Genomic DNA, 72,089 nt, shown 5'->3' with positions numbered 1-72,089 from the left:
GAGAAAAAAAAAAAAAGGGGAAGAGACGGGTCATTGCCTACAAGCTGCAGGTGAGACCGATACACAAATACCTCCAGGGTTCAGTTCAGGAATGTTTGATCAGTCAAGTGTTCCAGGATCATCAGGATCTTCATCATGAGACTTTGTCTATAACCCGAAAGTTTCTGCTGTGCTCGTCTGGAGGATCTCAGAGATATTTCCTTTCTCCTGGGCTTCTGCTGATTAGGATAACATCAGCACCCCTCCCCCAGACAGCTGCCTGCATCTCCTTTACACTGAGGATCTGTGTGAGTGTAACAGATCCTGTGATAGGAGCCAGGCATTGGCAGGAACAGCAGCTGAGACTTCTCTCCTTCACGTGTGCAATGCAGAGGGGACTTCTTCTTCAAGACAGCACACAGATATTGATAACTAAGCCACTGGCATAGGCCTATATTCAGGGAGGGGCCTGGAGCTGCAGCTCCTCCAATAGCACCTATGTTAACCGGCCCTGGTGGGTGGAGCCAGTCTTCTAAGCGAGAGAGGAGAGGAGGACGAGCCGAAGAGGAGGATCCTCCTCCGCTGTGCATCATGGGTCTGCTCTCCAACGTCACTGGTTGCTAGATGCCAATTGGCCTGGCCTTCCTAGCAACCAGTGTGCAGTGCAGACTCAGAGCCACCGGCAGACAACGGTTGGCCCGGCGGACAATGGGGGGGGGGCCCTAGACCACCAGGTAAACTAAGTAATCTAGCCTGTTGGGGGACAGCAATTGCCAGCCCTGTGTGTGGGGCCCCTTGGCAAGTGGGGCCCCCGGGCAACCGCCGGGCATGCCCAATGGAAAAGACGGCCCTGCGTGTCTGTAGCAGGTGCGGATTTAGGCGTGACACCCGCTATTATTGTCCCGACTGTCCTGACCAACCTGGTCTCTGCATCGGGGACTGTTTTCGTCGCTACCACACACTAGTGGAGTATTAGCGTAGGGTACAGCACGACACAGTGTAGGGCACACTAACACAGGGTCTCGAAAGATGTTCGAGGGCTATCGACATTTTGAGAGACCCTAATCTGGAAAGTTGCAATTCACAAAAAAAAAAGTGTAAAAAAAATTTACAAAAAAAATAAAAAAGCCAAAAACGGTTTTTGTTTGAGTTATTTTTCTGTTCTTCTCCTCTTCCTACTGTACTTTTACTGTACTTTGCTTTTCATTCTATTGTTAACCAGTTTGATTTGCAGTAATACTCATTGGCTGCCACATTCATTTTATATATTCTGACACAAACAGCGTTTGCGCTCAGCATATATGGATACCTCTGATGGCAGCGCTGTGGTAGGTGATTTCACCACTGCAGTTAAAATACCATTAGGTATACATGGAATTTTGTCATGTATACCCGCCATTAAGAAGTGGGTTTGGATGTTTGGGCGGTTAATGGTACTACACAATTTTCTTGCGGAGATCTCTGTTAGGTTCTCATTTTTTCATTCGGCCCACAGGCTGCACGAAAAAAAAAACCTACACTATATGCCAAACAAGGACCAGCAATGTACTGGTGCGTTGCTGGACTTTGAGTGATTATACCAGGATGATGCCTGCAGAGTTAGGCATCATCTTGGTATAGTTTTTTACAGCCAGTGGTCGGCTTACATATAAAACCAATCCTAGTGAATAATTGGCCGCTAGACTGCTTTTACAAGCAGTGGGAGGGGACTCCCCACCCCCCCCCCTCCCGCCGCCGTCCGCGGTTTTTCTCGGGCTCTCCTGTCCCATCGGTTAACCCAAGAGTGCAACCGGTGGTTCAAATATCTAACCATAGAGCTGATTGGAGACGAGAATGGCTCCAATCATCACTATGGCCTAAGATACCATTTCATGGCATCTCATGACTTCTGTTTCGCCAGAAATAAACAGCGCCATTGGGAAATTGGCAAAGCATTTTATCACACCAATTTTGGTGTGGTCAGATGCGTTAAGGTCAGAGGAGAGATCTAGAGTCTAAAAGACCCCAATTTTTTTAAAAAAAGAGTACCTGTCACTACAGATTGCTATCATAGGTGATATTTAAATTCACTGTGATAACAATAAAAATGATTAAAAAAAAAAAATGAAAGGAAAGGTGTCAAAATAACATAAAAAAGCAAAATAAAGGCGTGTGCCTTTGCGCGCAAGCACGAGGGGACAGGGGGGCTTGATTTTTTTTTGGAAAATGAAGAAAAAAAAGGAAAATTCTTTTTTTTTCCTCTTTTTTCAATTTCTAAAACTTTGTGACAAAAAGTGAGATCTGCAAAACACTCAAAATGCCTCTCTGCAAATAGCTTAGGGTGTCTACTTTCCGAAAAGGGGTCATTTGAGGGAGGGGGGGGTTTGTGCTGTCTTGCCATTTCATGGCTTGTGTGAGCAATATATCATTTAGTGACAACTTTGTGTAAAAAAAGAAAAAAGAAAAAAATAATAATTTTCCCGGAACTTGTGGCAAAATATAAAATGTTCCATGGACTCACCATGCCTCTCAGCAAATAGCTTGGAGTGTCTACTTTGCAAAATGGGGTCATTTGGGGGAGGGGGGGTTTGGTGATTAGTTTTCGGGGTCCCGTACACAGCTAGGCTCCCAAAAAGTCTTACACATGTGGTATCCCTGTACTCAGGAGAAGCAGCAGAATGTATTTTGGGGTGTCATTCCACATATACCCATGTCATGTGTGAGAAATTTATCTTTTAGTGACAACTTTGTGTTGGAAAAAAAAATAATGTAATTTTCCCAAAACATGTGGCGAAATATAAAATATTCCATGGACTCACAATGCCTCTCAGCAAACAGCTTGGGGTGTCTACTTTCTAAAATGGGGTCATTTGGGGGGTTTTATGGTATCCTCACATTTCAGGGCCTCCTAAACTGTGATAGGTAGTAAGAAAATGCAATGAAAAATGTACGCCCTTTGAAATTCTGAAGGTGGTGATTGGTTTTCGGGGTCCCGTACACAGCTAGGCTCCCAAAAAATCTCACACATGTGGTATCCCTGTACTCAGGAGAAGCAGAAAAATATATTTTGGGGTGTAAGTACACATATATCCATGGCACGCGTGAGCAATATATAATTTTAATGACAACTTTTTTTTTTTAGTAATTTTTCAAACACCATTCCTTAGGATGTCTACTTTCCAAAAAGTGGTAATGGGGGGGGTTGTACTGCCCTGCCATTTTAGCACTTCAGGAAATGAGATAGGCAGTCAGAAAGTAAAAGCTGCATAAATTCCAGTATTTACACCATAGTTTGCAGACGCTATAACTTTTGCGCAAACCAATAAAAATATTAATTGAGATTTTTTTTGTCAAAGACATGTAGCTAAATACATTTTGGACAAAAAATAGACATAAATTGAGTATATTGGATATTTTTTAAAGGACAAAGTTGAAAATGAAATTTTTTCTAAAACTTTTTGCTCTTTTTTATTAATATCGCAAAAAATGAAAAGCGCAGAGGTGATCAAATACCACCAAAAGAAAGCTCTGTTTGAGGGGAAAAAAGGACGTAAATTTTGTTTCTCTTACGTCCTCCGACAGTCGCCGCCTCTCCATATTCGTCACAATGGGGTAATTGACCTTTCTCCGTAGGAGTAGCTAGGCAACAGAATATGTCAATATTAAAGCTTTTAACATATCCCACCCCCAGGGGGTGGTCCCCTCAGTCAATACCCTCCTGCTTCCTGTTCCATATCTCAGTTTCATTGACTAGCTGTTAGGAGTTAGCTGGCTGTTTCTGTGCTGGGGCATTTTGTCTCAGCCTTTATCTTCTTTTTGATTTTATTTGAGTTTTTTTCTCTCTCTTTACTTAGCTGTTACTTTTGCCAGCATTAGTTAGTTCTTCTGATGAAGAGGATCTTGCGGGCTGGGTCTCGGGCTGGCCCCCCTGGTCGCAGGTTGTGGGCCAGTGGCTTCCCAGCCTGCCATCGAGCGTTCAGTCAGGTATTTTTTCCAGGCATTGGTGAACGACCCATCCCTGTTCGCTGCAGGGATGCTGTGGTGAGGTGGCTACCTCACTGGACGCCATGCAGTTTCGCACCGCAGTTCAACTGCGTCTTGGCTGCGACTCTCCCTGTCACATGTGCAGTGGCTTGATCGCTTGTGCAGGTTCCCCACGCAATTCAGAAGGTAAGTGTACTCTGTGTGGGGACCTGTCTGTTTGGTGGGTGTCAGTCTGGGACTGTGTAACCCTGCATGTCTGTTCACACTGTGGGACTCCCTGTCTGGATGCTGCTGTGGGCTGCAAGGAGGGGGGCTGTGATACACTGTTCTGTGTTACTGACTGTGTGATTTCTCTGTGTGACATGCTATATGTTGTAGGGCATGCTGTGGTACATGTGTGTGCAACATGCGGCGGCCGCTGCTGCGGTCCGCCATTTTAATGTTAACTACAGGCTTATGAGGGCTTCTCCTATACGCTGGGAGCGGCGGTTTTGGCGCCAAACGCCGCCATTTTGGCGGCGATCGCTCCGGGCCTCATGTAGCACTGCAATTACCTCCTCCCCCGGCGGCCATTTTCTTGTAGCCTTCCATAGGCTTTATAGGAGCGGCTTCTGGTACATCACTTCCTTTTCCCTGGGCACACCGATCGATACAGCAGCAGCAGTGATCTCTCCAGGTTTTTATCCTCCTTAGTCCTGTGTCCTTGCCTAAGTTTGTAGTTTTCCCTGTGGGGGTCGACTTGTGCAGGGGTGTGTGAGCGGTTCTCCTACACACTTCTGGGGGCATGGATTCTCAGGAAAGCAAATTTCCTCCCCCTTTGCTGGGTGGTCAAGGGGCTGCTGCTGTTTCCCCTGAGGGGGGCGATTTGGCCACAGTTGTGGCTAACCTGGCTGCTCAGGTGCAAATGCTTGTGGCTGCTCAATCCACTAAACGGCCCAGAGTTTCAATATCCTCTGATTCAGAGGGCGAAGGTGATGGGGCTGCTATGGCTGGGGTCCCCTTATCGGTGTCCCGTTCGTCCCTGGACTTTGCAGGGTCGGAGGGGGATGCAGAGGTTGAGGGGGTTGATGATTCTCCCCCTGGCTCGTCTGAAGAGCTTGCAATCATGGATGAATTGGTTGCTTCTATCAAACAAACGCTGCATTTACAGGATGAACCGTGTCCACCTGCCGTTCTGGCTTCTTATGGGACACAGCGGAGGCGCAAAACATCGCAGGTTTTTCCTTGTACTGAGGATTTTCAGCGCGCTGTTAGTGAACAATGGCGCAATCTAAAGAAGCCTTTTGCTGTGCCGAGTAGGTTCAAGCTGCGTTATCCCTTCACACCCACCACTGATGAACGTTGGTGTGTGCCACCTCCGGTGGATCACGCGGTGGCGGTTTTGAATAAATCTACTGCGATTCCGGCAGAGGATACCCCGGTGTTCCGGGAACCTACGGACAGGAGACTGGAGTCTCTTGCCCGTCATACTTACTCGGTTACCGGTTCCATGCTAAAAGCTATTTTTGCTTCCCTTATGGCAGCTCAGGCTGTCGCGGATTGGACGCAAGTACTCAGGCGCGTCCTGGTGGCTGATTCTGCCCCGCCGACGACTTTGACAATGGTGGATCAGGTCCATCAGGGGGTCATGTATTTGTGTGATGCGGAATTGGATGTAATTCCTTTGGCTGCACGTGTGCACAGCGTGGCGGTGTCGGGATCTCGTCTTTTTGGCGACTTGCTGGATACGCTGATTAGGGGATCTCTTGCCCCAATCTCACAAGGCTAAGGGCGCTCAAGGTAAGAAGCACGCTTCGTTTAGGCCCCCTCAGGGGTCCTTTCGTGCCTTTCGGTCGCACTATAAGGGCAAACCCTTCAAGGGTCAAGGCTCCCAAAAGAAACCGTGGGCAGGTAAGCAGAAGTCCGGCCAGTCCGGTTCCGCTGCCCATAACAACGCGGCCTGAAGGGACGCCCTCACTCAGTTCTGGGGTGGGGGGACGTTTGCTCGGTTTTCTTCAACCCTGGCTGGCCCGCGTACGGGACAGGTGGGTTCAGGAGATCGTTCGATCCGGGTACAAGATCGAGTTCCTTTCTGGGCCGGCGAACAGGTTTTTTCCCTCAAACCTTCAACTGTCTCCGAAGCGTTTGCGGGGGTTGCACCTGGCGGTGCAGGACCTGCGGGCTCAGGGAGTAGTGGTTCCGGTACCTCATCGGGGCAGATTTCGGGGGTTTTATTCAAATCTGTTCACTGTGCCCAGAAAGGAGGGCAAGGTACGTCCAATTCTGGACTTGAAAGCTCTGAACCGCTTTGTGCGGGTTCGCAAGTTCCGCATGGAATCCCTGCGCTCGGTGGTGGCTGCTCTAGTTCCAGGAGAATTCATGGCCTCCATCGACTTGAAGGATGCGTACCTACACATCCCCATTTTCGAGGGTCACCAAAGGTACCTTCGTTTTGCCATTGCGGAGGATCATTATCAATTCGTGGCGTTACCCTTCGGTCTCGCTTCGGCTCCGCGGGTTTTCACCAAGGTGCTTGCACCGGTTCTGGCCTTACTGAGAGCCCAGGGTATCTCAATCCTGGGGTATCTGGACGACATTCTGGTTCGGTCTGCGACCAGTCAGGGTCTGGTGAAGGACCTGTCCATCACAATGCAAACTCTGCAGGAGTTTGGTTGGACGATAAACTTCCCAAAATCGATGCTGTGCCCGTCGGTTCGTCTTCCCTATCTGGGTATGATTCTGGATTCGGTTCAGGCAAGAGTCTTCCTACCGGAAGACAAGCTCAAAACGCTTCAGGACGAAGTCAGATCCCTTCGGGAAATTCCGTGCTCATCCCTTCGGACGGGCATGAGGTGTTTAGGTTTGATGGTCTCGGCTTTCGAGGCGATTCCATTCGCCCAGTTTCACACGAGGGATCTCCAGGCGGAGATCCTGTCCAGGTGGGACGGGCGACCACAATCTCTGGATCTTCAGATATCGTTGAGTCCTCGCATGAGAAGCAATCTTCTGTGGTGGCTGCAGTCCCCGGCGGTGTCGGGGGGCAAGTCTTTTCGTCCGCTTTCGTGGACGGTGATCACCACGGATGCCAGCCTGTTGGGCTGGGGTGGTGTTCTGGGCGTTCTATCCGCCCAGGGAACTTGGTCGGAGGAGGAATCTTCCCTTCCGATCAACATTCTGGAATTGCGGGCGATAAATCTTTGCCTTCAACGCTGGACGGACAAGCTTCAGGGCTGTCCGGTTCGGGTTCAGACGGACAATGCCACAGCGGTGGCCTACATCAACCACCAAGGGGGCACCAGGAGTGCTCGAGCGGCTCGGGAAGTGGCCGACATTCTGTCTTGGGCCAAGACGCACGTCCCGGCGATAACGGCAGTTCACATTCCAGGGGTGGACAACTGGCAGGCCGATTATCTGAGCCGCCAGACTCTGGACCAGGGGGAATGGTCGCTCCACCCGGAGGTTTTCCAGATGTTGTGCGCGAAGTGGGGTCTTCCGGATGTGGACCTGTTCGCGTCTCGTCTGAACAACAAGGTGGGAAGGTTCGTGGCAAGGACGCGCGATCCTCGGGCAGACGCGTCAGACGCGTTAGTGGCTCAGTGGCATCAGTATCGGCTGGTTTATGCATTCCCACCAATTCAGTTGCTGTCCCGGTTCCTTCGCAGGTTGTCCTCGGAACCAAAAACGGTGATTCTGGTGGCGCCAGACTGGCCTCGCCGGTCTTGGTACGCAGACCTCGTGAATCTGGCGGTCGACGCTCCATGGCGTCTGCCTCTTCGGGAAGATCTTCTGTCTCAAGGACCGATATTCCATCCTGCTTTACAGTCGCTGGCTTTGACGGCCTGGCTGTTGAGACCGAGGTCCTAAAGGATAGGGGTCTCTCTCCGGAGGTCATTCATACTTTTATCAATGCTAGAAAGGCCTCTTCGGGGAAAATATACTACCGTACTTGGAAGGCCTATTTTGCCTGGTGTGAGTCCAGGGGGTATTCCCCTCGCTCATACTCGGTTTCGAGAGTGTTGGCTTTTCTTCAAACGGTGCGTGGACCAGCGTTTGGCGTTGGCCACGATTAAGGGTCAGATTTCTGCTCTGGCCGTTCTTTTTCAACGCCCTGTGGCGTCTAATTCTCTGGTTGGCACCTTTGTTCAAGGGGTGCGACACCTGGTCCCTCCTAGGAGGGAGCCTTTGCCTCCATGGGACTTGAACCTTGTTCTGTCCGTGTAACAACATGTTCCTTTTGAAAAAATCAGGGAGATCTCGTTGCCTCTGTTGTCCAAGAAGGTCGCTTTTTTGGTGGCGATCACTTCGGCTCGCAGAGTTTCGGAGCTGGCGGTTTTGTCCTGCAGGTCTCCGTATCTGGTACTCCACTTGGATAAGGTGGTCTTGCGACCTAATCCTTCTTTTCTTCCCAAAAGGATTTTGGAATTTCACCTCAATGAGGACATTGTCTTGCCTTCGCTTTGCGCGGAGCCTAAGCATCCGAAGGAGGTGGCCTTACATTCTTTGGATGTTGTTAGGGCGATCAGGGTTTACCTGAATTTGACAAAATCCTTCCGCAAGACGGATTCTCTCTTTGTCCTTCCTGAGGGACCTCGGAAGGGCATGGCGGCGTCGGCTTCTACCATCGCCAAATGGATCAGACAGACCATTGAGTAGGCATATGCTTTGAAGGGGAAAGTTCCTCCTATGCCTGTGAAGGCGCACTCTACTAGATCTCTGAGTACGTCTTGGGCCTGTCATCATCGGACTTCTGTGGCCCAGGTGTGTAAGGCGGCGACTTGGTCGTCCGTTCACACCTTCTCAAAGTTCTACAAAGTGGATGTTCAGGCATCGGCAGATGCTTCCTTTGGCCGCAAGGTTCTTAGTGCGGCAGTACCTTAAGGTCCCTTGTTTTTGGGCCCTTGGCTGTTTGGGATGTTTTTATCCCTAGGTTATTTGTTTTTCCTGGGTTGTTGCTCCTGTTGAGCAAAGTTTTTTTCATGCTGCCCTGCTGGTTTCCTTCCTTTGGTAAGGTTACTTTCTCTGATGTGGAGACTGCGTTGCCTTAGGCGCGGCTGCGTTTCCCACCCCTCATGTTTGCACTGCTTTGGGACGTCCCCATTGTGACGAATATGAAGAGGCGGCGACTGTCGGAGGACATGCAATGCTTTACAAAAAACATAATTTTTGTAAAATCTTACCTGTAAAATTCCTTTCTCTGAGTCCTCTGACAGTCGCCGCCCCCGCCCCTCTTTTGGGGTTTGTTTATGTACTCTACTGCTATTCTACTGAAACTGAGGAATGGAACAGGAAGCAGGAGGGTATTGACTGAGGGGACCACCCCCTGGGGGTGGGATATGTTAAAAGCTTTAATATTGACATATTCTGTTGCCTAGCTACTCCTACGGAGAAAGGTCAATTACCCCATTGCGACGAATATGAAGAGGCGGCGACTGTCGGAGGACTCAGAGAAAGGAATTTTACAGGTAAGATTTTACAAAAATTCCGTTTTTTGTAAAGCATTGCATGACCGCACAATTGTCAGTTAAAATCACGCAGTGCAAGTTGAAAAAAGGGGCCGGGGCTAAAGTGGTTAATGGAACAACACAATCTCTGCACAATGTCAGTGATGTTTTCTTCAAGACATACATTGGATTTGGAGTATTTCATACACTCTTTTTATTTTGACCTTTTGTTTTTAGTAATTTATTTTCACTATGTTAGGCAACATATGTGATATACTGTAAATGATTCACTCATTTGTGGTGATAAATAACATGTGTTGAGCAATCGCTATTTAAATACAAGTGGGCGTATGCAGAGGGATGGAGTTGCTTTTAATTTTCTTTATTATTTTTATTACATTTTTTTATAATTCAATTTTTTTCTTCATTTAACTTTATTGCTATCACGAGGGGCTAGCACGCCCCCTGTGTGATAGCATTTGACAGGTCCTCTTTATGGAGACATCAGGGGGCTTTTAGACCTCTAACGTCACCCTGGCCCTCTGCTCAAGGAGTGTATTTGATCAGCTGTATACCCAGCTTTCTATCTGGGATGCTACTGCAGCCATAAGCCTGTTTTAACCGACTCACTCTCTGGACGTCCTATAATTGGCTTCTGTCCCTCAGGCATTTTCACTGCTTAACACAAGTTTGTGTTATCAAAAGACATACATTTTTCCCAAAGATACCAATGTATCACAAACATCGTTTGTACATGACCCCTAGGCCTCTTCCACACAGATGCCTGAAAACGCTTTGTTTTCAGTCAAACAGGTATTTTTTTGCTGATCTAAAAGCAGTCCATCATTTATAATGTGTTTTAATGCACTACTTTGTGATCAGTAAAAAAAAAAAAAAAAAATACAAAAATTTGAGTTGCTGGTCAATATTTTTGTGTGTATACTCACAAATATGCACGAATATGTGCAAATTCGGGTGAATACTCGCAAATGCGATTCTAGCTTGTGTGTTCATATTCACAAACACATGCAAGTGATATGCAGCCCATCCTCGTGCTTTTTTTTTTTGCCAGAAATGTCTAGTGCTCATACATCAGTACAGTGTGCAAGAGGTCATAAACAATAAGGCTCCATGTACACGGGACGCTGGAAATGGCCGTTTAGGAGCAGTTGGGCGTTTTTTTCAGAAGCCCCTGAACCCATCTACATTTTATCTTATCTGTCAATGTACACCAGGTCGTTTACAGTCATTTGCAGGCAGTTGCGTTCAGGGACTTTTTTTTAGAACGCAATTATTTGCGTTCGAACGTGTGTTTCCCGACGTCTCAAACGCACAAACGCGTCCGAACGTGTCTGAACGCGTCTGAACGCGATGACCCGCGTTTAGCGTTCGCGTTTTTCCATTTTAAAAGGGGAATAATTTTTTTGACCTCTAGGAACGGTTCTAAATGCAAACGCCCGCAAACGCCGCTAAACGCCCGCTAAACGCGGGTACAAACGCGACCGAACGGACGTTTCAAACGTCCTAAAAATTCCAGCATTCAAAGGGACTTTTAACAACGTCCCGTGTACATGGAGCCTAAAGGTAATAAATCGCAAATGTTGCTATAACCCCACAACAGGGGTCAGGCAACACTGTCTCCTCTGAGCTCCAATCATCTCAATATAATAATGAAGAAGTTCCTCATAAATATATAAAGAATGTTTACCATTAGTGTGACTGATATTTTATGGACCACCCAGCGCTGAGAAAAAAACCTTCACAGTCCTATTACTACGTATTCCTTGGGGCAGTGTCAAATACTTGGAAAACTTCTATCCTCCACCTGTCCATCTTTAACTTCTTAGCAAACCATCTGGTTACCTTAGGCTGGAAAACAACCTGGCTTTTATAAAAAATCATGGTTTAAATTACCCAGCTTCAGTCCCTCTTTTTCACCACTGGTCCCAGGACCTTCAAATCTCAAATCCTAGGACCAGTGCTGGAACAAGGTCATCCGGTGCCCAGGGTAAAGATGGCAAAGAGAGCACCCCTGCCCCCCCCCCCCCCCAAGTCAGTCAGTGTCATTTCAAAACAAGAAAATATTTAAAACAATACAAATGAAATTAGGTTTAATTTGATAGAAATTTAGATGCAGCACGATAAACACTGACACTGGTGCAACTAATGCATCAGTGACCAGTGGCAATACATTAACCTCCCCATGCTGCATATTCCAAATACCATTGGTAATTAACCTCCCCTTTGCCCTCCCCCCCTTCTAGCCCCCCCATCCAAAGAGTTAACTAATTATTCTGCAGATGGCAGTCTGCTTACTTGTGTGATACACTGGTTGGTTCCTCCTCTAGATCTCACTCACAGCTTCAGCAGCATTTTATGCTCCCATCCCGCCTCCTGGTCAGCCTCTCAGTGACGTCACGCTGGGCTGGGACAAGGAAGTATCTGTCGGGGAGAGATTACTCCGTCTAACAGGGAAATTAAGGACTGGTCTTAGGCTTGTCCCGGGTGCAGGAGTGCACTGGGCACATTGTTGCGCCTCTGGCTCTGCAGTATTGTAGTACGGCCAGAGTGTACAGTCACAGTGTACTTGTCCACTCAAGTTTTTAGTAGCACACTGCCGAAACTTCACCTGCACCCTCCTTTAGTAAATTGTGCCACCCAGGGTTTCTGCCCCTCTGCCCCTTGGCCCCCCTCCCTGTACTGGCCCTGCCTAGGACAACCCTAGATGGGAGATTTTCCAATTTCTAAAATAAAGCACTATGCCACCTCCTTATTAACCACTTTACCACTAGAGGATTTTGCTGTCTTACGTCTGAGCCACTTTTTGCGATTCGGCACTGTGCGACTTTAACTGACAATTGCGCGGTCGTGCGACACCATACCCAAACGAAATTTACGTCCTTTTTTCCCCATAAACAGAGCTTTATTTTGGTGGTATTTGATCACCTGTGCGATTTATACTTTTTGCGCTATAAACAAAAAAAGAGCGTACATTTTGAAAAAATAACAATATTTTTCACATTTTTGTGAAATTCCCCCCCCCCAAAAAATGTAAAAATCTAAATTCTTTTACATTTTTGGCCAATTTGTTTTCTGCTACCTATGTTTGGTAAAAAAAATTACAATAAGCGTATTTTGATTGGTTTGCGCAAAAGTTATTGCGTTTACTAACTAAGGGAAAGATTTCTTTCATTTTTGGTGTTTTTTTTTTTTAACGAGTAATGGCGGCGATCTGCGATTTTTTTTGCGGGACTGCGACATTGTGGCGGACAGATCAGACCCCTGACTGACATTTTTGAGGGTACCAGTGACATTACCACAGTAATCAGTGCTATATATATGCACTGTTACTGTAAAAATGACACTGGCAGGGAAGGGGTTAATTTTATTGGAGAGGGAGGGGTTAATGTATGCCTGGTGCTTACTAACGTGTGTGGGGGGAGGTGACTGTTAGGGATGATCGAACGGTTCGGGTCCACCATCGGTTCGGCCCGAACATTGGGTGTTCGAGGTTCGGCCGAATTTAGAACTTTTTGCCCAAAAAGTTCGGAATTCGGCAACCAGAACCGCCCAAAATGCAATGCTTCAGGAAATGGGCTTTAAAAGCCCGTGATTGGACCAGAACCATTAGCAAAAGCCAATTGAGGGGGCAGGAGAATGCTAGGAATGTGATTGGAGTGACTAGGGGGTCCCTAGACCAATCATTAGTGAATACGCCCCCCAGTATATAAGATCGCCCCCGCCATATTCCCAGCATTGTTATACTGGACATGGAAGAGAGTGGAAGCAGTTCTGTTAATTTTACTTTAAAAGTGTCATTTAGCTATTTTTAGTGTGAGGAAAGGGATATCTAGTGTAGTTAGAGTGCTCCTTTACACTTAAGTTAGCTTCAAAAATTTAGTTTCTGTAGGGAAAGTGTTAAGTGTCAGGGGACCGTAGTGTAGTGTAGGGTTAACTGACAGTGACTGCTATGGCAGGGTGACAAAACCCTTCCATAGCAGGGTGACCGCTATAGAGAAATGATCATTTCTCTGAGTTGCTTCGGGACAGGTATGTGGCTTCTCACCAGCAAGCATTTTTTATGCTGCAGGGGCTGCCACTGCCAGTGTTTTTTTGAGGACATGTTTAATGTCAGACATGACATCTGAACATGTGTATAGGGGGTATATATAGACATATATGTCTGAATATATACCCCTAGACATATATAGGTGTGATAGTAGCAGAAATAAATGCTTGCGCTAATGAAATCATTTACAGTAATATATTTCTGCTACTATCACACCTATATATGTCTAGGGGTATATATTCAGACATATATGCCTATATATACCCCCTATACACATGTTCAGATGTTTTGCCTGCCTCAAAAGAACCCCATAAAATGCCAAAAAAATGCTAGCGTCAAAAAAAAAAAATGCCCAGGTGTGTTTTTGCTGGCATTTTTTGGGGGGTTTTGGAGGCAGGCAAAACATCAGAACTTGTGCACAGTACCACTATACACAAGTTCAGATGTTTTTCCTGACTGCAAAGAACCCAAAAAAATGCCTTCTATTAAACCGGCAAGGTGTTACAGCAGAGAAGCCATATTCCTGTGCTTAAAGTTTTCTAATACAAACAATCTTTTTTTTTATGGTTCTGGACATGCTACAGAGCTGAAACTTCACATGTACACTTTTTAGACCCCCCAGATCTGAAATCCAACGTAAAAATAAAAAAATCTCTTTTTTTTTTTTTTTTATAATTTTTCAATCATTGGCTTTTTTATCAAGAATGACAATTTTTAAGAACTTTTTTTTGTGTGATTTTGTGTCTGGGGGGTCTAAAAGGTGTACCTGTGAAGTTTCAGCTCTGTAGCATGTCCAGAACCAGAAAAAAAGATCATATAGGTGTTAAAGTTAAAGGAGGCTCCCGAACCACATCCCTGTTCTACTGAAAAATTATCTCTTTTTTTTCATGGTTCTGGACATGCTACATAGCTGAAACTTCACATGCACACCTTTTAGACCCCCCAGATACTAAATCCAAAGTAAAAATCAAAAAATCTATTTTTTTTTTTTTTTTTTTAATTTTTCAATAATTGGCTTTTTTATCAAAAATGACAATTTTTAAGAACTTTTTTTTGTGTGATTAATAGTTAATGGGGCATGACCCAGAACCCTAGGCACTTTTTAGGGGCATTTATTGGGTTTTGGGGCTTCAAAATGGTGTTTTTTGATTACCGAAGTTCGGGTCCCATTGATTTCAATGGGGTTCTGAAATCCGAACCGAACTTTCGTGAAGTTCGGGTGTTCTGGTCGAACCGAACTTTTCAAAAGTTCGATCATCCCTAGTGACTGTGTGACACAAGGACAGATCCAGGGTTCAGCTAAGCTGAACCCTGCAATTTGACCCTGCCTGTCACTTAGGAGATCCGCCCGCTTGTGTTTACACAAGCAGGCGGATCTCCACACTCGATTCCCCGTCGATCGGGGAAGAGCAGCGGCGATCGCCGCTGCTCCTCCCCTGGCCCGACTCCCGCTGTGACTGAATACAGCGGGAGCGCCGCCGAGAAAGGGGAGTGTCTGGCGACGTAGGTCTATGTCGCCAGACGATAACGAACCACTTTGCCGCAGTAGTGCTCGAGTGAGCAGACGGCAAGTGGTTAAAAATATCGAAGACCCTTTACAACTCACTACCTTTTAGGACATGTATGGATAAAGCTCCCTCAAGCATAGGCCTCACTGGGGTTGGTGTCACCTGGTGTGGTAAAAGATGGTGTCACCCCCCTAATAATATTTTCATTTCAATAGTTTTTTATTAAATTTTCAAGAAAAAGAACAAATAACAAATACGTTATACAGGTACACCAGTTGAAATCCGCAACAATCACAATGAACAATGTATACCCAATTCAGCCATCAGACAGCGCCGACCTATTACTTGGGATAGGGCCTCCCGCTAGTCGGCCCCCCAGCCAAACAATTCCGTGCAGCGCCAACGGGGAACCCACCCCGGACCACCCCCATCGGGAACAACACTGTGATCCAGCGCGGGCCCCCCCCCAGCCCCCCCCGGGGGCCAGGCGCCAACCCACGGGACGCCCACCCACTGCCCCCACGTAGCGTGTGGGCATTGAATGTGGTAGTTACAATTAACTCTGACAGCATTTCAACCCTTGTACAGTCGAGAAACATAGATCCTTAATACATAAGACTATCAACTGGACAGTCTAAAACTTTAACCTCACATGCAAGTACATGTCATCATTCAAAAGTATAAGCATTACATTATAACAAAACACCTAGAGACAAGGCTGCCCCTATCCCGGGTATTTCGATGACCAACAACTCCACATCTGTTCAAATTGCGTGCACTGTCCATTAACATTAGCAAAGAATCTTTCATATGAATAATGGGAACGAACTCTATTAATTACCCCCAACACTTGAGGTTTATTTTCCGATCTCCAAGCCGCAGTAATAGTTAACCTGGCTGCGGTGAGGATATGGGTAACGATAGCTCGGTGTAAGGGAGGCACTTTTTGGATGCCTAGGTTCAATAGAGCCAAGGCCGGGGACATTGGCATCAGCTCCCCGGTCACCGACCTAAGTAGAGCGAACACCGCCGCCCAATAGCCTGTGAGACACCGACATTGCCATAGAAGATGAAATAGCGTTCCCTGTCCCCCACACCCCCGCCAGCAGGCCGTGGAAGCGTCACCAAACATTCTGCCCAGGCGCACCGGGGTCAGATAGCTGCGGTGGTGGATTTTGAGAGCCACCTCCCAGTGAGTAGTACAATGTGTCAATGAATATCCGGAGCGAGTGGCCAGCCGCCATTCACGCTCCGTATATTCCTCCCCTAGGTCTTTTTCCCATGTTAATTCGTTAGAGGACTTGCTGTACCTAGTATGGTGTTGCAGTGCCTTGTAGAACCACGAAAGTCCCCTTGGTTTGCTGTAGTGGTTTAAGAAATAGTCCCAGATATCAGAAGGTACCTCCACTAAGGGATTAGGGTGTTTAATATGGTAGTGATATAGCTGGGCCCCAAAAAAAGAGGGATTATTAACAGGATGGTTGCGTATTTCCCGGTATGAGGATGACCTAGACCATTCCCCAAGAGGTATTTTCAGTGAAGGTATAAGATATTCATAGGAGTCTAGCTTCAGTTCCAGTTTAGTTTTAGGGATCCCTGTCAAGGATTGTGCCACTTTCCAGGCTCGTAACGTCGCCTGCAAAGAGGATATCCTGGGGATGCAGATTGCACTGTCAGATACAAAGGCCAGAAGCAAGGCCGGGAGTTCCCTTTGCGCCACTATTGCCTTTTCTAAAAGCACCCATAATTTATCTGAGGTGGGGTCAAACCAAGCTTTCGCTTGATCTAATAGGGCGGCCGCGTAATAAGTTTTGAGGCGCGGGAAGCCGACGCCTCCCACAGATCTAGATTTAATCAGTATAGAGTACGGGATCTTCGGTACCTTACCCCCCCACAGGAATCTCCGAAATTCCTTGTCCATATTATTGAAGAATGCCTCCGGGATTACCACCGGGAGTGTCCTAAAATAATAAAGAATCTTCGGTAGCACCAGCATCTTGAGTGCAGATATGCGTCCCAACCATGATAGTTCATAGGAGGCGATATGTGCTAGGTCGTCCCGAACGATGGACTGCAATTTGGTGAAATTAGTATGATATGTTTGAGATGTCGGCGCCACCAAAGATATACCTAAGTACGGAACCGATTTAGTGGTCCATTGAAAAGGGTGCTTGCTCTTAAGGCTTTGCAGCTCTCTAGCAGACAAAGAAATCGGCAAGCACATGGACTTTGTTACGTTAAGCTTATAGTAGGAAATGGCTCCAAAAGCTTCCAGTTGGCACTGCAAATGGTGGAGGGACCGTGTTGGGGAAGTCAGGGTAAGTATCACATCATCCGCAAATAGCCCGATTTTGTGATCTCTTCCCCCTACTCCAATACCCGAGATATTGGGATCACTCCTAATGGCCTCCGCCAGGGGCTCCATAACCAAGGAAAAAATAAGTGGTGACAGGGGGCACCCCTGGCGCGTTCCATTGGTAATCACAAAGCTGTCAGACATGGCACCGGATGTAAACACCCTGGCCGAGGGTTTAGTATATAGGGCAGAGATAGCAGAAAACATAGGTCCCCGAAACCCAAATTTGGTCAATATCGCTTTTAGGTACCCCCAGTGAACCCTATCAAACGCTTTTTCTGCGTCTAACGTCAGGAACACCGAGGGCACCTTCCTGTTTTCAGCCATTTGCAAGAGATCCAACATTCTCCTAGTGCCGTCCGGCGCCTGTCTACCTTTCACGAATCCCACCTGATCCGCTTTGATCAGGCAGGGAGTTACCTCGGCCAGGCGCACAGCTAGGATTTTTGCATATAGCTTAAGATCCGAATTTAGAAGAGAAATGGGACGGAAATTTTGGGGCACATCAGGCGTTTTGCCTGGCTTCGGAAGCGCAACAATCACTGCTTGTAACATTTCCTCTGGGAAGGAGGCACGCTGGGCAGCCGCATTAAATACTTTACAAAGATATGGGGACAAGGTTTGTTGGAATGCCTTGTAGTATTCAGCCGAAAAGCCGTCCGCTCCTGGAGATTTGTTAGGTGGTAGGGACGAGATAGCCTTTTGAACTTCCGCCTCTGTTATAGGGGAATTCATTACCTGCCGCATCTGATCCGTTATAGTGGGAAGATGCAAGGAGTCTAAGAAGGACTTAATAAGGGGTTCTGAAGGTTGAGGGGTCTTTGCATCATCCTTAAGGTTGTAGAGTGCCTTATAGTAACTAGAAAAGGCGTTGGCTATAGCAGTGGGGTGGCGTACTAGGATATCAGTTGTGGGCTCTTTGATAGAGGGCAATTTAGTTTTTTGGTGCCTCCGTCTCAGGAAATTAGCTAACATTTTGCCCGATTTGTTACCCTGAGAATAGTATCGTGCTTTAGATAAGAACAAGAGATGCTGATGTTCTTCTAGAAGTTTAAGACGGACAAGTTTTCTGCACTCAGTAAGCTCCTCCAATTTAAGTGGGGTAGAGTCTGCTTTATGAGCGATCTCAAGGGATCTGAGCTTCCCCATCAGGGAATCCAACTCCCGAGCCCTCGCCCTTTTTACTCTAGAGGCCTGTTGGAGAAGAATCCCCCTGGAAACCGCCTTGTGTGCGCACCATAGTGTGAATATGTCCACCTCCGGAGTGTCATTATCCTCAAAATATTCCCGAATCCGACCACCCATCCGCTCCCGATGGCCCGCGTCCCGGAGCAGAGACACATTGTTGCGCCACAGTTGGACCGGGGTAGTCATATGGGGCTCCGAGAGCACCAACGAGACCGGAGCGTGGTCAGACCAGGACATAGTGTGGATGTTAGACTTCTCAACCGCTCTTAGGAATTGTAGGTCAGCCACAAATAGATCTATTCTCGAGTACGATCCATGAGGGGCTGAGTAGTACGTGAAGTCCTTTTCCGTAGGGTTCAAACAACGCCAGACATCATATAAGTCAGAGGTGTGCAAAAACTTTTGTAGAGTAGCCCTCGCACGCCCCTGAGTGGGAGAACAATCCAACCCTTTATCTGCAATACAATTAAAATCCCCACAGTACAGTGTGAGACCCTTTTTCACACGATCCACTTTTCTCCTCAGCGCCCGTAAGAATCGCAATTGCCCCTGATTAGGAGCATAAAGGTTAACAATTGTGTAGGTGATATTATTAATGTCACAGACTAGGATAAGGTACCGACCTGCCTCGTCGGCCAACGAGTCGTGTAAAGTGAAGGCAACAGAATTTTTAATAGCAGTAAGTACACCCTTCTTTTTAGTAGCACCCGAAGAGGAGAAAATGTGGGGGTAGGACCTGTCAGAGCACCGAGGAGGATTGGACCGTGCGAAGTGGGTCTCTTGGACACAAACTACATCTCCATGTAAAGCGCGAGCCTCCCGCCAGAGAGACCTGCGCTTGAAAGGACTGTTAAGGCCGTGTGCGTTAATAGAAACTATCTTAATAACCATTTAAAGAGAAAAGGCATAAAGATAATGAAACTTTGCAGTTATCAGACTTAATTCGCTACAAGCAGGGTCTTCATAGGTCAAGCAGCGTCCTCCATATCGAGCTAGGAAAAAGGACAGACAGTGCGGACAGTACCTGTAGAGAGTGTACAAGGACACAGTCCCCCATGTGTGCTGCTGGTGTTGAGCGCATGCAATGTAAAAGTTCTTGGTCATCAGGGTAGTAGTTTCCAGTTCTTCGTAGACAATGGTGAGGTCAAAAAAATGAACTATAAAACAAAATGAAACACAAAAAGCACAAAAAACAAGTAAACAAGAGTTCGGAGTAAACCCCGTCATGCGATAAGATCGCAGACACTGGTCAGGGGGGAGTCAGCTCCGAGCACCCGGTCACTCCTGGACCCCGACTCATCCAGGTAGGAGGTAACTTCAACTGCTCAGAGTGGAAACATCAAGAGGAAACTATAAAGGCAAAGAAAAAAAAAAAAAAGCGACTTGAAGAAGGTGCAAAAGGAATCCGCTGTGGATCCATGGTACTAGTATCCCGGGAACTTCTCCAGCAGCTCGGGCTCAGCTGTTGACTTTACGCCATTCCGGTTCTAGACGGGTAGGTTCTGCACGAGGAGAGGTCTCCTGCGGGTCCGGGAGAAAACCCCATTTTTTAGTGAGGGCAAATCCTTCCTCCACCGATCGGATGACGTGTGTACGGCCCTCTCTAATGATAAGTAGCTTGGTGGGGAACCCCCAGGAGTATTGCACCTGGTTGTTTCTAAGCAGCTTGGTCAATGGGATAAGCTTCTTCCGAGCGGCCATAGTAAATTGCGATAGGTCCGCATATACCGAGATACCGTGGTAGGGATCAGGCAGTGGGGTGGTTTTCCTCGCAAACCTCATAAGGTCATCCTTCACGTGGAAGAAGTGGATGCGCGCAATGACATCCCTTGGAACTTTGTCCGGTAAATGCTGTGGTTTTGGTAAGCGATGGGCCCGGTCCACCACCACTTCAGTGATCGGGGTGTCCGGCAGTAGGGCTAGCAGCATAGCCTGCACATAGGCTCTTAGTTCTGGGGGGGTGACCGACTCGGGAACCCCCCGCAACTTCACATTATTGCGGCGGGCCCTGTCCTCCAGGTCCGCCATCTTGCTTCTCAGGGCATCTAGGTCATCCCCCCGGGCATTATAATCGTCCACTAGCTCGTTGTGGGCAGTAGAGAATTCCTCCATTTTCCCTTCAATATGATCCACCCGGCCTCCAAGTTCTACTACGTCAGTCTTTATGCCATTAACACACGCCACTATCTCCCTGTGAAACGCTCCATTAATGGACATCAGCATGTCCTTCATAGTGACATCTGTGAGTGGCTGCCCAGTAGTAGGAAAATCCCGTATATTAGCGTAGAATTCAAGTGTGCTATCCAGGGATCCATTGCCTTCCCTACTGTCGCCCGCACATCGGTGTGCCTCCGACCGTTTGGTCGCATGTTTTTGCGGGCTGTGGGATGGGGAGCCCCCTTGGGATGACCTGCTGCTGGCCGATGGAGAGAGCAAGCCCGGGTCCCTCCCGCTATTGTGCCGCGATCCGGCCGAGGCTCCGGCCTGCAGCAAGGCCCCGGCGCCATTTTGGGACCTGGGTGTACTTGTAGAGGAGAAAAAGTCCGTTAACTTACGGGGCCCCCCGCGATCCTTTCGCTTCCGCATCTTGCTCCTCAGGGTTCCCGGTTTCACGAGGGTGTAAGGAGAGCCGGAGTCGCTGCCCTACGTCGCTTTAGGTGTTGCGGAGAGACCGGGAGTATCGGAGCTCAAACCTCACGCGGCCATCTCCTTCGGCTGCCGGCCACGCCCGCCCTAATAATATTTTCAACCTGCGTTTGGGGTGTAGTTTACTTTGCACTGACACCTTTAGCAGTGCAACTGGAATGTGGTGCGGAAAGCCTGCATGAGAACATTTCCCTCACTGCATTCTAGTGTGAAAGACCCTAAATCTGTGAAGCAGTTCTGTGCGATTCATAGTGTGAATGAGCCCTCAAGCTGGAAAAAATAAACAATGAACCAAGTTGAAAAAGAACCAGAAACAAAAAACTTTAAGGCACTCACAAAAAGATAAGCATTTATTCATTAAATAAAACTGGGGGGAAGATGACACATTGCATATGGCCGGTGTGTAAGACAGCTGGTCATTGGTCGGATGTGCATTAACAGTTCAGCGGGGGGAGAATGCTGTATTAACGTTGGATCATTAGTACAGCGCTCTGACTGGAGCTGACAGTTTTTTTTTTCTGTTCAACCGGGAAAAGAACTGATAGTGTGTACCAGGCTTAAACGGGGAGGACAGCCGGCCAGGGCAGACAGAGAGGGCATCTATCATCAACTAGAGCTGAGATGCAGGCCGCTGTCAAACAAAGTCCTATCTCCCGGATCCGCTCCTATGATGGACACCACACTGGTCCAATGCTGGGAAATTGGACCAATGTGACATCTATCATACAACCCCTGGCAAAAAGTATGGAATCACCACTCATGGAAAATGTACATTCAGTTGTTTAATTGTTTGGAAAAGAAACTAATCACAGACATGCCTCAAAACTATTTTCTTTCAATTGGTTTTTATTGAAGTTTTGATAAAGTACAGATATATATTGTCGTTCATTATATACCATAAGAGGTACATGCAGGAACCTTCCATATCAACAAAGAGAGACATATAAAGAACAAATGGAAACAGAAGTGAACTTTTAGTAAGTTGCTTATTTACTATGTCCTATCCACCTATCGCTGGGCATTGAACATTTCTATTTTGCCTAACTTGTCAGGATTAGGAGGTGAAAGTGAGAACTAGAAAAAGCTAATAAAAAATAAAACCTAAGGTAACTAAAATAATTTAAACTATCTGCATTATCTTTTGTGTTAAATCCAGTAATCCAGTAATTTCAGAGCCGTATAAGTTCTTAGTGTTATAATTCTAATTTTGGAAGAGTTTATAGCCTTGGTTATTGATTGCTAGGAATTTCTCGTAGCAGTAGTGGAACTTCCACGTGGAGGTGATAGTGACTTCCACGTGGAGGTGATAGTCAACCTTGCTGCAATAAGAATATCAGACACTATAGTATTGTATTGTATAGGGAAGGAATCTATCGTCAGATCTAATAAGGCTAGGTGTGGCGTTGGGGTAATTAAGAGAAAAAACTGAGTTCCAGAAACTCTTGAGGAATTTGCAAGTCCGCAGTATATGCATTAGGTAACCTGCACTGCCACACAGATGCTAGCACAGGGATGACACATCAGAATGCCATTTAGATACCGTATATGGTTTGAGATAGCTTCTATATGGGGTTTTTAAAGCATTATCCCAGTGGTTTACAAAATGGGTGATTTAACACTTATGTTATTCGTTAACGCATGTTGCCATTCCCTTAGGGAGAAGGATCTGGAAAAATCCATTTCCCAATCAAGTATCTGTGGGAATTTTGTGAAGGGTTCTGAGTTGTGGAGGTAATCGTAGAACCAAGATATGCCCCTTTTGCTAGGATTCTTCTGATTTAAGTATTGCCAGAGTTTGGCATCTATGTCAATGTTCGAGGAGGTGTGTGTGTGTGTGTGAAAGTTGCGTAGCCTAAGGCAGGAATGTTTGCTCTCAGTTCGCTCTGTTAGGTCTTCGTAAGTGGTAAGTCCTCTTCTCAGTCACTGTGAGACGTGTAGCGAGGGTGGGAGATGCTCATAAGCTCCTAAAGGAGTCTCTAAGGTTACACGTGAGTGTTTAAAGTTAGTCTGAGTTAGGCAAAATCTCCACGCCTCCAAAGAAGCTAATGCTTCTCTGGCCGTATGTTGGATGAATATTTCTTTTGGTTCACTTATATCACACCAATAAGGATTTATTATTTATTTCACCCAGTCCAGTCCGTTTTGATTTCACTGCATGCTCCTTCTCCCTGCACTGTTATTTTTGGCTTCACTAAAATGGCCACTATCCGTATATGACCCCAGATCCTTAAGAGACTGCTGTAATCGTTCCCTTATTTTCGTCTATTTAAACATGTACCTAACCTCCTATCAGCATCCCCTGATGAAGTCAAGTGACAGTGACGACACGCGTAGGGCAGCTTATAGTACCAGGACTGTTGCCGGAGGACAAGCCGGCCACTCTGCAGCCGTATCATGCAAACTTTTATGTGAGTGTACTTAGTCTTTTATTAAAAAGTTCTTTCAAAATACTACACTATGAGAGCCTTCCTCTCTCCCATACACCTCCCTGTGAGCCATTACCCTGGGACCATCCACGGACGCCAGGATTGAAGAGGACCCTGTCATACACCAGATATCAAGGGATTCCCCTGGAACGTCACGGTGTCGGTATGAGGATCGGAGGACCCTGACCTGTCATCCCAGCTTGGTTTCATGCTGTTACCTTACAGCTTTGAGGTAAGGAGTTAGTACAGCCAGAACCATTAGGGAATCGTTTGTCCAGACCGCATCTGACATCTATCACTTCTTTGAGGAGAGGCTACCTACCTGAAAGGGACTTTGCATGTATATATATATTTGCATCCTAACAGGACTGAGCCTGTGGGCTTTTTATTACACCAATATTGGTTTATTTCTCATCTTGACAGAACTGTGAGGATTGTCCTTGTATTTGTCCTATATTTCCCACCGTGTTTCATTCATACAGTATTTCTTGGTTCATTATATAATACTGCATCTATTTAGACTGTGAAGACTTCCAGTGACTATTTACTATTTTTTGATCACTGTTGATATATATTTTTTTAGTCCTTCCCTGTGTGTTAAGTATTGGAAAGGTCTTCTACTTTTATCAATTTAGCATCTACCATTTGAAGGTATATACATATTTATTGTCCATGGGAGATACAGCACTTTGTTATATTATTTCATTTTTTTATGTGACATTTTTTTATGTGACATATTTATTCAAGATTTAGGATATATTTATTTATCCTCTCACCAGCTATTTACCATTAAGTCAACGATTTAGCACTTTGACACTTTACAGTATATATTTGCACAAATTTTGAAGATGTAGGATTTATTTATTTATTCACCATTGATTCATTCTTGAGTTAAAGATACAGCACTTCGTCACCTTATAGTATATTTAATTTCATCTATAGAATAGCGCAGCACCACCTTCTCTCTTTTTATAATGTAGCAATGCCTACCTTGAGGGCTGCTGGATTTCTCACCTTCTCGGGTCCCTCTGGGTTACCAGTTGCAACCGGATGCAGAATCTAAACACTTTACTTTCCGGCTCAGTCAATGAACAGTCTAGGGGTTGTTGTTTTTGTGGTTTTTATTCCTTTTCACCCACGGGGTAATTTATCTCTGGACTGCTTAGGGATTTAGAAAAAAAGGCGACTGGATGAAGTGGTGAAGTGTGAGTTGGTCGTTGGGAGAGTATTGCTCCTACTGCCATGTTTGACGCATCTACTTCCAGAATGTATTGGAGGGATGGGTCTGGATGGCGTAGTATGGGAGCAGAAGTAAACCTTGTCTTTAACAGGTGAAAAGCTTTATTTGCTTCATCTGACCATTTGAATGTTTTTTTAATGCTAGTGAGCTGTGTGAGGGGTCTCACAATGACAGAGAAGTTTCTAATGAACTTCCTGTAGAAATTAGAAAATCCAAGGAATCGCTGTAGCGCCTTGCGTGTGGTTGGTGTAGGCCAATCCTGAATGCAGGATATCTTACTCATGTCCATCTCAATTCCAGTTTTGGATATGATGTAGCCTAGAAACAGTACCTCTTCTTTATGAAACAAGCATTTTTTCAGTTTCACATAAAGGTTGTGTGCAAGCAATCTCGATAATACTAGTCTTACATGTCTTATGTGTTCAGACAGGGATCGTGAATATATAAGTATATCGTCCAGATATACCACAACACAGACATCTAGTAAGTCTCTGAAAATATCGTTTATAAATCGTTGAAAAACTGCAGGGGCGTTGCATAGCCCGAATGGCATTACAAGATATTCGAACAATCCGTATCTGGTTCTGAATGCAGTCTTCCACTCGTGTCCATCACGGATTCGAATGAGATTGTATGCTCCTTTCAGGTCCAATTTTGAAAAATAGGTAGCTCCACGCACCTGCTCAATGAGCTCAGGGATAAGCGGTAGAGGATAGCGATCTTTTATTGTAATAGCATTCAATTGCCTATAGTCGATGATAGGCCTGAGACTTGAGTCCTTATTGCGGACAAAAAAGAGTCCTGCTGCTGTGGAAGAAGTGGAAGGTCTAATAAAACCTTTTTCCAAATTCTCATCCAGATAGTCTTTGAGATGGGAAAGTTCATCCTGTGAAAGAGGATAAACATGACCTGAACGGCAATTTGCTATTTGGGAGTAGATCAATGCTACAATCATAGTCTCGATGGGGAGGTAGTGCTTGAGCATTTTTCTCAAGAAAAACCTCAAAGAGATCCTGATAACATAGTGGTGCAATCTCATCTGTCACCACAGACAGGATCTTCCCGAAAGACGGGAGGTTACACGTACCCTCGCAATAGCAAGAGAGGAAGGTCAGGGTCCGTTCCTTCCAATCTATGGTTGGTTGATGTGTGTGCAACCAGGGAAGTCCCAAAACAATGGGAAAGTGGGGTGAAGGTATTAGATCGAAGGTAGTGGTCTCCATATGAGACCCGTTAGTAGTGACTAGGAGTGCCTGTGTCTGATCAGTGATCGGACCAGAGGATAAAGGAACACCGTTAATAAGACTCACTGAGACAGGTTTAAGTTTAGAAATAATAGGAACTTTATTTAAAGCAGAAAAACGTATGTCAATATAATTTCCACAAGATCCTGTGTCAATCATGGCCTTAGTAGTAATCCTGTTCTGGTCCCACTGTAATGTTAAGCAAACAGAAAGATAAGGGTTAGTGATTGAAGTTGTCAATCCCCCTAGGAGGACATGTGAACACTCACCCTTCTTTTTGTAGACTAGGGGACAGACGTTTATCTTGTGATCCGGGGATGCACAGTACAAGCAGAGATTACCAGATCGTCTTCTGGCTCTTTCCATAATTGATAGAGGTGGGCGTATGGTTCCTACCTTCATAGGAACGGGGTCAACGGCCGAAATCCGAGAAGAACTGGATAATGGCATTCCCATTTTCTCAGCCTTTCTTTCTCGTAGTCTTCTATCTATGGTGATACTGAGTTGTATCAATGCATCCAGGGTTTTTGGCAGATCCGCTCGGGCGAGCTCGTCTTTAACGGCCTCTGATAGGCCAAGCCTAAATTGGGTCTTCAGAGATGCATCATTCCATTCTGAATCAAGGGTCCATCTCTTGAATTCTGCGACAAAGTCTTCTACAGGTCTCCCACCTTGTTTCAAGGATCTTAATTGAAGATCGGCAGTACTCTGCCTATTGGGATCATCATATAGGCTAGTGAGTTCTGCTAGGAACAAGGCATAGGAGTTGAGAAGCTGATCGCTTTTCTCAAAAAGAGAGTCTGCACAGGCCCGAGGATCGCCTGTTAGGTAAGAAATAATAGTACAAACCTTAATGTGATCAGTAAGGTAGGTACGGGGTTTTAGCAAGAAAAGTAACTCACATGCGTTTTTAAATTCGCGAAATTTTTTGCGATCGCCTGTAAATAGTAAAGGAGGATTTATTTTGGGTTCAGGGGACTGAGCAGTGGTAAGTTGTGTCAGTCTAATTACCTGCTGCGACAGAGCCTGATTGTCTTCTTTTAATTCAGCAAGTGCGTGTATTAACGCAGTTACTTGCTGTTTTAATTGTGTCATCTGAGTGGTTATTTCTGCTGAATCCATTTGTGGTTCGTTCAATCTGTAACGCTCCTGCGTTTTATGTATGATGTGGATTTTCAGCTGCAGAAATATTCCACTTCAGTAGTCATGTAGAGAAACGCTGAGACACCAATCCCAACTCCCAATGACTCATCATGTGTGGATGATCTCAATTCAGCAAGTAAATACACACACTCAATAAGATGTTTCCTAGAGTGACTTATGTATATAGTAACACAGTGATGATAGGCTGAAGAGACAGGTTGGGTAGAGATGGTAGATGACAGACACTTGAAAGGAAATGTTCTTGAAAGTAAGATAGTAGCAGATGGGATGCAGATAGGTTTAGCAATCATGTATGGTAGCAGATGACAGAGTAGCAGGTGGACATACAAGAGAGATCAACCCAGTGCAAGAACAGGTGGTAGTAGGCTCAAGAGCTAGCAATCTTAGATAATGCAGATGTAGTAATAGTCCTTAGTATGCAGAGCTAGATAGTGTAAGCTTTAGTATGAAAGTTATAGAGGTTTCCCCTGTGGGGTACTTATCACTAATAGCAATGTAGTAGAGGAGAGGTTCGGCAAGAGCGGATGATCCGGTAGTGGGATACAGGGATCAGCGCAGCGTGGTTCCGACAGCAAGGTATGCTTGCAAGCATGAGAGCTTCAAGACAGGTTAGCATCAAGGCACAAAGCAGTTTGAACGAACACATGTGAGTGAGAGCCGGCGATCTAAATAGCCATCCAGTCCGGCGCTCAGTGATGACAGCATCAGTCTTAAAGGTGTATGCGCACCTTACCAAAAGAGAATGGTGGGGCGCATACACTTATGAAAGAGTAATTAGGGTACCCAAAGGTACCAGAACATTACACTCTTCTTCTGCTCTTCGAGCAGGCACCCAGGTGACATCCACAGACACATCGTCATCATCAGCCGCTTCACTTGACAACTCAGCAAAGGCAGCAGCAGCAGGTACAACATCATCATCATCATCATCACAATGTACGTCCATGTGTATAATTCTGCCTGACTGAGATATATCCCTGTTATCTACATCCTCTGGCACTAATAGTTGCGCATCACTTATTTCTTCCAACTGATGTGAAAATAACTCCTCTGACGGATTAAGTGAAGCGGCTGTGGTGCTAGTGTTGGTGGTGGTGCCGGCGGGCTGGCGAGTGGTAAATTGAGAAGTGCCCGAAGCTGAGCTGGAGGAGGATGGTGCATTAAGGTTCCGAGCGGAAGCTGTAGACGATTGGGTGTCCTGTGTAAGCCAGTCAACTATGGCCTCAGAATTTTTTGAGTTCAGGGTCTGTGGTGGCCTCTGAACACTGGGCATTATTCTAGGGCCTAAGGAAATCACAGCACCACGACCACGACGGCCCTTGCGGGGTGGCCTGCCTCTGCCTGTCATTTTTTTTTTAATGTGTTGTACTATGAGTGCAAGGTGCTGTGCCACCCTATACGAGTGTTGGGCAGTGGGTACAGTACACTCTGTGGACCTGACAGTCACTGCCACCCAGGCAACTGCAATTAAAATATATATATATTTTTTTTACTTTGCAAGCTGCTGTGCCACCTTATATATAAGTGGTGGGTGGGCAGTGGCACAGTACACTCTCTGTGGACCTGACAGCAGTCACTGGCACCCAGGCAACTGCAATTAAAAAATATATATATATTTTTTTACTTTGCAAGCTGCTGTGCCACCTTATATATCAGTGGTGGGTGGGCAGTGGCACAGAACACTCTCTGTGGACCTGACAGCAGTCACTGGCACCCAGGCAACTGCAATTAAAAAATATATATTTTTTTACTTTGCAAGCTGCTGTGCCACCTTATATATCAGTGGTGGGTGGGCAGTGGCACAGTACACTCTCTGTGGACCTGACAGCAGTCACTGGCACCCAGGCAACTGCAATTAAAAAATATATATATATATGCCCACCCACCACTGATATATAAAGTGGCACTGCAGTGGGCACAGTACACTCTGTGGACCTGACAGTCACTGGCAGCCCAGGCAACTGCAATAAAAAATATTTTTTTTTTTCAATTTGCAACAAGATGCTGTGCCACCGTATATATATCAGTGGTGAGCAGTGCACTGCAGTGGGTACAGTGCACTCTGTGGACCTGACACAGCACTCACTGCAATTATGACAGAGGAAAAAAATATATATTTTTTAAAATGCAAGGTACTGTGCCTGTGCCACCCGAAAAGTGGTGTGCACACAGTACAGTCTGTGGTAGGTCTGTGGCCTCTCACACACAGCGGGCAGGCAACTGCAGTGTACAATAGATATATATATATATATATATATATATATATATAAAGAAAAAACTCTATTACCTTACCAGCCCTTAAAAGGGCTTTTGGGGACACTAGATATATATATATATATATATATATGTATATATATAAATAAATAAAAAATCCTCAATTACCAGCCCTTAAAAGGGCTTTTGGGGACGCTAGATATATATATATATATATATATATATATATATATATATATATATATATAAAAAATTACACAAATACCAGCCCTTAGAAGGGCTTTTTGGGGTGCTGTCCTTACAGCAGTAGTGGACCAAGAACACTGCAAGACCAGGAACACTGACTAACTGTCCCTAGCTTAACAGCAGCAGCAGCAGCAGCTCTCCCTACTCTCACTACACACACTGCTTCAGAATGATCTAAGATGGATGCTGCCCTTGCTTATTTATAGGAGGTGGGAGGGTGTGGGAGGGAGGTATGCTGATTGGCTGGAAATGTGCCTGCTGACTGTAAAGTTCAGGGTCAAAGTTTGCCTCAATGATGTATTATGGGGGGCGGACCGAACATCGCATATGTTCGCCCGCAGCGGCGAACGCGAACATGCTAAGTTCGCCGGGAACTGTCCGCCGGCGAACAGTTCTGTACATCTCTATTAATGACTACCTGTTCGAACTCGGGGGCAGGACAGGTTCTGGGGAGCTTGGGTTTTTTTCACCTCGACAGTGGCTGCTCATGCGGGACGCATGCAGACTTCTGCGGCCATTCGATGAGATCACCAAACTGGTCAGTCACGGCCAGGGCGCCATAAGTGACATCATACCTTACGCCTTCTTTCTGGAGCATGCATTGCGTCATTTCATTGATCAAGCCATCGAGGAGCAGGAGCAGGAAGATCAGAAAGTCGCAATGTTGAATGAATTCCCAGGGGGTGCTACTCCATCTGAGGCAAATCAACAGCAGGTGTCTGAAGAGGAGTCAGAGGAGGAGGATGGTGCTGGGGGGGATGAGGAGGAACAAGAAGAGCATGCTTTAAACCTTTCTGGGATCCCTGGTGTTATCAGTGGATGGGGGGGAGGAGAACGAGGACGACATTATCCTGGGATGAGCTTCCAGTTTAGTGGAAATGGGGGCCTACATGCTGCAGTGTTTTAAGGGGGACCCCCGTATAAAACACATAAAGGCCAAGGACCATGTACTGGGTGGCAACGTACTTAGACCCCTGGTACAAATACAAAATGGCGGAAATGTTACCACAATCACAGAGGGCGGTCAGAATGCAGCACTTCCAGGCCTTGCTGCAGGAAATGCTGCATTCTGTTTTTATGTGCGCTGGCAGAGGAATTTCCAGTCACAGAGAGACAGTTGTGGGTAGCAATCCAACAGCGCCTGCAAGAAGAGGGCGGTTGGAAGATGTCTTGGTCACTTCAGATATGAGATCCTTCTTTCAGCCGAACCATGGACAGCTTTACTCCTGATCCAGCATGAGGGAACGCCTAGACCGACAGGTGTCCGACTACATCGGGTTAATGGCCGATGTGGACGCTCTGAGGAGTGATGAACCCCTGGACTACTGGGTGGGCAGGCTTGACCTCTGGCCAGAGCTTGCACAATTTGCAATGGAAATGTTGGCTTGCCCCCCATCCAGTGTCCTGTCCGAAAGGACGTTCAGTGCAGCAGGGGGGATCATGACCGATAAGCGCACTCGCCTAGCTCATGACAGTGTAGACTACCTCACATTTATAAAAATTAATGAGGCATGGATCTCTTTTTTTTTTTTTAAAGGTTTTTATTAAACAAACAAAACACAGTACACCAAAAGAAAAATGGCAGTGCAACATAAAAGAGAGGATACAGAACATACAAAGCATCCTCTCCAATCATCTAACAAAATAGAACCACAGTACAGAGAATACCCAGTAATCGTGGTAAAAGGGGGGGTAACACATTATTATAAGCAATATATAACGACACATTCGGAGCAAAAGAAGGCACTTTAGACATCGCCTAGGAGGCGTCAGACACCGAGGAGGCAGTAAGATCAGAGTCTACCCAGAAGGACCAGATTTTATTGAATTTCTTCGGACATCCTCTGGCCTCATACGTCAGTTTATACAAAGGCAGAGCCTGATTAACAATAGAGATCCAAAATGGAACGTCAGGGGGTGTGGAAGATTTCCAACGGAGAGCAATAGCTTTCCTAGCATAGAAAAAGAGCAAACGCAGAAATAGTTTCGTGCGAGCCGGAGCATCCTCATCATCCACATATCCTAGGAGACAACGAAGGGGGCCACAGACATTGGACAATTGAGAGATATCAGTTATAAAGGCCGTCACCCCTGACCAAAAGGCACGGACAGGGGGACATTCCCAAAACATGTGAAAGAAGGATCCCACACCATCAGAGCACTTAGAGCAGAGAGGGGAGGATAATGTACCAATTTTATGAAGGAACAGGGGATTGTAGTAAGCCCTATACAGGAATTTTAATTGTATGACTCTATCCCTGGAGGAAATTACAACCGGGATTTGTTCAGGAAGGACGTCATGCCATACCTCCTCCGTCAAGTCCGGGACGTTCTCACGCCACTGGGACTCAACCACCGCCAAGCGCTTAGACTTAGAATGCAAAAGCCTACGATAATATGTGGAGACCAGTTTCTCATGTGAAGAGTCAGAGAGGAGATATTCCAAGGGGGATGGCTCCAGCGAGACATCCCGAGGCATGGATCTCTGAGGAATTCAACACATGTGACCAGTAGACCAGGTTTCATCGTAATTCCTCTACCCACAACAATTCCTGGTCCTTGGCTTGCTACATACAGCGACAGAAAAGGCATTTCATGTCCATTGAATGGCAAATTTTTGGGGCCTTTCAGTGCTGACAGTTATTTTTTCTGTGAATGCCTAATGTACCTCCAGCCATCAAAAACTAAGTTTTTTGCTGTCAGTTCAAACCATGTGAGCTAATTTTTGCAGCCTATACAGGCCGACACTTACTTCTGTATACTGTGTGAATGCCTAATGTACCTTCAGCCACAGAATACTACGTACTTAGCTGTCAGGTAAACCCATGTGGGCTAATGTTTGGGGCCTGGAATGGGCGACACTTACTTCTGTATCCTGTGAATGCCTAATGTACCTTCAGCCACAGAATACTACATTCTTAGCTGTCAGGTAAACCCATGTGGGCTATTTTATGGTGCCTTTTATGGCCGACAGTTACTTCTGTTACCTGTGAATGCCTAATGTACCTTCAGCCACAGAATACTATGTTCTTAGCTGTCAGGTAAACGCATGTGGGTTAATTTTTGGGGCCTGGAATGGCCGACACTTACTTCTTTATCCTGTGAATGCCTAATTTTTCAGACAGGAAATTAAAAACAATGGGTCTGTAAAGCTTCTGCCAAATTGTGGAATGGATGTGGACCCATTTTACAGATGTGTGAATGGACCCTATATGTATTAGACAATGTATTTACCGGCTGCTGTCAGTTCTGGCTGATTTATGAAAAAAATATATATATTTTTTGCTGTAAAAAAAAAATAAAAAAATTTAGGGCAACTTTTTCAATTGCAATACTTCTGTTATGACATTATCCATGTGCTGGGACTATTTGTGCACAGATAGTACATCTTTTGTGGCTGCAAATATGACCTAAAGGTTTTTAAAGTTCGCCTCCCATTAAAGTCAATGGGGCCAGCCGCGAACTCGCGGTTTGCGGACTTTTGAGAAAATTTGTGGCTGGCGTTCCCGAACCGCCCCGGCCAATGTTCGTCCATCACTAATCTATAGTATAATATGTGTGCTGATATCTATATTTTGTTGGACATTGTATCCTGATACCCTTTCGCTCACCCTGATTAAACCTGTGGTACACTTGTGCTTTTACAGATGGTCCACTATGTTGCTTTTATTTTGATATGTATTGTCAATTTTATTCCTATGTGAAATAAACACTATGTTTTTACATTAATGCGTAATGTCACGTATTGTCTGCCCTTAAAGTCTCATCTGAGGGAGTTTTCCTTTCTCTATATTAAGTTGGAAATAGGGCAAGGCCACAGTTTTATTGAACGTTGCAAAAGTAACAACTTTCCATATGTACCAAACAACAATGCCAGTCACAGTTGTACTGTGAGCAACCACAAAACATAAACTCACATAGTCTAATGGCACTTTTCCACTGCAAGTACCGGCTAGTACCGGCTCGGCTCTACTCGGCCCTGCTTGGCCCGGTTTGCTTTTCCACTGCTGGTACCGCATGGTATAGTGTCGGAACGGTTCGGTACGGTACGGTATAGGTTTGCTTTTCCACTAAAGTAGTACTAAAGTTAAGTGGGTGGGATAACAACGGGGTGGGTGTGATTCTCTGACCAATCAGTGGCTAGTAGTGACTGCATGCAAAGGATTGTGGGATATGGTACCAGTTTGGTACCTGTTGGAACCACAATCGAGTAGGTACTGTTTTTTCAGAGCCGTACCGTACCGTACCGTTCGGTTCCATGCAGTGGAAAAGCAAACCTGTACCGAACCGTTCCGACCCTATACCATGCGGTACCGCAGTGGAAAAGCACAAAAGCGTGCCGAGCCATAAGAGGCCTGTCCTTACCATCAGTGCCAGACATTGGACTGACCCCAGAATTTAACATGAGGGCATACCCCCTAAAGCAACATCAATTGCTGGCAAGGTCAAAACACTGTGGTACACTGACGAGCGCCCCACCGCAGCCAGTGTAGGCCGAGATTACCATATTTAGGACAACTATTCAAACTAACCCTATAAGGCAATAAATACTGCTATCTCCCCCAAGACCCCTTTGGCAGACAACAATGCCACCAATCCTGTGTACAAATTTGAAAACCTAGGCATTCACCTTGCAGCGAAACAACTCCAAACAAGAACAAAATCTGTGACGGGCCAAAACTAGAAGAGGGGACAATGTTGGACCAAACGATAGATTGGTAAAATTGGCACAACATCGAGCAAAAACATGCCTATTAGGGGAGATTGAACCTACAGACCTAATGCCCTACATTGTTACCCCATACATGAATGATAAGAATGCAGGGAACTGAAACCAATGGTCTCAGATAACGTAGGCCATGAAAACTGCGACAACGAATTCTGCCAACTGCAAAGGAATATTCTCTCCACAGTGTCAAAATTTAGTGTGGCAAGAGGCCCAATAAACAAAGCAATCGGCAATGATCTAAAGTAATGCTGGGTAGAAACATTAAATCATAACAAAAGGTGAGGATCAACATATAGCAAAAAATTGAATAATTCCCATCTACCTAAAAGCCATCTCTCATCCAAAAAAAAAAACAATCCCATGGGCAGCAATGGCTGCATCAATGATAAAGAGTATGTAGGAAAAATCAATAGGAGGCAAGAACAGCTGGAAAAAGAGAAGAGAAGAGAAGACTGAGGTTGGAAGAATCAGCATGAGATCAAAACAAAGAATTCTGTGATCAGCACATTCTCTGAGTTACCATCAACTGAGCGTTTGTCCTTCTGCAACAAGTTTGCTAATCCTAAAGGTGCCAAAGAATGCCCAAGAAATGGAAACTAAAAACAAGAGAGCCCTAAATGCATAAACAGACAGAGGGCAAAATGGAGAGGATGTTAGTTTAAGTTGTGCACAGAAAACAGGTGCTGATAATCAGGGAAGCAAGTCAGATATTCCAACCCTTTAAAATCCTCTGGATAAGAAAAATTTGGAGATGTCCTCCTAGCTGAATAATTTGAAACAAACAATACAGCAGATAGAGCGGTACTCACCGTCAAACCAGCCACAACTATATCCTGCAGGTAGAGAAGTAGGAGAAAAGACCTGCCTGTCCCGCAGGGGGAAAGGGGGAACCCATTGGCAGGTAAAGGCACCAATTCATCCCAAATTCGCTGGCAGGGCACCCGAGAGTTCTGAGAGGGAAAACACAGACAGGGTCCAACAGGATTTAGAAACAAGACTACACAAAACCTTGGACCAGGAAGACCCACAGCCGTTGAAGTCAAAGGGCAGAAGCGGGTAAACTGTGAACAAGAGGACAAATCAGCAATGGAATTAGCTACATCTGAAACCCAATGGTCAACTGAAGACATCCAAGCACTGGAAAAACACAACAGGGAGAACAAAGGTGGAGAGCGCGCAGAGAGGCAGTTAACCACTTGTACCACACCCACCTGTCTATAAAACCACTCACCTATTCTTCAATTTTTCCACCGATAATTCCACTGTCACCACATTGGGAAAGAGTTCTAACAGCATCATGTTACACAACAAAAAGAGTTGGGCCCATGAGGCCAGCCAAGGTTCAGCAGACCAGTTACAGGAGCTGGATGCAGCCCTGTAAAACTACTGCTGTGAGTTCAGCAATTCCTCTATTTATCAAAGAAGGACCATTAGAGTGCAAGAAGGACAACAGCACTTCCAAGTCATCACGCATAGGTCTGATCATTTTTACGTAATGACGTGTATCTGATATTCATCTCATTGCCCATCAGAAGTACGCGGCATGTGAAAACAAGATGGCCCAAAAGGATTGAAGCTGCCACAGCCAGAGCTTCCTAGAGCCCCTTGGACATTTAACCAAGGACAGAAACAAATTAACCCCAGGAAGTCGACTGACCATCTCTACAATGTTAATCTCAATGTCTAAAAGGACAGAAGATGGGCAGGACCTTCTGTGTTGTTGGGATGGAACAGTCATAGTGTACAGGAACGAGACGAAAGGCAGACCTGATGTCAGCCTTCACCAGAAGGGTAGAAGCACAAGAGCACTCAGCAAAGAAAGAGCTGTATCAAAAGTGGAGTATTGGTCCCAGGATTTCTCCTGATAAATACCACTATTAACTGAAAGCCTGCATGGATAGAAAAGTGGTGTATAAGTTGTATTTTTTTTTTGTTCTTTTTCGGGTACCACACTAAGTGAGGAAACCCACAAGGAGCATTTGGGGCTGCATGACAGGGATCCAAAGCCCAGACATAGGAGTAAGTCAAACATGTGCAAGTCACAAGCAAGTCTCAAGTCTTAACCTTCAAGTATCAAGCAAGTCCCAAGTTACTGTGGCGAAAAGCAAGCAAGTCAAGTCGAGTCCCTGCTAGAAGTCAAGCAAATCAAGACAAGTCATTTATTTTGGTCAAGTCACAAATCAAGTCAAAATACTGATCTACCCCAATTTTCACCTTTAAATCAGTTAAAAGCCAGTGGTCAGGAAAGGTTTTGTTTTATTTTCAACATTAACAAAACTGCTTAGTGATTTTTTTCTTGGCATATTAAAGAAACATTTTGAATGCCAAAACAGCTCAAAATCCTTCGTCCGGTCATGTTTCAACACCGCAGTCACTAAAAACGTGTTAATGCGGAGTTCCGGCCTCAAAAATATTTTTTTTTTCGACAAAAATACCTCCGGGACAGTCAGGGCTAGTGCATTTCAGCAATGATAGCCTCTGAACTGTCCCCGGGTTCACTTACCTTTTAGGAGAAATACTTACCTTGAAAATGTCTTGTCCAGCGCTGCCATCTCAGATGTGGGCAGCTGAGGCCAAAGCGTCCTCTTCGGTGACGTCGGAGTCCCAGAATGCCCTGCACCGGCCCAGCTCATATCCCTGCACAGCTTCTGGGCATGCCCAGAAGCTGTTTAGCAGGGAATGACGCGCCTGCACCGGAAGTGACGAGCGGGGCTGGTGCAGGCGCATTGACTCCTGGGAGCGATGACGTTTAGCTCCCAGGAGTCAATGCAAGCAAGAAGAGATGGCGCAGGCTGTGGCCGCAGAGGGAGGAAGTGGAAGAAAGGTAAGTATATTTTCTTCAAGTACAAGGTAAAAAAAAAAAAAATCGTGATTATCCAATTCTTTTTCAGGTTACTTAGAGCAAGCGGATGTCAAATTTTCGTTTTGTGTCTGGAACTCCGTGTTTTAAGTGACTGTGGTGTCAGAAACATAACAGACACATTAATTTTGCTTCAACACATCTTTAGAAAATGCTAATTTTTAATAACTTAAAAAAGTAAAGTCATTTCGAGTCATATGTCTTAAGTCAAAGTCAAGTCTCAAGTCATGAATACCAAGTCAAAGTCAAGTCGAGTCTTTTATTAATTTTAGTCAAGCAAGTCTCAAGTCCTCAAACTGGTGACTTAAGTCTGACTTAAAACAGAGAAAAGGAACAAGGGCGCCAAGTCATAAAGGTAGATGAACAGCTGTATAATTTAATGTAGTAACTTACATGTTAAAAACAGATATTCCAATAAAACAACATACATGGTGTAAAAAGACAGTCCCCACAGTGGATCCGATGGAAGATACAAGATGAAGGATAGTCACATCTGGGTCCTGTGTGGCGGGTCCTATATAATGGTGAAGGCAGTCCTGGATACCGACAATACCGGGTGATGCTGCAAATGGCGTTGGCTCCCTGGCTGGGCAGCCTCTCCGCAATCCGCCATGCAGCAGGGAGGTAATGACCCGGAACCGGAAGTAGAAAGGACAAGTCTGTCGGTTCCTCCGTGGAAGCCGACAGGAACGAACACTGAACCAAGAGTGGAGGGCGGGCCGCAACATCGTTTCGGAGGACCTCCTCCTTCATCAGGCAGGCCCGCCCCTCCACCATAGAAAGTATTTATAATCATAGGAAACAATTACACTGCTGAGGATTGGACAAACCTCAGGTGACACCAATAAAAACGGAAGAAAAATTAACAAAGGAGGAAGGGGAGAGACGAACACCTCCCAGCAGCAACAGAGGCAATAATTATTAAAGGAACATCACATTAATTGGTATATATAAAACCCTATATAAGAGCGGAGTGACTAACTCAATGTGGAACATTGAAAAGACACCTCCCCATTGGATTCATTTAAAAGTATAATACATGAAATATAATTAAAACATTAAATTAATAGAACCCCAACTGCAAAAGTGGTATAACCTATCTTATGTGAACGTGTCACATATAGAGAATGTGTATGTATATATAAATATAAATATGTGACTCTATTATAAAAACCTGAATATTAATAATTATATAGCATCAGTAGATGAATAATAAAATAAATACACCTCAAAACTATGGCTCTATAAAAAATTGATTGATAAAACATACATAAAAGGCAAACAACCTCACTGTGGGTTAACCAATTAACTGCTGGCAAGGACAAAAAAGGGGGGCGGCAAAAACAGCAAATATCAGCAGGACTCGTTGAAAAAGAAGAGAAATGCATAAAATTACAAAAAATACCAAAATTAGCAACGGTACATAATCACATCCATGGTGCTCACTATAAAATGGTGTTAATTTCAAGCTCCTCATGAAAATCCAGAAAGTTTCCCTATGGCAGAGGGTCTGGAAAGCAGGGGGGGATGGTCTCGATGACCCAAACCCGTAGTCCCTCAGTCGACTGATTGTGATGGAGACGAAAATGTCTGGGGACACTATGCTCCACAGACCCCTTTTCAATTAATCTCCTCAATTAATCTCCTGTGGTCTCCAAAACGGGCACGCACTGTGCGGATGGTGTGTCCCACGTGAAGGAGACCACAGGGACACGTCAGGCAATACACCACAAACTCAGTGGAGCAACTATAGAAATGTTTGTGGATGTATTTTTTCCCTAATGGACCCTGAAACCACTTCTGTCTGTGCGTAACAAAGGGGCACATCTTGCATAAGATTTTTTTTACATTGTTGCATGCCCACTAAGTTACAAAAGGTAGGAAGGGGCTGTGTGGAAATTTTGGGCTTATTAAACCTGCTCGGGGCTATTATGTTTTTTACATTTCTGGGCCTCCTATAAATGACTCGGGGATACTTAGGTAAAACAGGAGCCAATTTTGGATCCTGCATTAAAATCCCCCAGTGGCGTCTGATTATACTCTCCATCCTCTTGTGAGCATAATGGTATTGGGTTATGAATTTTACCTCCCCAAAAGCTGTCAAGTCAGATGTGGATTTTGCGGAACAAGGATTTTTACATTCTTCAAAGACCGCCTGGACCAAGGTGGAGTCGTACCCCTTGTCCAGGAACCTGTGAATCAAAACTTGGCCCTGCTCCTCATAGTCTTCTCCACGGGTGCAATTCTTCCGTAATCTGGAGAATTGCCCCTTGGGGATATTATGTATCCACTTTGGATGGTGGCAACTTCCAAAAGTGGGGGTATGAGTTGCCTGCAGAGGGCTTGAAGTGTGTCTTAGACACAATCCTACCCTCTCTGTGGGAAAACTCTAAATCCAAGAAGACCAAGGAGGTTGGATCGATCACATGTGTCAAAGCTATACCCATGTCATTGCTGTTGCAATACTCGATGAAGGGACCTGCGGTGGAAATGGTCCCATCCCAGATGATTATCACGTCGTCGATATATCGACCGTAGTAAATTAGATGGGCCGCGAAGGGATTGTTCCTCCAAATGCATTTATCCTCCCACCAACCCATGGTGAGGTTGGCGTAGGAGGGAGCAAAGGACGCGCCCATGGCTGTCCCATGTACTTGGAGGAAGTAGTCACCTGAAAATTTAAAATACCGTATTTTTTGCCGTATAAGACGCACTTTTTCTTCCCCAAAACTGGGGGGGGGGGGGGGGAAGTTGGTGCGTCTTATACGGCAGATGTACACATTTTTTTTTGCCTGCCAGACTGTCATTAGCGAGCGCCGCCCGCCGCTCCCTGTGAGACAGTTCCGTCTCATGCCCAGCACCGCCCACAGGTTGAAATGAAGGCTCGCCTGCCTGTTCTGAGCGGGCTGCGGGCTGCGGGCTGCCAATCGAATAGCTTGCTGCTGGGGGGAACTGACTGTCAGTTGGGACCAGTTACCAGGCAAGGGGTCCCCCCCATATAGATCCCTCCTAGAGCAGGCCAGGACCCCAGGCCAGGACCACCAGGGTCCCCATATACGGTAGATCCCCTTAGAGCTGCTCTAAGGGGCATCTATAGGGAGGGGGACCATGGCCTGCTCCAAGGAAGATCTATTGGTAGGGGACCCTGGCCTGCTCTAATGGGGAATGGGATCTATGGGGGGACCTGCCTGTGCTAGAGGGGAGATCTACAGGGGGCCTGCACTAAAGGGGGATCCACGGGAGACCTGCCCTGGACTGCACTAAAGGGGGATCTATGGGGGACCTCCCCTGTCCTTCACTAAAGGGGATCTATGGGGGACCTCCCCTGTCCTTCACTAAAGGGGATATATGGGAGACCTGCCCTTTCCTGCTCTAAAGGGGGCTCTATGGCAGGAGACCTGCTCTAAAGGGGGCTCTATGGCAGGAGACCTGCTCTAAAGGGGGCTCTATGGCAGGAGACCTGCTCTAAAGGGGGCTCTATGGCAGGAGACCTGCTCTAAAGGGGGGATCTATGGGGGACCTGCCCTGGCCTGTACTAAAGGGGGATCTATGGGGGACCTGCCCTGGCCTGCACTGAAGGGGAATCTATGGGGGACCTGCCCTATAATATAAGGTAAGAATTTTGAAAATATTTTAAACCATTTACGGTATAACAATATATCACAAGCAGTACGGTAAATGTTATTTTAAACGTATTTGTACCGGTAATTGTAGAACTAGGCCGCCAGATAGTAGACAGAATGTTTGTTTGTTTTTTGATGGTTTTAGGTACCGTAATTTGAAATGTACCGTACCTTGGTGTCCTTCACTAAGGTCTGTACGGTACTTTGGAAAATGTCCACCACGGCCTTGGTCCGTGCCTATCCCTGGTGGCGGAGCCAGAGGGCTAGCCAGAAGTTCAGTGAAGGAGTCCTTGTGTCAGTTACCTTGGTGGAGGCCGAAGTGCTGAGAGGGCTTCCCTTGCAGCTCGGTGCGGATCACCCCTGGTGGTGAAACAGGAGATGACACGTCCCAAGGAGCACTGGATGCGGATGGATCCCGGATGGATGGATGGATGGTGATTCAGGACCGCTTCCAGGAGATCTATAGATGCTCAGAGAAAAGAGACAAAGGTTTATGCCAGGCCGAGGGTCATACACAGATAATCAGTCCGAGGAGATGAAGGTACAGAGGGCCGCACAAGAGAGAGAGTCCGTGGGATCCAAGCCAAGGTCGGTACACAGGAGATCCAGCAGAGGTGTCTTTTAGAGTAAGGGGTGGTCAGGCAAGCCGAGGTCAAACGAAGGAGAGATGCAGGTAAGTCAAAGGAGCTAGCCGGGATAAACAGGAACAACAGGCAATCGAACAGGTCACGGGTACAGGAGCTGATGATAAACCAGCACTGAAGCACAGCCAGAGAGTGTCTTATATAGGGCCAGGGCTGGGGAGATGGGCGTGGTGAACACACCTGCTCTGCATCCAGCATTCTATTGTTGCTGAATGCTGATTCCTTTCCTGACAGTGCCCCCCCCCCCGAGGGGCAGCCTCTGGATGCCCTCTGACCATGTTTTTCCGGAAATTTGCTATGAAATTCTCTCAGAAGCTTAGGAGCATGGATATTACCCAATGGTTCCCAGGAATTGTCCTCCGGGGGGTATCCTTTCCATTTAATTAAGTATTGAGTGCGATTGCCTCTCCGTCGGCAATCTAAGATAGTCTCAATCTCAAATTCAGGCTCCCCTTCCACTGCAACTGGAGGAGGTGGTACCTCTTCTCTCCCCGGGTATGGGCTCGGTATTGCGGGCTCCAGTAGCGAGGCATGAAACACCGGGTGAATTTTGAAAGAACCGGGCAAGACTAATTCAAAGGCCACAGGGTTCACCACTCTCTTGACCTCGAAAGGACCAATGAATCTTGGCCCCAACTTCTTGGATGGGCAAGAAAGTTTTAAATTAGTTGACGAGAGCCAGACCTTATCTCCCACCTTGTGTGCAGGGTTCACCTTCCGTTTGAGGTCAAAGAATTTCTTATAATCCTGTTGGGCTTTCTGAATATTGTCCTGTAGTAACTGAAAATTAGCTTTAATGGCAGCCAGACGATCCAGGACTGCGGGAACCGTGATTTCCTGGTCCAAGTTGGGCAAGAAAGAAGGATGGAAGCCATAATTAGCCCAAAAGGGGGTTTGGTTGGTTGCGGAGTGTACAGAATTATTGTAAGCGAATTCTGCGCATGGGAGCAGGGAGACCCAGTTGTCCTGAGAGCTGGTGCAAAAGCATCGGAGGTACTGTTCTAGAGTTTGATTTGTTCTTTCCGTCTGCCCGTTGCTTTGTGGATGGTAGGCAGAGGACAGGGACACTCCAACCGCCAAGACCTTGCAGAGCTCCTTCCAAAATCTAGAGGTAAATTGAACGCCTCGGTCTGATACTATATCATTCGGAAGTCCATGTAACCTGACCACCTCTTTGATGAATGCGTTGGCTGTTTCCAAGGCAGAAGGAGTGCCCACCATGGGCAGGAAATGAGCCATTTTTGAAAGTCGATCTACGACTACTAGGATGGTGGTAAACCCTTCTGAGGGCGGTAGTTCAACTATTAAGTCCATAGATAAACCTTTCCAGGGCTGCTCTGGAATCGGTAATGGCCTCAACAGGCCCAATGACTTGACTTTTGCCCCTTTGCTCCGTTGGCACGTAATGCAGGAATTCACATACATTCTGCAGTCCTGGTGCAGTTGAGGCCACCAAAAGCGGCGTTGAATAAGTTCGTAGGTTTTTCTCACCCCAAAATGTCCGGCAAGTTTGTGGTCATGAAAGGTTTTGAGGACCATCAATCTCACTTGTGCGGGAACAAAAATTTTTTCCTGGTACCAGAGGAGTCCATCCCGTTTCTTTAGAGACTCGGCTTCAAGTCCTGTACATTGGGTAGAGGCTTGTTGAATTGAGGTTTGTAGGTCAGCGTGGATCAGAAAAAAGTTTTGAGCTGACAAGATGGTATTGGGCTCCGTTGTGCTGGGAGAGTCTGGAAACATCCGGGACAGGGCATCAGCTTTTCCATTCTTCGACCCTGGCCTGTAGGTGATATGGAAATTGAAGCGTGAGAAAAATAAAGCCCACCGGGCTTGCCGAGGTCTTAGGCGTCTAGCGGCCCTGAGATATTCTAGATTTTTGTGATCCGTGAATATCATAATAGGGTGCATTGCACCTTCCAGCAGGTACCTCCATTCTTCTAAGGCACATTTAATGGCCAGGAGTTCCCGGTCCCCCACATCGTAATTCCTCTCTGGGGGTGACATTTTTCGAGAGAAGAACTCTACCGGATGTAGTAAGGCCTTTGGGCCTTGTCGCTGGGACAGGATAGCCCCTGTGGCTACTTCCGAGGCATCCACTTCGAGGATGTAGGGTAAAGCTGGGTCCGGATGTTGGAGAATAGGTGCGGTCATGAACAGGTTCTTTAACTCATCGAAGGCTGACTGAGCCTCCGGTGACCAGCGGAAGGGGATCTGCTGGCGCGTAAGTTGGGTGATGGGTGTAATAATTGTTGAAAACCCCTTCACAAACCTTCTGTAAAAGTTAGCGAAACCCACAAATCGCTGAACTCCTTTTTTGTCTGTGGGGGCTGGCCACTCCAGAATTGCTTTCACCTTCTGCGGATCCATAGATACACCCCCCATTGAGATAATGAGCCCTAGGAACTGGATGGACTCTCTCTCAAATTCACACTTCTCCAGTTTCACATAGAGCCCATGTTTCCTCAGGGTGGCTAGTACTTTCTTAACGTGGATCCAGTGGAGTTCCAGAGTGGAAGAAAAGACCAGGATGTCATCTAGGTACACAATTAGGAAGTTGTCCAGAAACTCTCGAAAAATGTCATTCACCAAATGTTGAAAAGTGGCCGGGGCGTTACACAAGGGCATGACCATATATTCGAAGTGGCCAAACCGGGTCCTGAATGCTGTTTTCCACTCGTCCCCCTCTTGGATGCGGATAAGGTTGTATGCCCCTCGGAGGTCTAATTTAGTAAAGACCCGGGCAGTCCGGAAGCGCTGAAACAACTCTGGAATCAAAGGGAGAGGATAGCGGTTCTTGATGGTCACCTTGTTGAGCTCCCGGTAATCAACGCAGGGTCTTAATGTGCCATCTTTCTTCTCAACAAAGAAGATTCCAGCACCCGCTGGAGAGGACGAGGGCCTGATGAACCCCTTTTCCAAGTTTTCATTGACATAGGTTCGAAGAGTTTCCAATTCCTTCTCAGACAGGGGAAATATTCTTCCGAAAGGGATCTCTGCCCCTGGGAGAAGTTCAATAGGGCAGTCGTAGGGCCTGTGAGGGGGTAAAACATCAGCCTTTTTCTTGTCAAATACATCCCTAAAGTCCCGATAAGCTTCAGGAAGGTCTTCAAGGGGGTCTGGGACCGGCTGGACGGCTAGACAATCGGCAGGGGCATTGGGTCCAGGAGGGAAGCAGTGATCCTGGCAGTATTTGGATGAGAAGGAGATCTTCTTCTTTACCCAATCAATTTGGGGATTGTGAGCCTGGAGCCAAGGTAGGCCTAGGATTACCGGGAATAAGGGAGAGGACAAGACATCGAAGCGGATGAACTCTTGATGGCCCGGGGTTGTGATGGTAAGAACCGGATAGGTCTCTTTGGTCACGGGTCCGGAGCTAGGCAAGGACCCGTCGGCCAGAAAGACTTGAAGCCGTTGCTCCTTAACTTGCAGGGGGACTCCTAGATTCTTAGCTAGAGTGCAGTCCAGGAAACAACTACAAGCTCCGGAGTCAATAATTGCCGTCAGCTGGATCCTCTCTTCGGCTACCTGTAGGGAGACAGGAAGGGTAAGGTGAGCAGGGGACGGCTCAGAGACCTGACAGTTCAGAACAGACCGTGAATAGCACTTACTAGGCCTCACAGGACAGTTGCGGAGAAAATGGCCAGGAGCTCCACAGTATAGGCAGAGGTTCGCCTGGCGGTGACGTTGTCGCTCTTCGGGGGTTAGGGAGGAACGAATTAGCCCAATCTGCATGGGTTCACCATCTGCAGAGGCATTGACAGCTTGTCCAGGAAGAGGAGAGGCAGCAAATGGAACCTTAGGCATGACCCAAGTAGCTCGAGCCCCCTGGAGGCGTTCTGAGCGTCTTTTCCGGAGACGCCTGTCCATCTGGATGGCAAGGGAGATTAAATCTTCCAAGGATGCTGGTGTCTCTACTCGAGCAAGCTCGTCCTTTAGAGCTTCAGAGAGGCCATGTCGGTACTGATACTTCAATGCTGCCTCATTCCAGTCCGTGTCGGCTGCCCACCTACGGAAATCTACAGTGTAGTCCTCGGCCGGGCGTTTGTTCTGTTGTAGGGCATGTAAGGCAGACTCTGCGGTGACCGTGCGCTGGGGATCTTCATATAATTGGGCCATAGCCTCAAAGAAGGAGCTTACGGAATTTAGGATCGGGCTCTTCTGTTCCAGGAGGTTGTGTGCCCAAGTCTGAGGTTTGTCAGCCAATAGGGAAATTATAAACCCTACTTTAATGGATTCAGAGGAGAAGGTCCTGGGCTGGAGAGCCAGATATAACAAACAGGCATTCTTGAAGGCCCTGAACTTCCTTCGCTCCCCACGGAAGCGTTCTGGCGTGGGCACCCGTGGCTCTGGTGGCGGAACTGAAACTTGATCCGTTTGGGACGGAGCCGGTAGCGAGCTAGTGGCAGGCTGAGTAGAGTCCGTCGGGGAGGAGGAGCCGGCTAGGTTAAGTACCCGACCTTCCAGCTGGAAGTAACCATCTTGTAGTCTTTGTACGGCCTGGGTCAGGGCTGAAACCTGTTGGCACAGAGCCTCGAGCGGGGAAGCACCTCTGTCGGCCTCTGACATGGCTGGTTTATGCTGTCAGTTACCTTGGTGGAGGCCGAAGTGCTGAGAGGGCTTCCCTTGCAGCTCGGTGCGGATCACCCCTGGTGGTGAAACAGGAGATGACACGTCCCAAGGAGCACTGGATGCGGATGGATCCCGGATGGATGGATGGATGGTGATTCAGGACCACTTCCAGGAGATCTATAGATGCTCAGAGAAAAGAGACAAAGGTTAATGCCAGGCCGAGGGTCATACACAGATAATCAGTCCGAGGAGATGAAGGTACAGAGGGCCGCACAAGAGAGAGAGTCTGTGGGATCCAAGCCAAGGTCGGTACACAGGAGATCCAGCAGAGGTGTCTTTTAGAGTAAGGGGTGGTCAGGCAAGCCGAGGTCAAACGAAGGAGAGATGCAGGTAAGTCAAAGGAGCTAGCCGGGATAAACAGGAACAACAGGCAATCGAACAGGTCACGGGTACAGGAGCTGATGATAAACCAGCACTGAAGCACAGCCAGAGAGTGTCTTATATAGGGCCAGGGCTGGGGAGATGGGCGTGGTGAACACACCTGCTCTGCATCCAGCATTCTATTGTTGCTGAATGCTGATTCCTTTCCTGACACCTTGCCACCCCGCCCCGCTCATAAATGACATTAGGTGCCCTGCAGCGACTACCGGTAGTTCTCCTGACTCAGACTGACTGTGACTGTCTGAGCCGAGCGCGGTGAGCAGCAGCAGCGGGTGGCGCCCCCACAATCCCAGGTACCGTACCTAGGCATAAGATCTAAGGGCACTGAATGGGTGGTGCTGGTCACTACATTGTCAATTGATGGGGGGGCATGCTGGTCACTACATTGATGGGGGGCATGCTGGTCACTGCATTGAAGGGGGGCACGGCACGCTGGTCACTGCATGGATGGGGGGCACGGCACGCTGGTCACTGCATTGATGGGGGGCACGGCACACTGGTCACTGCATTGATGGGGAGCATGGCACGCTGGTCACTGCATTGATGGGGGGGCACGCTGGTCACTGCATAAGAGAGCACCAGATGAAATATAAAGGGGGAGGGGAAATGAAGAACATACTGGTATTGGTACGGTAATATTGGCAGTTCTTTCATTTCTGGATTTCTTGCAGAAAATTACCGTTACCTCCTTTTCAAGATGTCCAAGCAGAAGAGACTGGCATATAAAGTTGCTTTCAAGCTGGAAGTAATCAAATTTGCTAAGGAGCATGGGAACCGAGCAGCAGAGAGACACTTCGGGCCACCTCCAACAGAGAAAATGATAAGAGAGTGGAGGAAACAGGAGGATCAGCTCCAAATGTTAGATAAAAGCAAGCACACCTTACGTGGACCAACTGCAAAGTGGCCAGAGTTAGAGGTAGAAGTGAATGAGTGGATCACACGTCACCGGCAAAATGGACTTTCTGCCTCAACTAAAATGATCATTTTTGAGGCCAAACGCATTGCTTTGGAGAAAGGCCTTCGGGATTTCACCGGATCACCATCGTGGTGCTATCGATTCATGAAGAGATCTGGCCTTTCTATGCGCACAAAAACCAGAATTGCACAAAAAATGCCAAAGGAATACGAATCAAAGATTCTGTCATTTCATAAGTTTGTTATTGATGCGAGGAAGAAGAATCACTTTGAAATTAGCCAGATTGGGAACATGGACGAAGTCCCACTAACGTTTGATGCGCCATCTAACAGAACCGTAGATAACAAAGGAGCCAAAACCATAACTGTAAAAACTTCAGGGCATGAGAAAACCCACTACACGGTTGTGCTGTCCTGCTGTGCAGATGGTACCAAACTGCCTCCGATGTTGATTTTTAAAAGGAAAACTTTCCCAAAAGAAACAATTCCACGGGGAGTCGTCGTGCACGTTCATGATAAAGGGTGGATGGACGAAAATGGCATGAGGCTGTGGATTGACAAAGTGTGGTCCAAACGTCCTGGCGGGCTTCTGAAGAAATCTTCCTTGTTGGTGCTTGACCAGTTCAGAGCGCACATTACGGAAACTACTAAAAAGAACTTTAAGGAAGTTAAGACCCAAATAGCTGTGATTCCTGGTGGTCTTACCAGCCAGCTGCAACCTCTGGACGTCTCCATAAACAAGCCGTTCAAAGTTCTGATGCGAGAGGAGTGGATCACCTGGATGGCAGCTGGGAACCATGATTTGACGTCTACTGGGCGGATGAAGAGGCCCACTATCACACAAGTGTGTGAATGGGTTAAAAGGTCATGGGACTCCGTGAAGGAGGACATTGTTGTAAAATCCTTCAAGAAGTGTGGCATTAGTAATGCCTTGGATGGAACAGAAGACGAAGTCTTATTTGACACCAGTGAGGAAGAAAGTGATAATGACTGCTTGGATCTGTCCTGCATCATTTCTGATAGCAGCGAAGAAGAGGAGTTCTTGGGGTTTGAATAAAAAAAGTTACTTTCACTGTTTACTTTACTGTTGACTTTACTGATTGTTAATGAGACCGTAGTTCTTAATATGTTAAACTGCTGTTAACTTTATACAGTTGATATAAAATATTTTACTACAGTATTTGGTTATGAATCTTTTTTTTCTAGATTTTCCTCCTTTAAAATTGGGTGCGTCTTATACGCCGGTGCGTCTTATACGGCGAAAAATACGGTAATTATGTTCTAAGCAAAACTGGGTACTGTAGGTGATAAATTGGGCCTGCTTGTGGTGAATGTCAGGGTCCCTGGACAAGAAGTAACTAACAGCCGCAATACCTATGTCATGGGGAATGGAGGTATAGAGAGACGTCACACCTAAAGATAACCAGGTGTAAGTGTCACTCCAGGTGTAATGGGAGAGGGTATCTAGAAGATGGATAGAGTCTCTGATATAAGATGGTAGGGCCTGAACCAGGGGCTGCAGGAAGGAGTCTATATATAAGGATAGACTAGAAGTCAAGCTATCCATTGCGGCTATGATGGGTCTACCAGGAGGACAAGTGGAATTTTTATGCACCTTGGGTAGGTGATAAAAATAAGGGTGTTTGTATAGTTCCTTGAAAAGGAACTGATGTTCCATTTTATTTATGATATTCTCCTGTAGGGCCGGATCCAAAAGAGATTTCAATTCCAATTTAAAAGAATCTAAGGAATCACCCTTCAATTTGGTATATGTTGTCCTATCCGACAAGAGTCTATTGGACTCTTTGAGATAGTCAGCAACATCCTGAATGACCATCCCTCCCCCTTTGTCGGCCTGTCTTATAATGATATCCGAGTTGTTGCCTGGGGAACTGAGGGCCAATTTCTCCCCGGGGGTAAGGTTAGTGTGCTGATGTGAACCAGACTGCACTGAGGAGCACAGCTCCCGTAATTCATTAAATGTAGTGTGGTAAAAGACATCTATAAATGAACACTTGGCCTGGGTGGGGTAGAAGGTGGAAGTCGGTCTGTAGTTAGAATGTCTGATGGAAGCAAAAGATATCGGGGTCGGGGTAGGATACCCTTCTCCGTCCCCCCCCAGCTTCTGCGTGTAGTGACTCCAGGATCTCCAATATCCTCAGGTCATCCTCACTGTATTTCTCCAACAGGGGTACATCCGAGGGCCCCTGTGGAGGGAGACTGACTTAAGTCAAGTCATGTGACTCAAGTCCCCCACCTCTGCCAAAGCCCCCGAATAAATCGTGATTGTAAGATTCAAGCCTCCCTACTGAGAGGGTACTGGTCTAGCCAGTGCAACATCCTTGAAATGTTCACTGGCATCCTCAGTCTTAGGAGGGTCAAACATGGATCTGTTTTGGCAGGTGGTATATTCCCTATTCAAAAAGAGTCGACCACTGGGTGGGCACCACCGCCAAGGGAAAAGTCGTGTTTAAAGTGACATGTGGCGTACCGCACACAGTGACTCTCATTAAACAGCCAGCAGTTGCCTATTTGTATACTGCTGATGTACGGTGCAGGTGACTGAAAAGAAGTTGGCCTATGTAGGCACATGAGTAATAACCATATGCAGAGTAAAAGTCAGCACAAGATTGAATAAAGTTGACAGCTAGCAACGCAGGTCAATATAAATATACCATAGACTAACATTTCGGCAGTCAAAACACAGTTCCTTCCAGGCAGCCATTTTGGAAAAACTGGGTATCAAAATTAAACAGCATTGTCCTCCACATATTTTGTAGACCTCCCAACTGAGATCCACATAACTGAATAGGGAAGGGAATAATTCTGTTTTTTTTTTGTACAGAGCAATGCAAAGGTACAGAAACCCTGCAGCCAGTTCCCAAAAATACAAGGAAGCTGCTTTGATTTTTCACCCTCAGTATTAACATCAACATGTTTTTATTTGTCAACTGTCTGTGTATCAAAAAGCGCCTGCGTCAGCACATCAGTGAACTGACGGTGCCATCTTTAAAATGTAATTATTTAATCCCTTGTTCTAAGTGCAAATCGACAAGGGAAATCAATTATAGAGGGTCACCCAGGTGAGAACCAGACCCTGGGGATGGGGGTCGATGCCACAGCTGTTGTGACACCTAAATATAGTACACATATAAAGTGATTGGACTGCTACAAAAATGCATAAGTGGCCCTAAAACAGCTACACTTGACTTAACCTAGACCACCCCTATGCATACTTACCCAGCAGTAGGAGAGTTTGAGTAGGCGGATTGACAATTGCCTTCAGAAAGAGCTGGAGGGAAAGTCTGGGCTCCAGGAGTTGACCCTGTGTGTCAGAGGTTGCACTGGGACATGCAGGGTTAATTAGAAGGAGCCTCCTGCCTCAAGTGACACAGAAGCCCTTTTAGAGAATCTAAGGCATGTCTCTTGGGAAGGCTGTAACACTGAAATCACCTGTTGCTGAAGAAGAGGCTGAGGCATCGATGCAAAGAGGTAACAAGTGCCTCCTGCTGTATGAAAACCTGATACCTCACACAGGCAGTGAGAGGAGTGAAATGCTGGGGGGGGGGGGGGGTGGATTAGAGCTGAAAGTGTACTTCAGTGCCTGCACTGTAGGGCACAGGGAGCTGAGTCTCACTGACAAAATCCAGGGAAGGAGATACTGCAGGCATCCAAGGACCAGTCACACGTGATGGCAGTGCTCTGGGAATCCTAGAATGGGGCAGACAGTGTCATTAACCAGGGCAGATGCTGTATTAGAGGTATGGATGTGCTGGGAAGAGCTCAAGGGGATGAAGGCAGAGTGAGGGACTAGCAGAGATGGAGGGGAGCTAGCTCCCTCAGCGCCAGTAGCACCAGAAGGGGTCCTGTGTCTGGCTGTATTAGTAGTAGTGGTGGGGCCAAAGCCTGCTCTGGATGGAGGGAAATTTCATCAAATGACCCTGGAAGAGGGTGGCCTGGCAGCAGGGGATGGCTAGCAGGTGTAGGAGCTGAGGGGACATTCTCACCATAAGAAAAGGAAGCAGCCAGTGAGCCTGACCTCTGGCTAAAAGTTCTATGTCCATGATGATACAGGAACGCTGGGGAAGGACAACTCTTGTGACAGCTGAATCTCCACAGAGCAGTTAGACTTTTCCTAGAGTTCAGGCTTCACCCAGTCACCGCAGGTCTTTGTAGCCAATCCTAAGGGAGCTACTTACCTTCCCTTTTAGGTTCACACCCACGGTGATGCCATGCATCCAGCAGTCAAGGCTCCCTTTCCCTAAAGGAGGTTCAAGGGGCCTCCATTGCAAAGTGTTCTTTGTATATGTGTTTTTCCTTACTTTTTGTGTATTTTTTCGTTATGTTGTAATAGTTTTTGCTTTCAGAGAAAGAAAAATATTTGTGTACCGTTACTGTCTATTACTCTATTATTAAAACTATTTAACTATTCTATCCCCTCATCAGACAAAGTAGAAGTAGTAGGTGTTTCATAACAGATGAACGCTTCATCTGCTCTTGTCTCTGCTTCGGGCACCTCCTCAAGGTAAGTGGTGACAAGAGGAATGCAGAAGGAGAGGGGCGTATCAACTTAATTTTGCCTTCCCCTTCAGATTTAGTAATGGTAAACTTTCACTGAAATTACCCATTTTTTTCCACAATATTTTGCAAAAGTTGGCCAATCCCAATGCACGGACCTAGCAAAAGGCTAACTTTTCTACTGCACTGGTTCACCTCAATTCACTAAGGCCAGCTGCATTTTATTGTTTGCGCAATTCAATACAACTAACGATAAGTAAAAGAAAAAGCAATGTGTTTTAAAAAAAAAAAAGCAAAAAATAAAAAAAAGCAAGGTAATGCATGTACAAATGCATGTACAAATTCTTGTAATTTGTTTGTATCTTGTTACTCTCATGCTGGCCAGCAGATGGTAGCAAATACTTAGAAAATATTGGTCAAATTGTTTACAACGCCTGCCACTAATGATTTTACAAGTGACCTAGCATAAGTAGGTGGGATGAGATATGGTGTAGCGAGATCTTTATTTGCTCTTGAGCAGATCTACTAAATCTTTTATGCTCTAATGAGTCTAGCACTGCAATAGCAATGTGGCTTAGTCGCTATTATTTACCTGCATTGTTGTTTCTAGTTTACCAAGGTTATGTTACAGGATTTAAATTTGCTTTTCAAAATCTGCCTGTATTTATGTTTTTGTTTTTAACAGTAAGCTGACCTTCATGCCAGTTGAATCAAAGAAAATGTGAAATGTGCAAAAGTGTAATTGTATGTGTACATTGGCCAGGCGGTACAAGCACCATTCTCCTGTTCTGGGTACGCCCTCCTGTTCGGGGCATTCGTGTTGCTGCCTCTGAACCATGCAGCAGCCCGTTCTGTAATCATTGTGTCCACTGGATACAATAAGTCCCATATCAGGGTACAGTGCCTCTGTGATTTGCCCTGACCAATCACAGCAATCACACATGTAAACACAGGCGATGTGTCTTCAGCTTGCAGCCTATCTAGTCTCTCCTCTCACAGCGATCACCTGTGACAAGAGAGTGTGTAGTACAGTGCTAGGTACTGCTGAAAAAAATCTGTCACCGATTACGGTCACTAGAGCACTGCAGTGTCACTATGGTAACATTGCACTGCTCTGGTCAGTGATCGGAGACACTGTGTGCCATTGCAGCCTAAAGTGGCTCTGACCAAAGCAGTATAATGTCACCATAGTGATTTTTTTGTAAATAAATAAAATTGTAAGAAATAATAATTATAGTAAACTCTGAAAGCAAGCTGAAAGAGATCAGCATGAGGAGCATTGAACAATTTTAGCCCTCTAAATGCTGGACAAAACCATATGCAATGTTCATGATTTATGGGCAATTACAGCATGACCCCATTTACTTGAATGCACTACTATAAAGACAAATGGGTGCAGCACCCAAAAAACTCAGTCCAATCAAGGAAGGTTCATATAGAAAGAAAACAGAGGTAATACCCACACCACGTGTCGTGGCTGTTAAAAGCACACTTCACCACTGTGTCTAGAGGAAAAACCTGCTTACCAGAAGAAGTTGACCCTCAAATTATAGAGTGGTCAAATATACTTTTTATTGTAAGTTTGCATGCCACGCACCACAGGTATCATCTGGTCAATCAAAGGTACTGCATGGAGAGCATTGCACTAAGCATGGGACTTATCCACTTGGAGATATACTGAGAGTAACTGAATATGTCTAAACTATTAAAGTGTATGATTATTTAATCTTTTGTTGATGTTTTATAGACAATAACCGAACCCTTATCATGCCAATTCACCCTTGAAGAAGCTTTTTAGCAAAACATGTCGGGCAAGGACATGGGTGGCAGCACAAGTGGCCCCACCCAAGTATAAGAGGATCTATAATATGCCAAATGATTGTCAATTGTCACAAATTATCTAAATATATATTTTTCTTATATTTGTTTTCTGTGATAAATTAAGTGTTTTTAATTTGTAACTTACAATAAAAAGTATATTTTATATAAATTACTTGTTGTTATACATCAGGAGTACGATACCAAGAAGGTCCCCCATTTAGCCCACACTTACCAATCCCCTGTAGGGGTTTCTGGTAATGCGAAAAATTCACATTATTTGGGATGTAGGTATCAAATATCTAAAAGTCTTCTATCATATAGCACAATCATTTCAATCATCAGAGTGGTCAAATAGATGTGAAGCTCATGGGTTCTCAACTATGTAACTTCTCAACCGCATCGAGATCAGATGGTCAGGCTAATATGTATAGGCCACTTCTCTGATATCAGGCAGACAGAGTGCTCTATAGGAAATGTAGTCCCCGGCATTTGTTCTAGTTGAAGCTCTCTGGACAGTCAGGTTGGCCTGTTCACTCGTTTGGGTCTGTCCGCCTGACTTTAGAGAAGTGGCCTATACATATTAGCCTGACCATCTGATCTCGATGCAGTTGAGAAGTTACATAGTTGAGAACCCATGAGCTACATGTCTATTTGACCACTCTATAAATTCTTCTGGTAAGCAGGTTTTTCCTCTAGACCACAGGTGTCAAACACAAGGCCCGCGGGCCAAATGTGGTTCCACCAGACCATTTCATGTGACCCTCGCACCTCTCCTGCAGCTACAGCACCCCCCGTCTCTGCCCCCACCTTTTCTTTGTAGTCGACAGCTGAGAGCACAGAACTCCTTTGCCAGATCCTGCACTTGTCTGTGCAGGTGCAGAAAGGCTTGTCTTTGACCACCCCCCCTTCTCAGAAGTCCGCAGCAGAGAGGAGGGCAGAACACCTCCTATGGATCCTGCACCACCTTGCCTTTGCTTCTGCAGGTCTCACCATTTAGCAGACTCTGGAAGCTGACTCCAGCCCTCCTCTGGTTCTCCTCCAGACCCTGCACTTCTTCTCAGATCCACCCACATCTTCTTCCTGGCAGCAGCACCGGGTAAGGGGGTGTATTGTGATGTAAGGAAGGGTGGGTGACTCTTGACTTATGATGGTGGGGGGGGCTCTTGACATCTCATGTAGAGGTGTATGGGGGCATGGGGTGCTCTGGACATCTAATCTTACAGATATAACAGCCCCTTTGAGGGCGATCATAATGCTGATGCGGCCCGCGATTAAATTGAGTTTGACACCTCTGCTCTAGACACAGTGGTGAAGCATGCTTTCAACAGCCATGACATGTGGTGTGGGGATTACCTCTGTTTTTCTTCTATACAAACCTTCCTTGATTGGTCTGAGTTTTTTGGGCGCTGCACCCCTTCGTCTTTATAGTGTTTCTATGGGTTACAATCATACCTATTGGTGCTAGCAGCCTTTATTTACTGGACTTGATATATATTTTAGTCACTAAGTGCAGATATTTTTGTTTTTGAATGCACTACTGCCTGCCGTGGCTTGTGTACACCCTCAGCAGCTACAGGCCCAGCTAAAGGGGAATGGTTGAGGGTCGGTAAAAATGAGGCTTAACCACAGATTTTTTCCACTTCCCAAGTGCAAGTGTAAACTCTTCCTTACACACTCTCACCAGACCAGTGCAGCCAGTCACAGTGTCCCTGAACACTGCCACACCCATCCCAGTGTCATCATAAGGCCTCATTCACACAGCGCATATCAATGTGCCCATGTGAATGAGACCTTATGATGACCCTGGGATTGGTGTGGTGGTGATCAAGGACACTGTGACTGGCTGTACTATTAGGCTTTATTTACTTGGGGTGTCTCAATGTGTACCCAGTGCGAGGGCGGTGTTCACCCACATGTTGATGCACATGTGTTAAGTAGTGTTGAGCGAACACGGACTGTATTATTCGGGTCCGTAACGGATAATTGAATTTTTGTTACCCGGAAACTTTACTGTATGTTCGGGTTTAAAATCCGTGTTCGGTAATTTTATTTCCTGTTTTGTATGTAATGGCACGCTTTTAATGGCGGGATTTCAACAGCCAATCAACAAGCGTTTAACTGGTGTGCCATAGAAGCCATCACAGCCATGCCTACTAATGGCATGGCTTTGATTGGCCAGCTGAAGCATGTGACCCAGGTCTTTATAAGCTAGAGACACAGCGTGCTGTGCGTCAATCTGCTCTAGTGTAGGGAGAGAGCACACACAACGGTGCTGGCTGCTGCTGATTAGGGACAGACAGGGAAAAAAAACATTGTGCCCGAAAAGAATGCAGGGACAGGTTGGAGTGTCGGTAGGGAAAGATAGAAGAGCATTTTAGGGACAGGCTGGAGAGAGTAGGCAGGGAGAGATTAGGAGACACAGGACAGAACAATCGTCCGTTAGCGATCTAGAACGATTTTGCTGTGTGGGGGGTGGTGCAGTGAACAATCTTTTTGCCCTCACTTGAGCCCACTGAGGAGGAGGAGGAGGGAGAAAAAAAAATATTTTTATTAGTCTGTTGTGTGCAGCGTTCAGCTATATTTTACTACAGAATGCTGTTCTAATCTGCTATTTAAAAATTACAAATTTAAAGGGGAATTTTTTTTTTCCCCTTCATAGCCTGCTGCTGACCGTGACATAAAACATAAGACACTGCTGTGTTCACATGTGCTATTGAAAAATCACCAATTTTATATAATTTTTTCTATTCCGCTATTCAATATACACCCTTTAGGGGTGAAAAAAATTAAATTGCGGCATAGTCTGTATCGGTACGTGTGAGATACACCTTTTAAATTTGTTTGGCGCATCTTCCACCGCCGAGGATTGCAGGGCGCTTCAGTTTGCCTCCTGTTCCGAACTCCTCCTACTCCTCTTCCTCATCCTCATCCTGCCTTTAGAGTACAAAAAATTGTAATCGGGGCCTAGTCTGTGTTTGTACGTGTTAGATACACCTTTTTATATACTTTTTTCTATTCCGCTATTCAATATATACCCTTTTGGGGTAAAAAAAATTAAATTGCGGCATAGTCTGTATCGGTACGTGCGAGATACACCTTTTTATATACTTTTTTCTATCCCGCTATTCAATATACACCCTTTTGGGGTAAAAAAGATTAAATTGCAGCATAGTCTGTATCGGTGCGTGTGAGATACACCTTTTTATATACTTTTTTCTATTCCGCTATTCAATATACACCCTTTTGGGGTGAAAAAAATTAAATTGCGGCATAGTCTGTATCGGTACGTGTGAGATACACCTTTCATATTTGTTTGACGCATCTCCTTCCACCGCCGAGGATTGCAGGGCGCTTCAGTTTGCCTCCTGTTCCGAACTCCTCCTACTCCTCTTCCTCATCCTCATCCTGCCTTTAGGGTACAAAAAATTGTAATCGGGGCCTAGTCTGTGTTTGTACGTGTGAGATACACCGTTTAATATACTTTTTTCTATTCCGCTATTCAATATACACCCTTTTGGGGTAAAAAAAATTAAATTGCGGCATAGTCTGTATCGGTACGTGTGAGATATACCTTTTTATATACCTTTTTTCTATTCCGCTATTCAATATACACCCTTTTGGGGTGAAAAAAATTAAATTGCGGCATAGTCTGTATCGGTACGTGTGAGATACACCTTTCAAATTTGTTTGGCGCATCTTCCACTGCCGAGGATTGCAGGGCGCTTCAGTTTGCCTCCTGTTCCGAACTCCTCCTACTCCTTTTCCTCATCCTCCCTTTAGGGTACAAAAAATTGTAATCGGGGCCTAGTCTGTGTTTGTACGTGTGAGATACACCGTTTTATATACTTTTTTCTATTCCGCTATTCAATATACACCCTTTTGGGGTGAAAAAAATTAAATTGCGGCATAGTCTGTATCGGTACGTGTGAGATACACCTTTTAAATTTGTTTGGCGCATCTCCTTCCACCGCCGAGGATTGCAGGGCGCTTCAGTTTGCCTCCTGTTCCGAACTCCTCCTACTCCTCTTCCTCATCCTCATCCTGCCTTTTGGGTACAAAAAATTGTAATCGGGGCCTAGTCTGTGTTTGTACGTGTGAGATACACCGTTTTATATACTTTTTTCTATTCCGCTATTCAATATACACCCTTTTGGGGTAAAAAAAATTAAATTGCGGCATAGTCTGTATCGGTACGTGTGAGATACACCTTTTTATATACTTTTTTTCTATTCCGCTATTCAATATACACCCTTTTGGGGTGAAAAAAATTAAATTGCGGCATAGTCTGTATCGGTACGTGTGAGATACACCTTTCAAATTTGTTTGGCGCATCTTCCACTGCCGAGGATTGCAGGGCGCTTCAGTTTGCCTCCTGTTCCGAACTCCTCCTACTCCTTTTCCTCATCCTCCCTTTAGGGTACAAAAAATTGTAATCGGGGCCTAGTCTGTGTTTGTACGTGTGAGATACACCATTTTATATCCTTTTTTCTATTCCGCTGTTAAATATACACCCTTTTGGGGTGAAAAAAATTAAATTGCGGCATAGTCTGTATCGGTACATGTGAGATACACCTTTCAAATTTGTTTGGCGCATCTTCCACCGCCGAGGATTGCAGGGCGCTTCAGTTTGCCTCCTGTTCCGAACTCCTCCTACTCCTCTTCCTCATCCTCCCTTTAGGGTACAAAAAATTGTAATTGGGGCCTAGCCTGTGTTTCTACGTGTGAGATACACCGTTTTATATACTTTTTTTCTATTCTGCTTTTCAATATACACCCTTTTGGGGTGAAAAAAATTAAATTGCGGCATACTTTGCATATTTGACTGTGAGATACACCCGTTGTATTTGTATACTGTTTTTCTATTCCGCTATTTAATAAACACCCTTTTGGGGTAAATAAAATTAAATTGCGGCATAGTTTGAATATATGACTGTGAGATACACCCGTGCGATACTGTTGTTGTTTTGTTCCGCTATTCAATAAACACCTTTCTAGGGCAAGATCATAAATTACAGAAATATGAGGAGAACGTCAAATAGGGGCCGTGGCCTGGGTCGTGGTGCTGCTGGTAGAGCTCCTGTTGCAAGGAGAGGACGTGGTCGATCTGGGCCAGCTACACGCACAAGTGAAACACCTTCCTCAAGTGTGAGTAGGTGACAGAACCTGCAGCAGTATTTGGTAGGGCATCATGCGCCTCTACAAGTGTTGAGGCAAGAACAAGTACAGGCGATAGTAGATTGGGTTGCTGACAGTGCCTCCAGTTCCTTCACATTGTCTCCCACCCAGTCTACTGCAGAAAGGTCAGAGTTGGCACCTGCAGCCGATGTCCAACCGTCTTTCACCTCACCCCCTTGCAAATCAGGCAAGCAGTCTGAGCCCCAAGTCATGCAGCAGTCTCTTCTTCTTTTTGAGGACTCTGTCAGCAGGGTTTCCCAGGGCCATCCACCTAGCCCTGCCCCAGAAGTGGAAGAGATTGAGTGCAGCGATGCCCAACCACTTGTTTCTCAAGATGAGTACATGGAAGGACCATCGCAGCACGTCTCCGATGATGACGAAACGCAGGTGCCAACTGCTGCGGCACTCAGAATTGTGGAGACCGACAAGGAGGGCAGGGGTGAAGACTGGGTGGAAGATGATGTGGAGGACGATGAGGTCCTCGACCCCACATGGAATGAAGGTCATGCAGGTGACCTGAGTAGTTTGGAGGAAGAGGCGGTGGTCACACAGAGCCACCAGCACAGCAGAAGAGGGAGCAGGGTGTAGAAGCGGAGCGGCCGTGACCTAGACACTACGCCTGCTACTGCCCAACGCAGCAAGGGGCCGAGCGCACCAAAGCAAACTCAAAGGAGTTCTTTAGCGTGGAAGTTCTTCAGACAATGTGCTGATGACAGGACACGAGTGGTTTGCACCCTGTGCAATCAGAGCCTGAAGCAAGGCATAAACCTTCTCAACCTGAGCACAACCTGCATGATCAGGCATCTAAGTGCAAAGCACGAGCTGCAGTGGAGTAGACACCTTCAAAACCAAGAAAGGTCTCTGGCTCCTCCTGCTTCCTCTTCTGCTGCAGTCTCGGCCTCTTCATCCACCTCTGTAGTGATACCGGCACCTGCCACCCCGCAAACAGATGATCTGTCAGGAACACCACCACCTGGGTCACCAACCATCTCCACAATGTCCCGTGGAAGCGTTCAGTTTTCCATCTCTTAAACACTTGAGAGGAAGAGGAAGTACCCCCCTACCCACCCGCGATCCCTGGCCCTGAATGCCAGCATTTCAAAATTCTTGGCCTTTGAAATGCTGTCATTCCGTCTGGTGGAGACGCACAGTTTTAAAAGCCTTATGTCGGTGGCTGTCCCACAGTACGTCGTGCCCAGCCGCCACTACTTTTCCAGGCAAGCCATCCCTTCCCTGCACAACCAAGTGGGGGAAAAAATCAGGTGTGCACTGCGCAACGCCATCTGTGGCAAGGTCCACCTAACTACGATACGTGGACCAGTAAGCACGGTCAGGGGCGTTATATCTCCCTAACGGCACACTGGGTAAATGCAGTGGCGGCTGGGCCTGAGGCGGATAGCAATTTGGCGCATGTCCTTCCACCACCGAGGATTGCAGGGCGCTTCAGTTTGCCTCCTGTTCCTAACTCCTCCTACTCTGCTTCCTCATCCTCTACCGCCTCCTCATCCGGTCAGCGTAACACCTTCACCACCAACTTCAGCACAGCCAGGGGTAAACGACAGCAGGCAGTTTAAAAACTTGCCTGTTTGGGGGAAAAACCACACACCGCGCAGGAGTTGTGGAGGAGCATGGAACAGCAGACAAATGAGTGGTTGCTGCCAGCGAGCCTCAAGCCCGGCCTGGTGGTGAGCGATAACGGGCGAAATCTCATAGCAGCTCTGGGCCTAGCCGGTTTGACGCACATCCCTTGCCTGGCGCATGTGCTGAATTTGGTGGTGCAGAGGTTCCTTAAAAATTACCCCGATATATGACAGAGCTGCTGCAGAAAGTGCGGGCCGTCTGTGCGCACTTTCGGCGTTCTCACCCTGCTGCTGCTCGCCTGTCAGCACTGCAGCGTAACTTCGGCCTTCCCGCTCACCGCATCATATGTGACGTGCCCACAAGGTGGAACTCCACCTTGCACATGCTGGAAAGACTGTGCGAGCAGCAGCAGGCCATAGTGGAGTTTCAGCTGCAGCACGCACGCGTGAGTTGCTCTGCGGAACAGCACCACTTCACCACCAATAACTGGACCTCCATGCGAGACCTGTGTGCCTTGTTGCGCTGTTTTCAGTACTCCACCAACATGGCCAGTGCCGATGACGCCGTTGTCAGCTTAACTATCCCACTTTCTTTGCCTCCTTCAAAAAACGATTCGGGCGATGATGGAAGAGGATGTGGCACAGGAGGAGGAGGAGGAGAAGGAGGAGGAAGAGGGATCATTTCCAAGGCTTTCAGGGCAGTCATTCACAAGTGGCTCCGAGGGTGGGTTCCTGCATCCACAAACGCCAGGTACACAATTGTCCAGCAGGGGCACAGTTCTGGAGGATGAGGAGGAGGAGATGGAGGAGGAGATGGAACCATGTTCACAGCAGGGTGGCACCCAGGCCAGCTCATGACCATCACTGGTGCGTGGCTGGGGGGATACAGAGGACACAGACGATACACCTCCCACAGAGGACAGCCTTTTGTTGCCTCTGGGCAGCCTGGCACACATGAGCGATTACATGCTGCAGTGTCTTCACAACGACCACCGAGTTGCCCACATTCTAACTTGTGTTGATTACTGGGTGGCCAGGCTGCTGGATCCCCGTTACAAGGACAACGTACCGTCCTTAATTCACTGGAGCGTGATCGCAAGATGCGTGAGTACAAGCGCACGCTGGTAGATGCGATGCTGCTGGCATTCGCACCTGACAGCGGGGCCACAGTGGAAGCACAAGGCCAAGGCAGAGGAGGAAGAGGTCACCAACGCAACCAGGGCACCGCCAGCACCTCAGAAGGCAGGGTTAGCATGGCCGAAATGTGGAAAAGCTTTGTCAGCACGCCACAACAGACAGCAGCACCAGCAGCTCATATGGAACGTCTTAGCAGGAGGCAGCATTTCACCAACATGGTGGAGCAGTATGTGTGCACACGCCTACATGTAGTGAATGACGGGTCTGCCCCCTTCAACTTCTGGGTCTCCAAATTGGGCACATGGCCTGAGCTTGCCCTTTATGCCTTGGAGGTACTGGCGTGCCCTCCTGCCAGTGTATTATCTGAACGTGTATTTAGCACGGCTGGGGGCGTTATCACAGACAAGCGCAGCCGCCTGTCCAGAGACAATGTGGACAAGCTCACATTCATTAAAATGAACCAGGCATGGATCCCACAGGACTTTTCCGTACCTTGTGCAGAATAGAGATGGATACCGACCTTACCCAGCCATTGTTATATTTTTGATCTTTCTCACTCTTTTGGGGTGTACCCTAATTTAAAATGACTAAAAAAAAGCAGTGTTGGCTACCTTGTCCCCCTCCACCGCCACATCCATCGCCACCTCAACCTCCCTCCTACTCCATATGGGCCTCGTCCTTCACAGATGAAGAAAATTGTTTTATTTTTCTGTTTTTTTTGTTGTTTTAAGTTATTTCCCTATCCACATTTGTTTGCACTTACCATGCTCTTAACTACATTTTGCTGCCATTTGCAGCACTCTAGCCCTTTCCATTGTTTTTTTAGAGCCATTTTAGTGCCGGACTTTTTTTTCAAGTTCGGCCGAACTCGCCGAACACGGACATCCAGGTGTCCGCTCAACTCTAGTCATCTGCAAAAGACTGAAATGGTACTTTTAATCCCAGACCCTACATCATTTATAAAGATATTAAAAAGTAAGGGTCCCAGCACTGAACCTTGGGGTACACCACTGATAACCTTACACCATTCAGAGTAAGAATCATTAACCACTACTCTCTGAATTCTATCTTTTAGCCAATTTTCTATCCAATTGCACATGGATAGCCGTGTGTGGGGAACTGTGTCAAAAGCCACCCCTCTGTCCAAGGTTTTACTTACCTCCTCATAAAAAGAAATCAGGTTTGTTTGACAACTTCTGTCTTTCATGAATCCATGCTGACTGTTGCTTAAAATATTTTTTTCCAACAAGAACTCATCTATGTGGTCTTTTATTAAACTCTCCAGTATCTTCCCGACTATATAATTTAAACTAACAGGTCTATAGTTACTTGGCAAAGACTTTGATCCCTTTTTAAATATAGGCACCACATTGGCCCTACGCCAATCCAGTGGTACTATTCCAGTCCTTAACGATTCCCTAAAAATTAGAAACAAAGACTTTGAAATTACAGCACTCAATTATTTTAGGATGCGTGGGTGGATGCCATCTGGTCCAGGCACTTTATCTACCCTTATTCTGTCTAAATATTTCTGGACAATATCAATTTTGAGCCATTGTGGATCTGTTTCAATACCATCCTCATTATGGTCATGAGCTCCCCCATGCTCCTTTGTATATACAGAGCTGAAGAAAGTAAATAGAATTTGGCATTCTCCCCTTGGGTGCACATAGGAGGCAGTCTGTGTGTGTGGCCATTGGCTTAGTTGTGGATGGAAACTATCACCTGTTTCCCTTTTTTTGCAATGAGATCTCCGTTTTAAACTGGATATTTTCTCTCGTTATTGTCTCACTTCCTGCCCCTGTTTTTTGAAGGGACTCTTTCTTTTATATATGGGATCACCTATGGGTGATCCTGGATACATCCGGCATAGACAGTGAAGGGCTGGACTAGTGACCCGTTCCTCTTTCTTATATCTCAGTTGTTATCGGGATACTAGGGTAAGACAGCTTGGGTCATGACATTTGATCGACGATGTATTATCTTATTTCCTTGAGTTTTGTTTTTTAACAATGGAGAATGTGATTATACACAACTACTTTGAGATACTACGGTTGGGTCCTGAGGAAGCTGTTTCCTGCGAAAAGCGTTGATCCACCAGTAAACCTGACTATAGAATATTTATAAGTATTTGTATATTTTGTACTATTTTTTGAATATCTTCTGTGTTGGTTTTCTTTTTTTTTTTTTAAATGAATTATTGAATGCCTATGTACTAATAAAATACTGTGACTTTTTTAAATATAAAATACTATTCTTTTGTGTTTGAATGAGTATATGGCACAATTAAATCCCCTGCTGCCCAGGTGTGCTTGATCACCTTCCCATTCCATGTCCTTGTTCCCTTACCCTTCACATTCCACTTGCACACCTGGACCCCATTTATTTGCAGCTGAAGAAAGTATTTAATACATTTGAGAAGATGGCAATATGGAAAACATTACCAAAGTGCGCTAACAAATAATGAACCAAGTGTTCAAAAGTTAAATGGATGGTAACCAGATTTAAAAAATCATATACATTCAGTCCAAAACAAAAGTGCAAAAAATTGTGAAAAAGTCTTTCTTTTCAAATTGGAGTGAAGGTAAGGGAGTGTTGGGAGGTGGGTGGGGCCTCGTCCCAAAAAATGATCCAAAGTGATTCTCAGTGGCCTGATATACACCTGTGGACACCCAGTGTTAGGAGTGGACTCTTACCACAATGTGGAGAGATGTGAGCATGTACTCGGTTGTGTCTAGAAGTCCCCAACTGATCAAGCTGGCAGGGATGGCTCTCGGAATGGACCGGAACAATCAGCTGCTTCCAAAGTGGGGGGGGATCTGTAGGCTTCCAAGCAGGGGGAGATGCCAAGACAGAGCAACCCAGAGAAAAGAAGAGGACTATAGTGCATTACCTTCGACTTTAATGATAAAACGAATGAGGGTACACTTACACATTCCGGACGAACAAACAGCAAATACAGGGCGGTCGCGGGTGTCTGCAGTACAAACCGGGACCTATGACAGCACGGCTGGCTCCCCCCGTGGGGGGAGCCAGCCGTGCTGTCATAGGTCCCGGTTTGTACTGCAGACACCCGCGACCGCCCTGTATTTGCTGTTTGTTCGTCCGGAATGTGTAAGTGTACCCTCATTCGTTTTATCATTAAAGTCGAAGGTAATGCACTATAGTCCTCTTCTTTTCTCTGGGTTGCTCTGTCTTGGCATCTCCCCCTGCTTGGAAGCCTACAGATCCCCCCCCACTTTGGAAGCAGCTGATTGTTCCGGTCCATTCCGAGAGCCATCCCTGCCAGCTTGATCAGTTGGGGACTTCTAGACACAACCGAGTACATGCTCACATCTCTCCACATTGTGGTAAGAGTCCACTCCTAACACTGGGTGTCCACAGGTGTATATCAGGCCACTGAGAATCACTTTGGATCATTTTTTGGGACGAGGCCCCACCCACCTCCCAACACTCCCTTACCTTCACTCCAATTTGAAAAGAAAGACTTTTTCACAATTTTTTGCACTTTTGTTTTGGACTGAATGTATATGATTTTTTAAATCTGGTTACCATCCATTTAACTTTTGAACACTTGGTTCATTATTTGTTAGCGCACTTTGGTAATGTTTTCCATATTGCCATCTTCTCACGTTTAATTTAAATTTCAGTGCTGCTTTCACTTCACTTCTCATCACTTCAGGACTGCGCACCTATTTTCTTTCACATTTAATACATTTGCCTTCTCTTTGTCCCCAGTCATCCACTCCTGATTATATTGTAAAGGGCCTACATGCTCAGACCTAACCTTTTTACTGTTAATATATTTGAATAATTTTTTGGGGTTTGTCCTACTATCTTTTGTACTCTGTCATTCATTTTGAATTTTTGCGTCCTTGATTTTCTTTTTACATGTTCTGTTATATTCTTAGTAACAAGTAAACAATGATAGTGTTCCTTTATTTTTATATTTTTTTAAAAGCTCTTTCTTTTTATCTATAGCTTTTTTAACTTTGGACGTGAGCCACATAGGTTATATTTTTAGCCTTTTAAACTTATTACCCAAGGGAATATACTTTACAGTGAGTTTGCATAAAGTCTTTTTGAAAATTTCCCATTTCTGTTCCATTCTGTTCTTTCATGAATTCATGCTGTCTGTTGCTTAACCACTTTAGCCCTGGAGGATTTTGCTGATTAATAATCAGGCCCTATTTTGCGATTCGGCACTGCGTTATCTTTAATGGACAATTGCAGGGTTGTGCGACACTGTACCCAAATAAAATGTCCTTTTTTTCCCCACAAATAGAGCTTTCTTTTGGTGGTATTTGATCACCTGTGCGATTTTTATTTTTTGCACTATAAACAAAAAAGAGTGACAATTTTGAAAAAAAAAAAACAATATTTTTCACATTCTGCTATATAACATTCCCAAAAAAAAAAACCATTTAAAAATCAAATTTTTTTAACATTTTAGGCCAATTTGTTTTCTGCTACATATTTTTGGTAAAAAAAATCGCAATAAGCGTATTTTGATTGGTTTGCGTAAAAGTTATTGCGTTTTCAAACTACGGGAAAGATTTATGTCATTTTTATTGTTTTTTTTTTTTTTACTAGTAATGGTGGCGTTTTGCAATTTTTTTGTGGGATTGCGACATTGCGGAGGGCAGATCGGACCCCTAAATGACATTTTTTACACTTTTGGGGGTACCATTGACATTACTACAGTAATATTTACTAAAAATATGCACTGTTACTATAATAATGCCATTGGCAGGGAAGGGGTCAATACTATTAGTGATCAAGGGGTTAAATGTAAGCCCAGGGGAGTGATTCTAACTGTGAGGGGGTTGGGCTTGTGAGATCATCACAGAGACATGTGATCCTATATAGCAGAATCACATAGCCTCTTTGATCACTTCAGGGAGAAGGGTGGGTGGTTGTGTTTACATCAGCCGTCTGTCCTTCTCTCTCAGTGGGGGGAGATAGCGAGTGGCCGGCGGCCATCGGAGCCACCTGTCACACGTACTGGCTCCCTGGCTGACGAACGGGGGTGGGAGCGCTCGCTCCCTAGAGTCTCCTGAGCGAGCGTCATAGTACTACGTCGGTTTTCCCAGGAGTGGCCGCCTGCCGCAGTAAATCTGCGGTGGGCAGTCATCAAGTGGTTAAAATATTTTTTTTCAGCAATAACTTATCTATGTGGTCTTTTAATAAACTCTCCAGTATCTTCCTGACTATAGAAGTTAAACTAACAGGTCTATAGTTACTTGGCAAAAAGTTTAATCCCATTTTAAATATAGGCACCACATTGGTCCTACGCCAATCCAGTGGTACTATTCCAGTCCATAGCAAATCCCTAAAAATTAGAAATAAAGGCTTTGAAATGGCAGAGCACTTTATCCACCCTTATTCTGTAGGTGAACACAGGAGCAATATCACTGCCTTTAAAGAGAACTTCTCAGTCCCTCAGCACTTTGCAGACTTACACAACAGCAGCACAGAGGGTTTAAAGGTTTTCGGCATTGAAGCTCTTGGGAAAGATCTGGATAATGGTAGAAGACACCAGAGGCTTTGTACTAGAGAGGCATTCTGGATCTTTACCTTAGGATCTTTGACCCCTAAAGGGTTGAATGAGGATATAGAGCTTCACTCTGCGATGTAACCTTACTCTCTTGCATTACGTTAATTATCTGTCTAACCCTAGTGACCAGATGGGAGATTTGGTTTTTCGATGGTCCTTGCTCTTGTATACTCATGTCCTTCCCTTTCCTTCTCCCATTCCCATATTACCTAGGAAAGAGTAGGCCATGCCCATTTCTGCATGCACATAGGTCCCACTACATGGGTAGTGGTGACACCTGACAGTGGTATTATACCAATGACTTAATCTGGGTCCCTGGGAAGGTGAACCGTCGGCCTCTAATTTTGAGTAACCCATGGTTCACATCCTAGTGGACATAGTGAGGTGGGTCTGATGTCACCCCACTTCACTGAAGGGCTGGCGATTCTAGGTGGATACTATTATTTATCAAAAGGACACCAGTCCCGTAATGTGACTTATATTTTTGTTTGTGGTAGTCTCAATCCTCTTTTTAGGCAAGGACAATGAGGTCCTTCTCAAATATATTTTGGTCCTTTACCTTTTTCTATTTTTTATGTATTTATATGTCCTATTTTTAATGGCTTGAGGTCAGGACAGCTAGGTTTGTATTAATTGATCCCGGTTTTTATTATTTTAAGCTAGGAAAGTTAGGTCCTTATTATTATTATTATTTTTATTATTATTATTATTATTATTATTATTTTGTTTGTTATTTACTATTATTATTATCATCTTTAAGTACTACAAAAGGTATTCCTGTGGAGAGGTGGATGTTTGTCCCCTTTTAGCCTTTTTATATATATATACTAGACATTAAGCCCGTTAAATTAACGGGCGCTAGATATATGTGGTCAAACATTTGTAAAAACAGACTTGTTCCAGTAAGGTGTACTTTGCTACTAAAGTCAGTTTGCTTATAAATGTTCCTTTAATAGCGTGTCTATGTTCTGCGTTTTTTTTTTTACAGTAATGCACTTACAGTGGTAGATTTCAATCAGGCAATGTCCCTTTAACAGCGTTTCTACAGTCGCAGATTTGCTTTGCTGAGTGTGACAGTTTTTTTCCTCTGTTTAAGTGATCCTTTTCCTGACAGCAACAGCTTTTTTCCTTTAAGAATTAATCATGGCTCTATTCGCTTTTTTCACCACAATAATTACAGCCAAAGGGTTTACCAAGTATAAGTTTCCTCATGCAATTCCAAGTATAAGTTTCCTCATACAATGTCCTTTTAATATCTTTAAGTCTCTCCCTCATCAGCCTCCTTGTCCGACCTGTCACGCACTGTGCACTGCATCCCTGTTGCTCTAACAATCTAGAAATCCCATCTAGTGTCCCCATCGGAGTGCCTCCTTACATCAGTGTCCCAATCTGAGTGCCTCTTTACATCAGTGTCCCCATCGGAATGCTCCCTTACATTAGTGTCCCCATCGGAGTGCCTCCTTACATCAGTGTCCCCATCAGAGTGCCTCCTTACATCAGTGTCCCCATCGGAGTGCCCCCTTACATTAGTGTCCCCATCGGAGTGCCTCCTTACATCAGTGTCCCCATCAGAGTGCCTCCTTACATCAGTGTCCCCACTGGAGAGTGCTCCCTTACATCAGTGTCCCCATCGGAGTGCTCCCTTACATCAGTGTCCCCATCGGAGTGCTCCCTTACATCAGTGTCCCCATCAGAGTGCTCCCTTACATCAGTGTCCCCATCAGAGTGCCTCCTTACATCAGTGTCCCAATCGGAGTGCTCCCTTACATCAGTGTCCCCATCGGAGTGCCTCCTTACATCAGTGTCCCCATCGGAGTGCCTCCTTACATCAGTGTCCCCATCGGAGTGCTCCCTTACATTAGTGTCCCCATCGGAGTGCTCCCTTACATTAGCGTCCCCACCGGAGTGCCTCCTTACATCAGTGTCCCCATCGGAGTGCCTCCTTACATCAGTGTCCCTTTATGTGTCCGGGACAGAGTTCCCCTGTATGAGCCCCGGTTAAAGTGCCCCTGGTCAGAGTCCCCCTTTAATAATGCGGTCAGAGTCCCCCTTAATAATGCGGTCAGAGTCCCCCTTAATAATGCGGTCAGAGTCCCCCTTTAATAATGCGGTCAGAGTCCCCCTAAATAATGCGGTCAGAGTCCCCCTTAATAATGCGGTCAGAGTCCCCCTTAATAATGCGGTCAGAGTCCCCCTTAATAATGCGGTCAGAGTCCCCCTTAATAATGCTGTCAGAGTCCCCCTAATATTGCCGTCAAAGTCCCCCATAATATTGCCGTCAAAGTCCCCCTTAATATTGCCGTCAGAGTCCCCCTTAATATTGCCGTCACAGTCCCCCTCAATATTGCAGTCCGAGTCCCCCTTAATAATGCCGTCAGAGTCCCCCTTTAATGTGCCCCGATAAGAGCTGTGTTTGTGTTCTCTAATCAGACAATATTCCCATATATATATATATATATATATATATATAGATAGATATTATACACAGTACAAAATGTCAGCTTCACAGAGTAATGAGACGCCTCCTACTCTCTCTCTCTCTACTTATCTGCTATGTAACCCCGATGGTGTACACAGAGCCTATGTGTGCTGCTGAGCAGATAACTTCTACTGTCTTATTGGTAGGTGGGAGTGGTTTATGCAAATTACCCACAGAACTGCAGAGCTGATCACATGCTGAAGTGCAATGCTGTATTTATTCCTTTCTAATATATATACATACTGTATATTGTGCAGAATGAAATGCAAAATCTTTAATATATATGTGCATTATGAAGTACATTGAATACAACATTTAAATGGCTTTTATTGTTCATGACAGAATTCATCACCGTAATGTGAAAAGGCAGTTGTTATGGGCTGGCAGCAGTGACTACTGGCTATTCACTCAGATGTGGCTGTGGGTTGCCACCAACAGTTTGGGAAGTCCTGCCCTAATAGACCGAAGTAGGGGGGGGCAAAGTTTCTGCACTCCAATCGGCTGTTTGAAGTGTCTTGCATGAGGACCAAAAGGGCCACTCAACGGAATCTAAAAAGAAAAATATATATGCACAAAGTAGCGATCAGAATGAGGGGACTAGAGTGGTCCTTATGCAAGACACTGGCTTCTGCCATAGCCCTCCGGTAACCTTTCTATATATTTGACGCAATTATCTTAACCCTGCGGAGGGGATTCAGCACCTCTCATTTTGAGGTACCTTGGAATTCCTGGGAATCCTCTATTGTTGGTTGCCTGTGACCACCTGCAGCGGTCCATTGGGGCGATCATTGGCCCAATCCGCATAAATGTGTCAGTTTGTCTATACAACATTGGTGAGCATTATACATATATATGTGTTTTTAACCACTTTACAACCGGAGGATTTTGCTGTCTTACGTCCAGACCACTTTTTGTGCTTCGGCACTGTGCGACTTTAACTGACAATTGTGCGGTCATGCAATGTGGTACCCAAACGAAATTTACGTCCTTTTTTTCCCACAAACAGAGCTTTCTTTTGGTTGTATTTGATCACCTCTGCGCTTTTTATTTTTTGCGATATTAATAAAAAAAGAGCGAAAATTTTGCAAAAAAATGAAATTTTCAACTTTGTCTTTTAAAAAATATCCAATATACTCAATTTATGTCATATTTTTTGGCCAAAATATATTTAGCTACATGTCTTTGACAAAAAAAATTCAATGAGCGTATTTTTATTGGTTTGCGCAAAAGTTATAGCGTCTACAAACTATGGTGTAAATACTGAAATTTTACGCAGCTTTAATTTCTGACTGCCTATCTCAATTCATGAAGTGCTAAAATGGCAGGGCAGTACAAGACCCCCCCAAATTACCACTTTTTGGAAAGTAGACATCCTAAGGAATGTTCTGAGATGCATGTTGAGCTCATTGAATATTTAATTTTTTTGTCACAGGTGTTTGAAAAATGAATAAAAAAAAAAATGTTTTTTTTTTTAACACAAAGTTGTCACTAAAAGATAAATTTCTCACACATGCCATGGGTATATGTGTAATTACACCCCAAAATATATTCTGCTGCTTCTCCTGAGTACAGGGATACCACATATGTGAGACTTTTTGGGAGCCTAGCTGTGTACGGGACCCCGAAAATCAATCTCCATCTTTAGGTTTTCTAATGGCGTAAATTGCTGATTTTACTCCTCACTACCCATCACAGTTTCGGAGGCCCTGAAATTTCAAGATAGCACAAAACCCCCCAAATGACCCCATTTTGCAAAGTAGACACCCCAAGCTATTTGCTGAGAGGCATGGTGAGTCCATGGAATATTTTATATTTTGCCACAAGTTTTGGTAAAATTACAATTTTTTTTTTTTTTTTAACACAAAGTTGTCACTAAAAGATAAATTTCTCACACATGACATGGGTATATGTGGAATGACACCCCAAAATACATTCTGCCGCTTCTCCTCAGTATGGGGATACCCCATGTGTGAGACTTTTTGGGAGCCTAGCTGTGTACGGGACCCCGAAAATGAATCTCCATCTTTAGGTTTTCTAATGGCGTAAATTGTTGATTTCACTCCTGACTACCCATCACAGTTTCGGAGGCCCTGAAATTTCAACATAGCACAAAACCCCCCCAAATGACCCCATTTTGCAAAGTAGACACCCCAAGCTATTTGCTGAGAGGCATGGTGAGTCCATGGAATATTTTATATTTTGCCACAAGTTCCGGGAAATATATTATTATTATTTTTTTTTTTTGTTTTTTTACACAAAGTTGTCACTAAATGATATATTGCTCACACATGCCATGGGTATATGTGAAATGACACCCCAAAATACATTCTGCTGCTTCTCCTGAGTACAGGGATACCACATGTGTGAGACTTTTTTGC

This window comes from Pelophylax lessonae, assembly GCF_965119305.1.
Source record: "Pelophylax lessonae genome assembly, chromosome: 11".
NCBI lineage: Eukaryota > Metazoa > Chordata > Amphibia > Anura > Ranidae > Pelophylax > Pelophylax lessonae.
The sequence above is the reverse complement of the archived record's forward strand: the minus strand, read 5'-3'. Positions refer to the sequence as shown.